Source organism: Zalophus californianus, chromosome 17 (genome assembly GCF_009762305.2).
Source record: "Zalophus californianus isolate mZalCal1 chromosome 17, mZalCal1.pri.v2, whole genome shotgun sequence".
In the NCBI taxonomy this organism is placed as follows: Eukaryota; Metazoa; Chordata; class Mammalia; order Carnivora; family Otariidae; genus Zalophus; species Zalophus californianus.
In genome coordinates, this window is record NC_045611.1 from 58,474,774 (window position 1) to 58,546,156 (window position 71,383).

Sequence of the window (71,383 nt, forward strand, 5' to 3'; positions counted from 1 at the left end):
TTAGGTCAAGCTTACCTCCAGTTCTGCCACAGGCCCCATTAACACATTTGCACAAAATGCCTGGTACCTCTTTTTCAACCCAGTGTTTTTGGAACTTTAGCTTTCAACAGAATCCCCTGTAGGGCTTGTTAAAACAGGGTGCTGGGCTCCACTCCCAGAATCTGGTTCAGTAGGTCTGGGATGGAGCCTCAGAATTTCTAAGATGTTCCTAGATGTATTGTTAACTGTGACTGCTTTAACAAATTGCCACAAACCTGGTGGCTTAAAACAGAAATTTCATCTTTCACAGTTCTGGAGGTCAGAAACCTGAAATCAGTATCACTGGGTCAAAATCAAGATGTCAGCAAGGCCATAATCTGGAGGCTCCAGGGAACGATCCTTCCTTGCCTCTTCAGCTGCTGGTGTTGTTGTTTTGTGGCTGAATCATTCTAGTCTTAAAATCGTGTGTGTGTGAGAGAGAGATCTCGATCTCATTCTGCTTCCTTATAAGGATATGTTAGTGGCATTTAGGGCCCACCCAGATAATCTCTTCATCTCAAACTCCTTGATCACATCTGAAAAGCCCCCTTTTCCAAATAAGGTAACATTTAAAAGTTCCAGGGATTAAGACCTGACCTCTGTGTGCTGTCAATCTATTCACTCTAAAGCCCTGCCTAGTCAAGGCATAACGATTAGAAAGCAGCAGGGGATCTGGCCCATAGTGATTCAGATGCCTCAAAATAGGACCTATGGACCAGACATAGCCCACAAATGTTTTATGGTCCTGAGTGGGTTTTTTTTTTTTTTAATGAGTTGCCTCCATTAAAATATTGGGAGACATCACATAAAAACTGAGCATTCCAGCATCTCTTGAAAAATCAAAGATCTCATAACAGGAGGTCTTTTGTTGAGGATTATCTCCCTTCTTCTTCATGACTTTCCCCGATCCTGCCCACCTGGCTCCCTCAGGTACACATCATAGTGGAGATTCTTTGCAGCTCAGGTCCCTTCTCTTTATTCCAAGCCTAACATTTTACCCGAGAGGCTGAAGTGGGCCAGGTGCCATGGCAGTGGGTCCTGTACTTCTTTCCTCCTTCAAGACCCCACCTGTAGGAGACCTGATGGCCTGGGCACCAGCACTGAACCCAGAGCTTCCCAACTGGAAGTGTCAGTGGGAGGAGAGATTTGAAGCTAAGGTGGGGGCATGGCTGACCCACATTGGTCATATTCCTAAGTATGTGTGTGAGTACACACACACATACCCATGCACACTGCTAGGCTTCTCTGATTTCCTGGAGAAAGGGTCCCCAGCTTACATCAGTATTTCAGGAGCATCTCTGGCCCCCAACTGCTTCTGGAAGTCAGGGGTTTGGTTGGCTTGAATGCATGCTGTGGGGCAACACTGAAGTAACCCCATTCCTGGAATGCTGGCTTTTTTTATGAGAACTCTAACAGAAAAAAGAAAAACCCTACAGAAGGAAACCTAGAACTGCAACAGTATGTAGGAATGACTAAGGAAAACTTGTGACCTGATGAGAAGTAAACTATAAACTTTGATTGAAAGGACAATATGTTCCTGGATGCTAAGATTAAATGTAACAATGTTTTTTTTCTCTAATTTATTTATAAGTTCATGTCACTAATCATCAAAAGACATTAATAAACATAAATTTTCATCCAGAAGAATAGCAATTATATATTTTTCATACAAATATGCATACATATAAATACACTTTATTTTTTTATTTTATTTTTTTAAAGATTTTATTTATTTATTTGGCAGAGAGACACTGAGAGGGAACACAAGCAGGGGGAGAGGGAGAAGCAGGCCTCTCGCGGAGCAGGGAGCCTGATGCAGGGCTCGATCCCAGGACCCTGAGATCATGACCTGAGCCGAAGGCAGATGCTTAACGACTGAGCCTCCCAGGTGCCCCGTAAATACACTTTTTAAAGGTACAATGATAGAAAACTCAAATATAAGGCTACAGAAATTAAGAAGACTATAGATCTAAGATAAAATAGGACAAGTCAATGAAACAAAGTAGATGGTCCAGATAATAGATCCTACACTATACAGTAACATGACTGAATCATTTACTAATAATTGATGTTGGAGCAATTAAGAATGGGTAATTTTGATGACTTCACACAATACATCAAAGTCAATTAAAGAGTAGTTAAAATAGATTTGAAAATAAAATAATGAAAATCCTCTGTTTAGAGAAGTTTAGGTTTTGTAGGCTTGGAACACAGAAGGATTGAACTATATAAAAATTGAAACCTTGTCAAAAAATAATTCGAAGAAAATGCCAGTTTGGGCAAAACATGGCCAAAATGAAGAGAAAGAATTAATATATTTATTATATAGAGATTATTTAAATTGATAGAAAGGTATTAAAGCCACAAAGATCCTGCAAAGAGAGGAAAAATATAATTGCTTAACAAACTTAGAGGGAAATGTTCAACCTCCTTAAGAACTAAATAAATTCAATTAAAATTAGATGCCCTTTCCCCTATTAAATTAGCAAAGGAGAAAAATGCTGTTAATACATAACGCCAACAAGGATGTGTGGAACACATGCCATCACATTACAGGCAGCAGTGCAAACTGGTGTAATGTTTTCAAAGGAGCTTGGGTGTATGTCTCAAGAACCTTAAAACGATCACACCCATCCTGGCCCAGAGACTCCCGTTTGGCAAAACCTATCTAAGGGCAAGGATCCTCAATTTGGAAAAACATTTAAGCACCAACATGCTCACTGCAGTGTCATTTACAACTATGAAAAATCAGAACAAGTCAAACATTCAAACAACAGAGGAGAGCCGGACATGGAAAACTCTTGGCGCAGCTCTTAACAAGGTGCTAACAGACAAAGAGGTGAGACGGCAGGGTGTAGGGCATAAGACTGGGTGGAAAAATAAGATCTACGCTATTGCACGTACAGAATGATCACAGCTCTATGAAAACTATAAACACCTTATAATAGGTAATATAGTCACATGGGTAGAAAAGTGAAAAGGCAGAGGTACTGTGAAAACTAGACCTTTCCCCACTACTCCCCAGAGGCAACCACTTTCATGAATCTAGTAATTATTTTTAAATGATAAGAAAATGGTGTTCATGGTGTATGGGGCATTGTGGGGGCAAAGGGAAGAGAGCTCTACCTTTCTATAAAATAGGAGTTGTTTACTTTAAAATGAGAAACAATCCTTCAGAAATGCATACATTAAAAACTATGGAAAGAGCCCAGATGCCCATCAACAGATAATGGATAAAGAAGATGTGGTATATATATATATATACACAATGGAATGTTACTCAGCCATCAAAAAGAATGAAATCTTGCCATTTGCAACAACATAGATAGAACTGGAGGGTATTATGCTAAGTGAAATAAGTCAGTCAGAGAAAGACAAATACTGTATGATTTCACTCATATGTGGAATTTAAGAAACAAAAAGATGAACATAGGGGAAGGGAAGATAAATGAGAGAGAGAAGGAGGCAAACCACAAGAGACACTTAACTACAGGAAACAAACTGAGGGTTGCAGGAGGCGAGGTGGGCGGGGGGATGGGGTAACTGGGCGATGGGCATTAAGGAGGGCACTTGATGGAATGAGCACTGGGTGTTATATGCAACTGATGAATCACGAAGTTCTACCCCTGAAACTTATAATATACTGTATGTTAACTAAATTGAATTTAAATAAAAAAATTTTTTAAAGAAAGGAAAGTGAGTTCGGGCAAATCAATATGAAAAGGCACGAAGACGCACTACCTAAATAGGCAAAGGGCCTAGATTGTTCACAAAGAAATTTAAAAGCATATATGGAAAAATTCATTAGTTAGCAAAGAATCACTTTTTTGGCTTATCAAATAGGCAAACGTTTTTGTTGGTCTGTTTTAAATGAGCTACCCACCCATTGCTGGTAAAGTTGTTCAAATGCTTATTTATACCAGGCATGACAAAGACATTTCTTTGTATGTACCAACCTCGCTCAGTTTGTTTTGTCTGCCCGGAATGCTGTGTTGTGAAAGATTTTTCCAGTGCAGTGGACCCAGAGAACATAAGTGATTCCCAACACCTGTTATTGACTCAGGAGGGAAGATGGTTTGTCACCTGTTTCATAACCCTGGACCTCCCTTTGCTACAAATGGCATGGCCCCTCCAGAAAGAAATTCATCAGCATCTTTCAAGAGCCATAGAAATGTTTATACCACATCTCATCTGATAATATCCCTTTTTGGAAATCTATCCTAAAAAAACTATAAATACAATGCTTTATGCTCAGTTAATCAAACCTTTATATAATTAGTCATTTAAAAATGTGATTACAAAATGAGAAAAAGAACTTCAAATTTGCAAAATGTATATGAGAAACCCTAACACACTGAAAAACTTGCTTGTATAGAGAATACTAAAGTATGATAAAATCTGGTTTACAATTCTGTAGTTTGCTGTCACTAAGAAAGTCTTAAAAAGTAAATGAAAAATACATGAAAACAAAATATTCCATAATAGCAGCTACAGGTAACTGAGTGCGTACTATGTACCAGGCACTGTTAGGCTCTTTTATGCAGATGAGCTCCAAGCCTTTCGACAGTTCTGGGGGAAGCACTGTTATCCCATTTCCTGAGGAAACAAAGTTTAATCAGTCAGGCTCCAAGAAGGGACTAAGATTTGACCTCAGGTCAGCCTGGCTCCAAAGCCCACACTTTCCCTTCTCTGCCAAGAGCTCTTCTACCTGTAAACAAAACTACATTCCTGGGCTTGTACTTGTTGAGATTCTGGGACTATTAGGAAATTTATTAGCCTTCTTTGCTTTCCAAAATTTTCCTTAATATGCTTACTATTGTTTGTTTAGTGAAAAAAGTAAACCTAAAAAAACTGTGTTAAAATTAGGGTTCTAACAAACTTTGCCTGTGATTCTTTCTGACTTCAGTCCTGTTATTAGATGGGTTCATAGAGCAAATTCTTCAAGGAGAAAAGTAGGAGAGAGTTGAGTAGTTTAGTTGTTCCCTAGAAAAAAAATCACAACTTTTAGACTTTGCTGGGATGAGGCCAGGAAGGTTTCTAAAACCTTTGAGATACACATACCTCTTGGCCCAGAAATTCTGCTGCTGGGAATTTCCTCTTAGGAAACATGACTATATGCAAAGACATTAGAGCAAATTGATAAGGGAAATGCTAAGGCCTAAGAAGTAACAGGGAAGTGTAATGATAGCAGCCTCATGTACAAATAAAAGATAAATTAAAAGCAACCTCAGTATACGACCTTAGAAAGCTAGTGCTAGAAAATAAATCAGGACACATCTATGTAACCAAGTACTAGGTAGTCCTGAAAAACAAAAGTTAGGGACATAAATATGGATATGGAAAGATACTCATGATATATTAGAATAAAAATTACACCCTTCAAAACAGTGCCAATGGTACAATTCCATTTCATAAAATTATTTTTATATAAAAATCTATATAGATCTATGCAAAGGAAAAATATCTGGACAATTTTATATCCCTTTTAGCAGCAAGTGTATCTGGGAGAGGGTAATACAAATATTCAAAGAAAAACATGTTATCTTCTAATCTTCAAAGAATATATATTATCAGCATAATCACAAAAAAATGCTTAAAACATGAGTATTTCTAAATTTAAAAAAATTTAACCTGAATAAAAGAGCAGTTGTTAGGAATTCGGTGGGAAAAGCAGGGAAGCAGCAGAAGCATTATCCTTGGGAGCCGACTAGGACAGCAAGCTGAAAGCCAAAATAACAGGCTGAGGTATGTAGCATCTCGGTCAGGTCAAGTTTGTAAAATATGGAGGCAGTGGCTTGTACGTCTTCCGTATGTTCCAAACAGTTCAGGGGTGACAGGCAAAGTCAACTATCCCATGTTGTCACCAATTCCAGTTTTGGCATGAAAGAAGCATCACAACAAAATTAGTCAAGTAGTGCTCCTTGACTTTCTCTAGTTAAGGCTTCTCAAGAAGTCTGAAGCCCTGGCCCAGAATTCTCAACAAATGGCCCACACCCAGACCCCTCAAGAAGTCTCCACCACCTCTTAATTCAAGTGTCTGAAGACCAAACTGGAGTGATGGAGGAATGTAGAGAAATCTAGAAGAGGTAATGAAGAAGGAACTAAAGCAGCTGGTCTATGTATAATCCAAAGATGGTGAACGCTTGGAAACCTCATCGTCTGTGACTGGGGCAGTGGCTTGGAGGGTGATTTTAAAAGGCTGGACTCCTGGGAAAAGCCAACACCATATCATGCTGGTAAAGCACACAAAACTACCTAAAAGGTATTCTTGCCAAAGAAGTTGAAGATGAATCTAAGTCTCTGATATACTATTCTATTTACAGAAAATACAGAGAGAGGAACAAGCTTAAGACACCACAGGAAGCAGACAGATTTAGAATGGGGAACATCACACAGGACAATGGCACAGTTTCTGCCAGTATTATTTGCATAACCACACAAAGCTTTAACAGAGAAAAGGGTGATAGAATGATGGTCACCAGGGCTGGGGAAAGGGAGAAATATGAAGTTACTACTTAATGGGTATAGAGTTTTGGTTTTGCAAGATGATAAAGTCCTGGGGATCTGCTGAACAATAATGTGAGTGTAATTAATACTACTGAACTGCACAACTTAAAAATGTTTGAGATGGCAAATATTATGTTATGTGGGGCTTTTTACCACAATGTAAATAAAGTTTTAAAAGTAATGCCTTCAAATTAAAAATTAAACCAGAATATAAGAGTACTAAAACTGTTAGATATATTAGGAATTGGGTGGGGAGAGGAGGGAGGTATATCTCTACATTATCCTTGGGGTCACACAAGGCATTAAAAAAAGTAAGAGGAGACTGCTTTAGATTAAGACTCAAGAGATCAGACAACCAAATGCAATGTGTAGACCATGTTTGAATCTGGATTCAAATGAGCTAACTGTAAAAAGGCATCTTAGCAGCTATCAGGGAAATCTGATTATGGCCCCGGATAAAAGCCTTTGTTTGAGGTGATTTAAAATTTTCCTTCTAAAGTAGATGTAATTAAGGGGCGCCTGTGTGGCTCAGTCGTTAAGCGTCTGCCTTCAGCTCAGGTCATGATCCCAGGGTCCTGGGATTGAGCCCCGCGTCAGGCTTCTTGCTTGGCAGAGAGCCTGCTTCTTCCTTTCCCTTTGCCTCTCCCCCTGGCTCATGCTCTCTCTCAAATAAATAAATAAAATCTTTTAAAAAATAAAGATGTATTAAAATTTAAAAAACAGAGAGAAGACAATTGAAAAAATGTATTAAGTGAATCACAATGTAGATTTAGCAAAAATGGCGAGGGGAGAAATGAAATGACTGAGATTGACAGGTGCCTGAGTAAACCGAAGGCCCTGGGGAAAGAAGCTGATTTCACAAGATGGGAGGCAGAATCCATCAAAAAGTCATACAGGGTATTCCTGGAGGGGAAGGGAGAGAAATTACGGAGGGTGTGGCAAGTTAAAAGTGTTCAGAAAAGGTTGGCAGCTTGTTAAGAAGGCCCAGGAGCCAACCTGAAAGGGTTCCCAATGGCCAAAACTGGAAGAATGTGAACAAAATATATAGTATTTAATTACAGCCCATAGAATAAAATAAATATCCATGAATTCATACCGATATAAATAAATTACTGAATAAATAAATAGGGTGGGTAACTTCCTCACAGGAGAAATCTAATTACTAAATGTAGAAAGAATGCGGGAAATAGAAATTCGCCATTACAATACCACAGAGTCACAATGGCTGTAGGCAAGATCTATTTGCAAGATGCTAAAACTTAGTGGGTGAAAGTTTGAGGAGAAATTGGATAGATGGTTCCCAACTTCTGATGGTTCAACTTATGATATTTTGACTTTACAATGACTTTACAAAAGCAAATGCATTCAGTAGAAACTGTACTTCAAATTTTGAATTTTTATCTTTTCCCCAGCTAATGATATATGGTACAAAACTCTCTCATAATACTGGGAAGTGGCAGCGAGTGGTAGCGAGCCCCAGCTCCCTATCAGCCTTGCAATCACAAGATAAAACAACCAATACACTTAGAACCCTTAGGTACCCATATAGTCATTCTGTTTTTCACTTTCAGTACAGTATTCAATAAATTACATGAGATATTCAACACAATTATAAAACAGGCTTTGTATTAGATAATTTTGCCCAACTGTAGGCAAGTGTAAGTATTCTGAGCACTTTTAAGGTAGAATATGCTAAGCTCTGATGTTCAGTAGGTGAGGAATATTAAATGCACTTTCAGCTTACAATATTTTCAATTTACAATAGGTTTATCAGGACAAAACCTCATCATAAGTCAAGGAAGATCTGTACTTGCATAGTCTCAAAATTTCTCCTGTAAGATATTTATTAATTACAAAAGAGAAATAAATAGTAACTTTAAAGAACAACCCAGTGGACAGCACTTTAAATCAAGGCATCAAGACTAATCAATATCACCATCAATAAGATGCAATGACATCCTGTTCCTTTGTGGGAGTGGTGGCAGGATCAGAAACCAATTTACAGTGGGTTGAAGAGTAAACTGTCATGAAAAAATAGGGCCTGCCAAGGAGGGCTATTTCATCAAGAACTTTGAAAATGAAGAGAGGTTGTGCGGCTAACATTCGTTTGGCTCATCAGCTTCTGACGAGTCATGTTTGCTTTTAATTTCATGACTCTGGGCCATGCATTGTACATCAACCTCAAAAAGGGCTGATGAGAAAAAGCAGGGCAGTGAATAACAACAGCAACAACTCACCCTACCAGGCAAGGAATCAGGTTCTGGGACTCCAGGTCCAACTGGTTAGCTTGTGTCTTTGTATTTGACCACCAGTCAAGGCAGTGATGGAGAGCTTTTAACATTATAGCATTATGGTATTCAAGAGATTTTTATGCAACTCTGGGCTCATACCTTTAAAGAGCGAAGTGTGTTCTGCATAAAATTAGGATTTTAGGTGAAGTTGGCTGTGCTAATGATGCCACAGCCCAAGAAAGTTCTCAAACAGGATTTTTTTTAAAGGAAGGAAAAGGGAAATAAGAAACCCCAATCCCTCAGACATCCACAGGAAACTACAAAAAAATTCTTCTTGAGTAGTTTTACGATCTACAAGAACACTTACAAGAAAGTGTTTAGCAAAAATACACTTCCCTGAATTAGTCTCAGAAAGTCATCCTCTAATCCTAAATCTCGAGAGAAGTGGCTATCATACTTCACCCTAAGAAAACTTTCTGAACTTCACATGAAACAGTATTGGGACTACTACAGAGGAAGATGGCTGAAGGCAGTAGACCACCGCACCTTTTCTTCAGAGAGGAAGTGGCAGGAATAAAGAAAACCAGAGTCAAACATCAAGATATGAAATAAATATCTCACGAAATCTCAAAATAAAACAAAACCTGGGTTCATTTCCTACTTCATCACTTACAACCTAGGTCAGATCAACTGACAACTTGGGAGTTTCAAGTTTGCTTTGCCTGTAAGAATAGAATAATATGCTCACTAGGTACACTGCAGCATTCCTTAAAAGATCAAATAAAATAATATACATGACAATGTTTTGTAAATTATGAGGTACGATGTAAATGCATTACCAATTATATCAGCCTTGTGGATGAATCAATATAAGCACACCTTGAAAATCTTTCTACCACGCTCTGTGTTGACACATCCCACGTGAAGATACTATATGTAAACACTCCTAGAAAAACCTGGGAACAGATTGCCTGTCTGGAGTCCAACCGGCAGTCACAAAATTTTTGTCAGGGTGTCAAAATGAAAGTTTTCCATTCCATGGATACCACCAAAAGAAAGGCAAAATCTATTAACTTCTTTCCTATGCAACAAAAATATTCTAAGGATTTTCACCTGTGTGACTACAGACACATGTGCTGAATCTTCTTTTGCAAAAAGATTTTTCTATACCCTTGCAACCATTGGCCATTTTTTTTATCACATCATGATGAGTTTTCAAGTTATTAAGTTGTGAGAGCTGGAGGAAGGTATTCTCACATTCAGAGCACTCAGAGGGTCTCTCTCCAGGATGGAGCCAAAGATGTTGAGAATGTCCTCTGGAGGTTTTTAGTAATAATTGCACTCATCAGGTTTCTCTTGAGAATGGAGTTGATAATGTTGAGTGAGGTATGAGGGTCGGCTGAAACACTTCCCACACAGCTGACACTGGTAAGGCCTCTCTTGAGCATGAATTCGATAGTGTTGAATAAGATGTGAACTCCGACTGAAGGCTTTGCCACAGTCACAACACTGACAGGCTCTCTCTCCAACATAGTCATGTTTCCGCTGATATCGAATTAAATACGTCTTAACGCGGGGCAACCCAGGTGGAAGGGCTTTTGCTGCCTCGTGGGCTTTCAGATGTTGAAAAAGATGCACATCCTGGATAAAGGCTCTGCCACACTGGAAACATTCATAGTAGTCTTCCTGACTATGAATTCTTACACGGCCACAGATATTTGCACGCTGGATGAAAGATTTTCCACCTTCATTGCATCCAGAGGACTTCTCACCAGAATGAGTCCTCTGATGTCTGGTGAGGTGTGGCATGAGGTAGAAGGCTTTTCCACATCGTTTACATTCAAAGGGTTTCTTCCCAGTATGGATCTGCTCATGTTTCTCACGAGCTGTCTGGGAAATAAAAGTTCTTTCACAAAATCCACATCTGTTCTCTTGGAGGAAAGGCTCATCATCCACTGACTGGGGACGGGTGCAAATTCCAGGAGTAGCACATTCCTGGGGATCCTTTCCTGGAGGCCCTTCCAACTGTTTAGTAAGGTATGAGCTCCTCTCAAAATCATCACTGTCATGGCTTCTTTCTTGAGTGGGGGTCTTGGGCTCAGTCATTGTTACCGGACTCAAAGGTTTCTCCTGGTTGACCTGGTACAAATCTGATGGATCATCAGGAGAAGATTCTCCTACATAGACACTGCAGAAGTTACCTACCATCAGATCCTCCATTCCTGCCCCCAAGGATGACTTTTCCATAGGCAGGCTTTGCTCTGGAGTTAGATTTTTGGTTTTAGGTCTTTTCTCCCCATCTAAAAGAAATGTAAAAGTTCCTCTATTCTTTCCTCACAGAGACACATCATTATAGTAGAAACGTAAGAAATGGACCAAAAATAACAACAGATCTTATGCAGATTAGGAGGGATTTGAATGTTTTGCTAAAAGTTTGGATTTTCTTTTGAGAGTAGTAGTAGTCAAAAGTTTGTGCTTTACAAAGGCAACTCTCTGTGTGGCAAAGAAACTGACAAGAGACAAGGATGAAGACAACAGTCGCATCCTGGCAGATAGCAGGCTGGGTGAGCAAAGTACAGATTAAATAGTAGAGCCAGAATACAGATTAGGAAATCATCAGGAAAGGGAAAACTGGACCCACAATGGATTAGATCTTCTAGGAAATGGTCTTTGAAGAGAAGACTCACATAGAGGACTAAGAGACAGCTGTTCTGCCCGTTCTCCTCACAGAGAATACCTCAAACCTGTACTCCACAATCACAGCACCAACCTCCATCAGCTTTAGCCTATAATACCAAGCTCCCAACTGGTTTCTCTGCTGGTCTTCCTAAAGCCCACTTTCCATAGAACAGCCAGAGGGATCTTTCTAGACACTGCTGCCCAGTGGAATGCCCTGCAATGAGGTAAATGACATATAGTTTTTGCTGTCTGATACATGGCCACTAGCCACATGTAGGTAAAGAACACTTGAAATGTTGCTGGTGTGACTGACTTTAAATTTATGCAATTTTAATTCATGTAAATTCAACTATGTGTGTCTAGTGGCTGCCATATCAGACAGCACAGTTCTAAGGAGTCAATAATACTACCTCATTCCCTGGGCTCAAAACCCTCTAGTACCTTTTTCACATCTCACTTGTAATGAAATCCACATTCCTTAACATATTCCTATGTGAGTTGGCCTATGTCTATCTTCTCAATGTTAACTCCTATCCCCCTCCAGTTTACTCAGACCATATTGCTTTTCTTCCTTTTTCTGGAACACCCAAGCTCATTCCAAACTTGCGGCCTATTTGCTATTCCCTCTGCCTGCAACACTCTTCCACAAGATTTCTATGTGCTCCTCCTCCGTCTCACTATCTGTCTTAAGTCGCTTCCCATTTGTCACTGTCTGCTTTACACTCAGACTCCATTATTTGTCTGTGTATCAACTATCACCACCATTAGAATGCAAGGACTATAAAGGAAGGGATTTTGTCTGACTTGATCATTACTGTAGCCACAGAACCTAGAACAAAGGCTCAATACATATCTGTGGAATGACTGAATGAGTCAAGGAGTGAATGTAAAGGAGACACTGAAGGCAACACAGAGGCAGGTAGAGGAATCCCCTTGGTAGGTCCTTGAATTTTGTTTGGACATCTTCTCTGCCTACACAGGGAAAGCTGTATTACCACTAGACTGGGCATAGCTACTGGTTCAGGAATGGGATATGACCCAAATGGAACACTGAAAAATGAGGAGAGGTGTGTCAAGGGCTTCTAAGAAAGAAGCGTCCTCACTCTTGAGAATGCTTCTTGGACACACCTGCTTGCTTGCTCTCTCCCCCCACCAACCCCACCCCCGGACTGGAACAAGAAAGCACACCCAGGATTTGCTGGCAGAGTGAAAAAAAAAAAATGAAAGTAGGCCCTTGATAACATCACTGAGCCCCTGAATCCAGCTATCCCTGAAACCCAGATGAGCAGTACTGTAAGCTAATACAATCCCCTTATGGCTTATACCAGTTTGGGTGTGGTTTTCTGTTAACAGAAGCTGAAGGGCAACAATGATCCTGGCTGATACACATAGTGACCCAGTTCAGAGAAGGAGAGGATTTCATAAAGATGACAAATGTTACCATATTGTAGCCAGAGAGTTTGAAGAACGTTAAGTTTAGAAGGTTCTTGTCCTTGAGCCATAAGGATGTTGGTAGGGACATTTGGGGGGCTGTAAAACAGAGGGAGAGGGAAAGACAGAGAGAGATACAGCGAGACTGTGTGTGTGTGTGTGTGTGTGTGTGTGTGTGTGTGTGTTGGCAGAAGTAGGGGATGGAAACCAGATTGTGGGGGTTAAAGAGGGAAGGGAAAGGGAGCCTTTGGGTGTCATCAAGTCTGAAGAGCTGCCATGAGGGAAAATGCGACGCAAGTGGAAAGAGAGTGGTATCAAGGCCAAGGTTTTATCTTGTCTCAATTAAAGAGGAAAGACCAAGGCTTTCTAGCTGCAAGGGGAAAGGCACGAATAAGTACAGGGTTTGGAACACTAGAGAAAAGGGAAACGGGCCTTCCTGGCACCAGGCAAGAGAGTCGCTCTGACTACAGGAAGAGCAGATGAAAGAACTAAGTGCACACTAAGTGTTGAAACCTTGTGAGCCCTGAGATGAGAACATCTACCAGCCCTCTATTTCCCTGGCCTGAGTGGACTTTGAGGGATGCTCTCAGAACAACAGCTCCCAGCCCCCATCCCGACTGACTGGGGGGATTGTCTTCCCATAATTCCAGTCTCCATGGGCCTCCCCCTCACTACTTACCTTGACATATCTCTGTATTGCTGTCTTCCTCCCTCACACGTGACTCTTCCTCTTCCAGCTGTGAGATAATGTCGGGTTTAGAGAACTGGTACCCTGTTGAAGAAGGAGACTCATAACTTGGGGGTTCTACCTTGCACCCACAGCAACTCCCAGCCTAGGCTCTAAAGACTCAGAGATAATAAGGAAGATGCAAATTCACACAAAATAAAAGTGAAGCCTGGGGTTTTTTTTTTAAGATTTTATTTATTTGACAGAGAGAGAGAGAGCAAGAACAGGAACACAAGCAGGGGGAGTGGGAGAGGGAGAAGCAGGCTTCCCGCCGAGCAGGGAGCCCGATGCGGGGCTCGGTCCCAGGACCCTGGGATCATGACCTGAGCCAAAGGCAGACGCTTAATGACTGAACCACCCAGGAGCCCCATGAAGCCTGTTTCTAATGATTATGGCCCAAACGGAGACATTTTTGGTTGTCACAAGTTCAGGGAGAGGAAAGGCTATTGATGTCTAGTACATAGAGGCCAGGTCACTAAACATCCTGTAATGCCCAGGACATTCCTCCACAGCAAGGAATGATCTGGCCCAAACGTCAACTGTGCCAAGGTTGAAAAACTGTGCTCTGGAGTAAAAATTGAAGAGGGGGCTTGAGAACACTGTGCTGGGCTCTCTACTTCAGCTTGGGGGGATCTGATGTCATAGCTGCTCAACAAGTTCTTTTCCTCATGATACCTTCATTCCCTTTGTCTTAAACTGCTCCTTCTCCCTCCCCTAGTTCTGTGTTTCCCAAACTTCAGTCTTTTGCAGGCCACCTGCCGTGGTCTGAATGTTTGTACCCCCCCAAAATTCATATGTTAAAATCCTAAAACCCACTGTAGTGTTATTAGAAAGTAGGCCTTGGAGAGGTGCTTAGGTCATAGGGTGGAGCCCTCATGAATGGGATTAGTGCCCTTATTAAAAAAAGGCTTCAATGAGATTCCCTAGCCCTTCTGACCCAGTGAGGAGACAACAGGAAGCCTGTGACCTAGAAGAGAGCCCTCAGATGACTGTGCTGGCACCCTGATCTTAGACTTGCAGACTCCAGAACTATGAGAAATAAATGTCTGTTGTTTAGAAACTACCCATTCTGGGATATCGTTATAACAGACCAAACGAACTAAGACACTACCTCATTATTTCCATACTGTCTGTCTCACCCCACTAGAATTAGTAACATCCATGAAAACAGGAATCCTCATCAATTTTGTAACACCAATGCCTATTCCAGAACCCGCCATACTGACAATTTCACTGACAAATTTATTAATGACCTTCACATTCTGGCCCTATCTATGTGCCACCTGTTGTAATATTTAGCATTTAATACACTTCTTTAGATCATCTCTCTTTTTCACTTAAATACACTTATTTAAATGGAAGCTTTATATCAACCTTAAAAACAGAAACCACAGTCATTTGCAAAAAAAGAAAAAAAGCCCCAAAGATAATACAGCAATAGATCCAACCAAAATTAATGTTATTGAGTGCTACCTAGTTTTGGTTCCGTAAGACTCAGGGCCTGAGGTCTGCTCTCTCTTTACTAAATGGAAGGCCAACAAGAGGTACTACCTAAAATAACCTTCTCTATAATCCACTGTATTTATTCCACACTTGGGAAGACAATGTCCTGGGTGATATGTAAAATCTCTATTAACCCAAAACCTTCAGGGATACAAGAAGCCAAGGCCTCACAAGAAGACAGAAATGCCTCCAGGTTACTGCATGAGGGCTAAAAAGGTAAAACTGACTTACTCCCTCTATTTTAAGTCATAAATGTGGTAACTGAGGGAAGAGTCATATTGGAAAAGGCACTCCTTTTTGCCTTCTTTGTAAACAACAGAAGTCACAGTTCAAATTACACACTCTTCTTTTTAATATTTATTTATTTATTTGAGAGAGAGTGCACATGCATGAGCAGGAGGGGCAGAGGGAGAAGGAGAGAGAATCTCAAGCAGACTCCATGCTGAGTACAGATCCCAGGACCCTGAGATCATGACCTGAGCCAAAACTAGAGTCCGACCCTTAACCAACTATACCACCCAGGCATCCCTCATATCACACACTCTTGTGAGGTAAGGCACTTCCATCTCCTCACACAGGTCTCTGACTTCACAAGGACAATAGCGCCAGCTTATTGCCATTGGAATGGTGTTTGGTTTGATTGTGTGTTTCAGACCTCAGACCCCCAAAAAGCCACTGAAATGAAGACCCTGGCACTGGTACTAAAAATATTTAGCTTGTGGGGAGAGGTAAACAATCTTGCCTCTGGATATGAAGAGAGACTGGCAATCTCTTACTCTTAAACTTTAAGTCTAGTAGAAGCCTTTGGAGCGCCTGAAGTTTTCATCAATTCCTTCACACATTCAAAAAACCTCACTGCCAGCCTTCTACTGTGCCAAGACCTGATGAACCCCACCCCCATCGGACAGTACAGCCATTTAATTTAAGGGAGCAGATTCTGCAGCTGAACCACGAAGGGTCAAATCTCAACCTGCCACTTTGTAGCCATGTGGTTTTAGATAATTTAACTTTCCCATGGCTCTGTTTCCTCATCTGTAAAATGGCAATAATAATAAAAATAACAGGAAATATACCTCTCCCTCACAGGACTAGTGTAAGGATTAAAGGAATTAAGACATGTACAGTGCTTAGACTAATGCCTGACACATATTAAGTACTCAATGTTGGCCCTATTGTGAGTAACAGTGAATTTGATATTAAAATACTATCTTTGATCTGAGTTGAAATTCACTGCCATGGTGAACCACTATTACTGATGTTCCTGATGTGAGGACAGAAAAGAGTTGAGAACCACTGCCCTGGTGGGCGGAAACCAAGTTCCATGGAGAAGGCAGCCTTACCTAAGGAGACCAGATTCCTGTAATTTTCCAGCATCACCTCCCGGTAGAGGTTCCTCTGAGCAGCACTAAGATAGGTTAATTCCTCCGGACTGAAGTCCACAACCACATCCTTGAAAGTCACCAACTCCTAAAATACCAGAAACACTTCCAAATGGTCAAAATCCAGAAATTATCCCAAAGAGGGGGAAGGAGCCTGATGAGAGAGGACTGAACATAAAGCATTCAGACTGGCAGAAAGCTTTTTTTTTTTTTCAAAGATTTATTTGACAGAGAGAAAACACAAGCGGGGGAGGGGCAGAGGGAGAAGCAGGCTCCCTGCCGAGCAGGTAGCCTGAAGCTGGGCTTGATCCTAGGACCCTGGGATCATGACCTGAGCTGAAGGCAGACATTTGACTGACTGAGCCACCCAGGTGCCCCTGGCAGAAAGTTTCTAATCCAAGTGTTCTAATCCAGAGGGTATAGGGACCTAGTAATGTACCTTTGTCTTGTAGTATGGAAGAAGGGGGAATATGTCTGAGATAGTGCCTGCTGCTAATTACTACAAATTTGGATTGAAGGCAAAAGATCCTTTTAAGGGATTCCCTAGGTGGCTCAGTTGGTTAGGCATCTACCTTTGGCTCAAGTTGTGATCCCAGGGTCCTGAGGTCGAGACCCGCATCAGGCCCTTGCTCAGCAGGGAGCCTCCTTCTCCTTCTGCCTGCTGCACTCCCTGCTTGTGCACTCACACTCTCTCTCTCTGACAAATAAATAAAATCTTTTAAAAAAAAGATCCTTTTAAGCCACTTTATAAAGAAATAATGAATGTGCATAATTAAAAGCTAAGCAGTATACCTCAGCCTCAGGAATCAGAGTTAGGTTTAAGTCCTGGCTCTGGTTCTTACAATCTTTGTGAATGTGGGTAGGTTAAGCCTCAGTGACTCATCTGTAAAACCCAAAGAGCTCATAAAGAGATATTCAATCTTATTAATAAACAGACAAATGCAAAGCAAAATGACACAGTACCATTTACACTCATTCAACTGACAAAAATTAGTAAGTCTGACAATACCAAATGTTGTCTAGAATGTGGACCCATGAGACCTCTTATTAGATGCTAGGGGAAATGTAAATTGGTAAACCACTTTGGACCCAGAAATTATATTCCTAGGTATATCTGATCATGTGTACTTGGAGACATTTATATTCTTTTTTTTTTTTAGCGAGCCAGAGAAAGAAAGCGTGCACAAATGCGTGAAATAGGGGGAGGGGCAGAGGGACAGGGTGAGAGAATCTTAAGCAGGCTCCACATCCAGCATGGAGGCTGACGTGGGGCTTGATCTCACGACCCCAAGATCATAACCTGAGCCGAAATCAAGAGTCAGATGCTTAACTGACTACGCCAGCCAGGCACCCCTTGACATTTATATTCTTAGCAGTGCTGTTTGTAACATCCAAAACCTAGAAACAATCCACATGTCTGTTTAGAGTAAAAGAGAGAAATATATTACGGTAATAGTCACACAATGGAATAATATTGCAGCAATGCAAACCAATTAACTACAGTTACAACAGTCTTGATAACCTAAGGTTGAGTCAATCAATTAATTAAAGATTTATTTATTTGAGAGAGAGAGCATGTGAGTGCATGTGCGTGCACATGTGCCCGGTGGGGGAGGGGCAGAAAGAAACCTAAGCAGACCCCACACTGAGCGCAGAGCCCAACACAGGACTTAACCCCACAACCCCCAGATCATGACCCGAGCCAAAACCAAGAGTTGTACGCTCAACCAACTGTGCTACCCAGGTACCCCTAAGGTTGAATTTAAAAAGTAGATATTAGAAGACTACATAAGAATATGATACACATTTTATTAATATACATCTTTTGTGTTTTCAGGAAAACATTATGCAGATCTATGAACAACTGATTTAAAGTAGAAGTCATACACTGGCTGCCCAGCTCCTACTGAGGAGTTTATTTGGTTTTTATTATGGATTTTTTTATTATTTTATTCAAAATTCATATTAACTGCCAACACCAAAAAATTTATAGATTTAGTACTATTACTGGAGTTTTAAAATCAGAAATCAAGCTCCATGATCAGCATGGAGTCTGCTCAGGATTCTCTCTCCCTCTTTCTCTGCCCTTCCCCCACTCTAAAGTAAATAAATAAATCTTTAAAGAAATGATTTAACAAGAACATTAAGGAGAACATTTTTGAAAAAAAAATAAAACCTCACAACAGTATCATGTCCCTATAATAGCTGCCATTTACTTCACACACAAAAAGGAGCATAACAGTGCAAACCACATAAGAGTTGTTTTAAATGAGCCAACACTGGGCATAAAATGGAATACTAAAAAAACAAACAAAACAATTAATTCAAGAGATAGAAAAAGCAGAAAAATGTTAAACGTGTAGTATGTGGGATGGTGATTAGTCCAACAGAGAAAAATGAAGCAGGGAAAGAGGATATAAAGAGTTAGAAAAAAATTTTTTTAAGATTTTATTTGAGAGAGCGAGCGAGCGCGCGCACATTAAGCAGGGGAGCAGCAGAGGGAGAGGGACAAGCAGACTCTGCACTGAGCGCGGAGCCTGACGTGGGCCTCAATCCCACGACCCTGAGATCATGACCTGAGCTGAAGCTAAGAGTCAGCAGCTCAAATGACTGAGCCACCCAGGCCCCCCAAGTCAGAAAAAAAAATTTAAATAAGATAGCCAGGGAAAGGCTCAGTTAGGTGATATTTATATAAAGACTTAAAGGAAATGAGAATGTGATTTAATTAAATAGGGAAGGTCTAGAAATCAGGAAAGTGAGATCCCCATATTGGAGAACAAAATCAGAAGAAAGTGTCACCTACCTGGGATCCGGCAGATGAGGGATTGTCAGACATCTCTGTGTCCCTTTGGAGTTTGTTGGTGTTCCTCTCTTCTGCAATGACAAAGTCCTGAGGAGGGCAACCTAGAAGAGAGAAGGAATGACCATGGAACTGAGTCCAGTCTGGCAGTACCCAGAGACACAGAGAGTGGCTCGCCACCCAATACCATCCTTCCTGCCATGGAAGACAGCAGCAGTCCTGGACTTCCTGTAAGAGAAAAACCATAGACATCTTTTCTCTTCTCAGTAAAGCAAGTTGCAAAAAAGAGCTCTGGGCATTTCCCAGCTTTAAACCCTTCAATGACTCCCTACTGCCTTCCAAATAAAGTGGAAATTCCTTCTTTATCAGTGGTTCCCAACCTCACTGTCCACTCCTAATCACGAGGAAACCTCAGTTTCTCAACTGCAAAATGGAAATAATACTTATACTTTTTTTAATTTATGTATTTATTTGAGAGAGAGAATGCGAGACAGAGAGCACGAGAGAGGGGAGGGTCAGAGAGAGAAGCAGACGCCCCGCCGAGCAGGGAGCCCAACGCAGGACTTAATCCCAGGACTCCAGGACCATGACCCAAGCCAAAGGCAGTCGCCCAACCAACTGAGCCACCCAGGCGCCCAATACTTCTAAGTGATCTTATAAGGATTAAACATTACATATATAAAGGATACAAGCATTTTAAAAAGTGGCAGCTCTTAAAGATTTTCCTAAATCTTTTTCATTCACCGATCTAGAAGATGGCCACGTTCCCTACAGTAACCAGAACCTTGAAGGCCTTCCCTGCCTGTAGTCTCTTCCCAAGTGCACCCTTTATTCATCTGTTGTTTCTTTCTCATGTCCTAGGGAGCTCTCTTTCCTTTCCCCTGAATTCCAGCTCCATCAATAGCTCTGGGCCTTTGGCCAAGTTTTTATTTTTATTTTTTTAAAGATATTTATTTATTTGACACAGAGAGACACAACAAGAGAGGGAACACAAGCAGGGGGAGTGGGAGAGGGAGAAGGAGGCTTCCCGCGGAGCCCGATGCGGGGCTCGATCCCAGGACTCTGGGACCATGACTGAAGGCGAACGCTTAAAGACCGAGCCACCTAGGTGCCCCTGGCTAAGTTTTTAACCTCTGGGACAATACCCTCTATGTCCACCTGAGGCAGTATAACACCATGATTATAAAGTACAGATGCTGGAGCCAGCTGCCCAGGTCTGAATCCTGACGAATTGTGGGGTCATGGGCAAGTTACTCAACCTCTGTATGCCTCTGTCTCCTCATCTACAGAATAAGGGTAACACCTATTTTAAGAGCTATTAAGAGAACTAAATAAATTCGTATATATAAAACACCTAGAATATAGTACATTGAAAGTATTCAACATGGGGCACCTGGGTGGCTGTCAGCTAAGCATCTGCCTTTGGCTCAGGTCACAATCCCAGGGTCCTGGGATCGAGTCCTGCATCGGGCTCCTTGCTCACCAGGGACCCTGCTTCTCCCTCTCCTTCTGGCTCTGCCTACTGCTCCCCCCTGCTGTGCTCTCTCTGTGTCAAATAAATAAAATCTTTAAAAAAAAAAGTATTCAACATGTTCACTATTATCATCTTCAAAATCCTTTTAAGAAATGCAGGTACACATAATTGGATTAATCATAATCCTTAATTCATGGTCTCAGTATTAAACCATGCATGACCTTGTTTAAATTTATTCATTTACATGCTTAAGTATAATTAATGCCTGTGAATTCACTACCCAACCCCCAATCTAGAACATTCCCAGTAACTTTTATCTACCCATGTGCTTTTTCCTGTCCACCCCCAGCCTTCTCTCCAGAGATAACTGTGGTCTTATATTCATACTTTTTTTCCCCTTGCCTGCCTCTGTCTACCCCTCTCTCTCTATATATATATATACATGTATATAAATACCCCTAAACAATACTTTGTTTTTAGTATCACTTTTATTCAAAGGACGATGAGAAGTAAATGGCTTTCTTCTTTCATTATTAAAATACCCTTAGTTCCAATCTGGTAACTTGAGTTTCCAAGAGACCAAATTTTGGTAAAGGTTAAACTTCCAGGCCTCGTAGCTCCCACACTTTATAACCTCCTGTGTGTTTTCTTGTTTTGTGTTGATACTAAAGTTTAGGTGAGATAAGAAACGGAGCAGGGAAGAACAAAGCTGGAGAGAAGGGGTACTCTCAGAGAAATAGTAAATATTAAAAGCGAAAGCCAAACCCAAAATTTTGTCCATCTCATATGAGGCAGATTAGACTGGATTATAAAATTTATTCTTTCATTTATTCATTTGACATCTCCTATTGCATGCCAGGCATACAGAGGATGTTCAGTAAACGGAAATGGTTAGTTGCTTCCTTTCTCTCTCACCTTTCTCCTCACATGCTTGGATCAAACTGGCCACCAGCGTTCCTGCCTCCTTGCTGTTCTTAGGGTTTTTTGACCTCACCCAGGTCCGAACCTCCTCTGGTAGGGTGTTCAGAAACTGTTCCAGCACCAGTTGCTCCATCATCTGCTCCTTGGTGTGGGTCTCCGGCTGCAGCCATTGCCAGCAGAGCTCCTGGATTTGGCTCACAGCTTGATGAGGCCCGGTCACTGAAAGATATCGAAAATCCCTAAACTTTTGATGAGAAACTTTCAGAGCCCCTGGATTTCTTATGGGGATGGTTTCTGGATTCTTTTCTTGATCATGTAGACGGAAGAGCGGGGGATTCTTCAAGATATCCAGAACATCTGTCATGTGCAGCATCTTTACCAGCTTGGCCCTTCACAGGATGGAGATACTTTAAAAGGGAGGCTGCTTCAGAACATATTTTGTGGAAGATGGTAGGCGGAGTTGTATCGTATGAAAAAAAGACAGAAACCCAGGACCTGTAGAAATTATGTAGAGAGACTTACAAATGGCCTGCACAGTTAGCACTGGACAATGGGGTGGAGGAGATTTGAAGCAAAAGGATTTACTTCATTTCACACAAATGCCTAAATACACATTCACAGAAATTTGCACATCTCCAGATAAGATGCTACTTTAGCCCCATCGCCAGATCTGGAAAATGCACAGGCACAGGCTTGAAATATTTCAGAAATGGCACTGAAGGGAAAAGAGACTTGAACCCCAAACACAATGAACTGAATTACTTTGATGAACCACAGAAGAATTTCACTTCAAAAAATAAATGAATTAAGGTGACTTTATACTATACAGAATAAGGAAAGAGCCTTATAACACATACATCCTACAAAGAACTAGATTCTTATGCAAAATATTTAAAGAACTCATACAAATCAGTAAGAAAAAGGGATATAAACAACAGCAAATACTTAGAAGATTTGAGCCGGTATTGCACAAAACAGAGCTAAACGGCCGACAGACATGAAATGGGGCTCAACTGCATTAGTTATCAGAGAAACAGGAATTAAAACCATAATGAGCTATCACTACACACCCTCCAGAACATTCTAATTGAAAAGAATCAGACAATAGTAAGTGTTTGAGAGGAGAAAGAACCATGGTAGAATAGTACATTCATACAAAGCTTCCACTAATTTCCTCTTCCCATCTCAACATATAAGATTACATAGCCATCTTGCAAGTCAATAGGGCCAGCTTCATGGGCATGCAACCAGTGCAGTCATACAAGGCTCCACGCTCAGAAAGGCCTCAAGTTTAGTTTAATGCTCTGCTGTTGCTATCTTGAGATTTTTCATATTTTAAAGAAGGGGCTTCATATTTCATTTTGCATTAGGCCCTGCAAATTATGTAACTAGTCTGCCCAGCAAGTATATTATTTCTCAAAATCTGTTGCCAATTAAACAGATGAAAAATATATTTCTTATTCTTTAATTTTGCATTTCCTTAAATTAGTAATAAAGCTTACTATTTTTTTTTTCAGACTTATTGGCCCTTTATAAATTGCACCTATCTTTTGTCTCCTTTCCAGTAGGGTGTTTCTGTTGCTGATTGGTAAAGACTATATATAAATGAAGGATATTCCTTGTCCTACTTGATTAAAAAAATTCTAGCCACGCCACACCTTCTCTTTGGTCTTTGTAGAATTTTAGTATATTAACGTGCAATCTATCACTGTCGATCCAGAAAGAAGTTAAATATGCGATTACATTTTATTATTGCTGTATTTAAACATTTCATTTCATCCTGGGTGGGCAGAGGTGATGGTGGAAGGAGGAAGCAGGGGCTGAAGGGGACAATGGGAAGAGTGGTGCCAAGGCAAGAGGTACGGAGCAAAACAAGGTAAGGCAAAGAGCGGGGGCAGAGCTGAAGGGGGAATGGGGCAAGATCAAGAGGAAGAGCGGACCGGAGGGGCCGGGGCAGGGAGGAGAGACTGACAGCAGCGGTGGAACTGAGGCAGTGGGGAGGACCGAGAGAGGAGGGGCAGGAGCAGCGCAGAGGGGCGGGGCGGAGGCGGGGCCCAGGGGCCGGCGCGGGGAGAAGTCGGAGCAGGAGCCTTGGTGGGTGGGGCTGAGGGTGGGGCCTGGGGGCGGGGCTGAAGCTCAGGGCGGGACCTGGGATAACGGTGGGTCTGGGGCGGGAGGGGCGGGGCCTGGGGCCAACGCCTGGGGCAGGTAGGGGTGGGGCTTAGGCTCAGGAGGGGCCTGGGGGTGTTGGAGACTCCGGGGCCAGGAGGGGCGGAGCCTGGGGCAGGTAGGGGTGGGGCTTAGGCTCAGGAGGGGCCTGGGGGTGTCGGACACTCCGGGGCCAGGAGGGGCGGGGCCTGGGGCAGGTAGGGGTGGGGCTTAGGCTCAGGGGGGGCCTGGGGGTGTCGGAGACTCCGGGGCCAGGAGGGGCGGGGCCTGGGGCAGGTAGGGGTGGGGCTTAGGCTCAGGGGGGGCCTGGGGGTGTCGGAGACTCCGGGGCCAGGAGGGGCGGGGCCTGGGGCAGGTAGGGGTGGGGCTTGGGCTCAGGGGGGGCCTGGGGGTGTCGGAGACTCCGGGGCCAGGAGGGGCGGGGCCTGGGGCAGGTAGGGGTGGGGCTTAGGCTCAGGAGGGGCCTGGGGGTGTCGGACACTCCGGGGCCAGGAGGGGCGGGGCCTGGCCTGGGGGCGGGGCCGAGGCCGGCGGCCCGGGCAGGAGCGGGCCTGAGGCCTAGGACAGGCAACGGAGGCCGAGCAATTGAGGAGGGGGAGGCCACTCCCGCGCACCGGTGATCCTCAGCTCCCGGTGTCCGCAGACCCCACGTCCGACCCGGGCCCCTTCCCTAGAGGGCCACTCCCTCCCGTCGCCTCCACACGAAGGCGCCTCCCTAACCCCCCACCGCCGGCACAGCTGCCGGGCTACCGCGCGTCGCAGCCTCGAGCCCGCCATGGCGTCGCCCCTCGGGGAGGCCCGCGCCGCCCTGGGCTTCTCGCGCCCTCAGGTGTACCGCCCCTCGCCCTCACCTCTCTTCCGACCACGTTCGGCCCCGGAATGCCCGCGCGCCGCTCGCGCGCCCGCCCCCACGCCCGCGCGCCCGCCCCCGCTCACCGCGCCCGCCCCCGCTCACCGCGCCCGCCGAGCGCCTCGCCTGACTGAACCGCTCACGCCCGGCCTTCGCGCCCAAGCCACGGCGCATGTGCCGTGCTGCGTCTGCGCGTGCGTTCTGCGGGGCTGCTGGAGCCCGCGCGTCGCAATCCGGGCCCCTCCTCGCTGGTTCCACTGGGGGCGCTCGAGGCCGCGGCTGGACGGGGAGGGGGGCAGAGAGGGAGGAAGGGCCTGGTGCCAGGGTGGCCTTCCTCCCCAAAATGCTCGCGTTCGCTGAGAGCATTTTCTCATTCAAATTCACATTATTCTCGTTCAAATAAACAGTATGCAGTGAAAAGTCTTCCACAGTGTGTGCCCCACCCACCAATCTTTTATGCCCATAATCCACATGGTAAGCACTGCAATTAGTTTGTGTCCTTCCACGGCTTCTTCATGCTTGTGTATGTGTACGTACATATATAGTACGCATACGCGCATGCATAGTATACGCACATATGTGTGTGATCATTATTGATATGTATTTTATACATATATGTTCCCATACATGCGTATATATCTCCAATATAAACGAATTTTATTAAATATAAAATTAATATGTTTATAAATACATAAAAATTAAATATAATACAATATTTACACATGCAATATAATATGTAATGGAAATATATAATTATATATTGTTATAATACATAGTTTCACTATTTTTTTTTTAAAGATTTTATTTATTTATTTGAGAGAGAGAGAATGAGAGATAGAGAGCACAAGAGGGAAGAGGGTCAGAGGGAGAAGCAGACTCCCCGCTGAGCAGGGAGCCCGATGCGGGACTCAATCCCAGGACTCCAGGATCATGACCTGAGTTGAAGGCAGTCGCTTAACAAACTGAGCCACCCAGGCGCCCCATAGTTTCACTATTGTACATAATTATATATTTGTATAAATATAAGACATAATTTTAGGTCTGTGTAAATATTCGTATTCTTACGTGCTCCCATTTTTAGACAAAAGGTGGCACACTTTACACACTGTTCCATGCTCTGGTTTCTTTTTCCTTACCGGTATATCTTGGAGAGATTTCCATATCAGTACAAACAGAGTTTGCTCAGTTTTTGAACAGCTGTGTGGATGATCTTCTATGGTTGTGACCTCACTTATTTAACTAGTTCCTGACTGCAATGTGGTCGAGTTATTTTCAGTCCTTTTCCATTGCAACGAGTATTGAGCGCATACCCTTGACCCTCAACAATTGTGCTGGCATGTAAATCTACAGGTGAGATAAATCCCTGACACAGAATTGCTGAAGCAAAACACATATGTGTCTTTTTTTAGTTTTATTTTATTTTATTTTTAAGAGAAGGAGAGAGAGAGAGAGAGAGGAGGGGGAGAGGGAGAGAGAGACTCCCAAGCAGGGTCCTTGCCCAGCATGGAGCCCCATATAGGGCTTGATCTCACAACTCCAAGATCATGATCTGAGCCGAAATCGAGAGTTGGATACTTAATCAACTGAGCGACCGAGGCACCCCAAGGTTTTATTTTTTTTAAGATTTTTAATTTATTTATTTGATAGAGAGACAGCAAGAGCAGAAACACAAGCAGAGGTGTGAGAGGGAGAAGCAGGCTTTCCGCTGAGCAGGGAGCCCGATGCGGGGCTCGATCCCAGGACCCCAAGATCATGACCTGAGCCAAAGACAGATGCTTAGCGACTAAGCCACCCAGGTGCCCCCTAAGGTTTTATTTTTAAGTAAAGGCCCAACATGGGACTCAAACTTACAACCCTGAGATCAAGAGTCACATGCTCTACCCACTGAGCCAGCCCCAGGCAGTTGTCATTTTGATAGAGATTTCTAAGTTGCCTTTCATTAACACTATTGCATCTTACACCCCCACCACCCTACGTGAGCATGTCTGTCCAGGGGCTCTGCTCAGGTGAGAAAGGGAAGCCCTGACTGAACCAGGGCTGAGACAGAGCTCTGCCTTGGCCAGGAAGGCCCAGAATGTTGTGACCAGGCTGCATCTCACAGACGTGGGAGCACAGGTCCAGAGGAACCAAGGAACTGATGAGTCTGGTATTATTTTAAATACTTCATTGACTTTGTGTATATCAAGAAACTGATACTAAAGTTTATATGAGAGGCAAAAGATCCAGAACAGTCAATACAATATTGAAAGAGAAAAACAGGGGCACCTGGGTGGCTCAGTCAGTTAAGCATCTGCCTTCAGCTCAGGTCATGATCTCAGGGTCCAGGGATCAAGCCCCACATCTGAATCCCTGCTCAGTGGGGAGCTTTCCCCCCGCCCCCCGTCCCTTCCCCATTTCATGCTCTCTCTCTCACACACAAATAAATAAATAATCTTAAAAATTAAAAAAATGAAAGAAAGAAAAGCAAAGTCACAGGACTTCGGGACTTAACACTACCTGACTTTCAAAACCTAACTGGTGAGTGCTCACTTCGGCAGCACATATACTAAAATTGGAACAATACAGAGAAGATTAGCATGGTCCCTGTGCAAGGATGAAACACAAATTCATGAAACATTCCCCTCAAAATCAATAAAAATAGGTCAACACCCTGACATATAATAGTGAAACTTGCAAATCTCAGAGACAAAGAGAAAATCCTGAAAGCAGCTCAGGACGAGAGGTCCGTAACCTACAATGGTAGAAACATTGACTGGCAACAGACCTATCCACAGAGACTGGCAGGCCAGAAAGGACTGACACCATATATTTAGGGTGCTAAATGAAAAAATATACAGCCAAGAATACTTTATCCAGCTAGGATGTCATTCAAAATAGAAGGAGAGATAAAAGCTTCCAGGACAAACAGAAACTACAAGAATTTGTGATAACCAAACCAGCCCTACAAGAAATATTAAAAGGGATCCTTTAAGGGAAGAGAGAGCCCAAAAGTAACATGGACCAGAAAGGAATGGAAACAATATACAGAAATAGTGACTTTACAGGTAACACAATGGCACTAAATTCATATCGTTCAGTAGTTATTGTGAATGTAAATGGGCTAAACAAAAGACACAGGGTATCAAACTGGATAAAAAGCAAGACCCATCAACATGCTGTCTGCAAGAGACTAATTTTAGACCCAAAAACACCCCCAGATTGAAAGTTAGGGGGTGGAAAACCATTTATCATGATAATGGACATCAAAAGAAAGCTGGGGTGGCAATCCTTATATCAGACAAATTAGATTTTAAACCAAAACCTGTAATAAGAGATGAGGAAGGACACTATATCATAATTAAAAGGTCTATCCAACAAGATCTAACATTTGTGAATATTTATGCCCCTAAAATGGGAGCAGCCAATTATATAACACAATTAATAACAAAATTAAAGAAACACATCAATAATAATAAAATATTAGTAGGGGACTTTAACACCCCACTCACTGCAATGGATAGATTAACTAAACAGAAGATCAACAAGGAAACAAGGGCTTTGAATGACACACTGGACCAGATGGACTTCACAGATATATTCAAAACATTCCATCCTAAAGCAAGAGAATACAGATTCTTCTTGAGTGCACATGGAACATTCTCCAGAATAGATCACATCCTGGGTCACAAATCAGGTCTCAACCGGTACCAAAAGATTGGGATCATTCCCTGCATATTTTCAGACCACAGTGCTTTGAAACTGGAATTCAGTCACAAGAGGAAAGTTGGAAAGAACTCAAATACATGGAGGCTAAAGAGCATCCTACTAAAGAATGAATGGGTTAACCAGGAAATTAAAGAAGAATTAAAAAAATTCATGGAAACAAATGAAAATGAAAATACAACTGTTCAAGATCTTTGCGATGCAGCAAACATGGTCCTAAAAGGGAAGTATATAGCAACACAAGCCTTTCTCAAGAAACAAGAAAGTTCTCAAATACACAAGCTAACCTTACACCTAACGGAGTTAGAGAAAGAACAGCAAATAAAGCCTAAACCCAAAAGGAGAAGTGAAATAAAAAAAGATTGGAGCAGAAATCAATGAAATAGAAACCAAAAGAACAGTAGAAAAAATCAACAAAACTAGGAGCTGGTTCTTTCAAAGAATTAATAAGATTGATAAACCTCTGGCCAGACTTATCAAAAAGAAAAGAGAAAGGACCCAAATAAATAAAATCATGAATGAAAGAAGAGAGATCACAACCAACACCAAAGAAATACGAACAATTATAAGAACATATTATGAGCAACTATATGCCAGCAAATTAGATAATCTGGAGGAAATGGATGCATTCCTAGAGACATATAAACTACCAAAACTGAACCAGGAAGAAATAAAAAACCTGAACAGATCCATAACCAGTAAGGAAATTGAAGCAGTCATCAAAAATCTCCCAACAAACAAGAGCCCAGGCCGGATGGCTTCCCAGGGGAATTCCACCAAACATTTAAAGAAGAATTAATACCTATTCTTCTGAAACTGTTTCAAAAAAATCAAAATGGAAGCAAAACTTCCAAACTCTATGAGGCCCTCATTACCCTAATCCCAAAATCAGACAAAGACCCCACCAAAACTGAGAATTACAGACCAATATTTACCTGAGGAACATGGATGCCAAAATTGTCACCAAAATACTAGCCAATAGAATCCAACAGTACATTAAAAGGATATTCACCAAGACCAAGTGGGATTTATTTCTGGGCTGCAAAGGTGGCTTAACATCTGCAAATCAATCAATGTGATACACTACATTAATAAAAGAAAGAACAAGAACCATATGATCCTCTCAATAGGTGCAGAAAAACAATTTGACAAAGTAGCATCCTTTCTTGATTAAAACTCTCCACAGTGTAGGGTTAGAGGGTACATACCTCAATATCATAAAAGCCATCTATGAAAAGCCCACAACGAATATCATTCTCAATGGGAAAAACAGAGCTTTTCCCTTAAGGTCAGGAACACAACAGGGATGTCCACTATCACCTCTGCTGTTCAACATAGTACTAGAAGTCCTAGCCTCAGCAATCAGACAACAAACAGAAATAAAAGGCCTCCTAATCAGCAAAGAAGAAGTCAAATTGTCACTCTTTGCAGATGACATGATACTCTGTGTGGAAAACCCAAAGACTCTACCCCAAAACTGCTAGAACTCATACAGGAATTCAGTAAAGTGGCAGGATATAAAATCAATGCTCAGAAATCAGTTGCATTCCTATACACTAACAATGAGACAGAAGAAAGAGAAATAAGGAGTTGATCCCATTTACAATTGCACCCAAAACCGTAAAATACCTAGGAATAAATTTAACCAAAGAGGCAAAGGATTTGTACTCAGAAAACTATAGAACATTCATGAAAGAAATTGAGGAAGACACAAAGAAATGGAAAAACATTCCATGCTCCTGGATTGGAAGAACAAATATTGTTAAAATGACTATGCTACCTAGAGCAATCTATATATTTAATGCAGTCCCTATCAAAATACCATCAGCTTTTTTCACAGAGATGGAACAAACAATCCTAAAATTTGTATGGAACCAGAAAAGACCCCAAATAGCCAAGGGAATGTTGAAAAAGAAAAGCAAAGCTGGCGGCATCACAATTCCGGACTTCCAGCTCTATTACAAAGCTGTCATCATCAAGACAGTATGGTACTGGCACAAAAACAGACACATAGATCAATGGAACAGAATAGAGAGCCCAGAAATGGACCCTCAACTCTATGGTCAACTAATCTTCGACAAAGCAGGAAAGAATGTCCAATGGAAAAAAGACAGTCTCTTCACCAAATGGTGTTGGGAAAATTGGACAGCCACATGCAGAAGAATGAAACTGGACCATTTCCTTACACCACACACAAAAATATACTCAAAATGGTTGAGAGACCTAAATGTGAGATAGGAATCCATCCAAATCCTAGAGGAGAACACAGGCAGCAACCTCTGTGACCTCAGCCACAGCAACCTCTTGTAGACATGTCTCCAAAGACAAGGGATACAAAAGCAAAAATGAATTATTGGGACTTCACAAGATAAAAAGCTTTTGCACAGCAAAGGAAACAGTCAACAAAACCAAAAGACAGCAGACAGAATGGGAGAAAATATTGGCAAATGTCTTATCAGATAAAGGGCTAGTATCCAAAATCTATAAAGGTTTCAAACTCAGGTGGGGGGTGAAATAGGTGATGGGGATTAAAGAGTACACTTACCATGATGAGCACTGAGTAATGTATAGAATTACTGAATGACATAACGTAATAAAAATTATATAAAAAAAGAATTACTAAGTCACTAAACTGCAACTAAAACTAATATAACACTGTATATTAACTATACCGGAATTAAAATGTAAAAACTTAATAAAATCTGGGTGACTAGCTGACTCAAAAAAAAAAAAAAAGAACTTATCAAACTCAACAACCAAGGGACAAATAATCCAATCAAAAAATGGGTAGAAGACATGACCAGATATTTCTCCAAAGAAGACATCCAAATGGCCAACAGACACGTGAAAAAATGTTCAACATCACTTGGCATCGGGGCAATACAAATCAAATCCGCAATGAGATGCCACCTCACACCAGTCAGAATGGCTAAAATTAACAAGTCAGGAAAAGACAGTAGTTGGTGAGGATGCAGAGAAAGGGGAATCCCCCTACACTGTTGGTGGGAATGCAGCTACTCTGGAAAACAGAATGGAGGCTCCTCAGAAAGCTGAAAATAGAGGTACACTATGACCCAGCAACTGCACTACTGGGTATTTACCCCAAAGATACGAATGTAGTGATCTGAAGGGACACCTGCATCCCAAAATCTATAGCAGCAATGTCCACAATAGCCAAACTATGGAAAGAGCCCAGATGTCCACCAACAGATGAATGGATAAAGAAGATGTGATATATATGTACAATGGAATGCTACTCAGCCATCAAAAAAAAATTTGAAATCTTGCCATTTACAGCGACGTGGATGGAACTAGAGGGTATTATGCTAAGCTAAATGAGTCAATCAGAGAAAGACAATTATATGACCTCACTGATATGTGGAATTTAAGAAACAAAACAGAGGATCATATGGGAAGAGAGGAAAAAATAAAACAAGAAGAAACTGGAGAGGGGGACAAACAGTAAGAGATTCTTAATCATAGGAAATAAACAGGGTTGCTGGAGGGGAGGGGGATGGAGAGATGCAGTAACTGGGTGATGGGCATGAAGGAGAGCAGGTGATGTAATGAGCACTAGGTATTATATAAGACCGATGAATCACTGACCTCTACCTCTGAGACCAATAGTACATTATATGTTAATTCACTGAATTTAAATTTTAAAAAAATTAATAAAAAACCGAAACTGTTTTTTTATTGGTGAGAAAATTAATACAGGGAAACCTCACTAAAATGGAGCTGGGAGACCACAAGGGGGTGCTCTTACTCCGTACCAGTCTAAATCAAGGATTGTCAATTACAGAAGCCAGGGGAAGAAGGAGGCACAGGGAAGAATGAATTACAGGCCCCAACAGGAAAAAAAGACGCTGCATCTCCTACAAGAAATCGACCACCCCTGCAACTCAGCCAGTGAAAAACCATCACCACCCTGAACCCCTGCTTTTTTCCAATGGACTTTCATTCTAAACAATCCCTCCCAACTTACTCCTTCCCCATAAAAAAAGTTCCTCTCTTTTGTTTATTGGACTAGCCTAGGCTTTTTGCAGCAGCTTGCTTGTCCCGAATTGCTATTCTCTGCTATTCCCAAATAAGAAAGACCCTCTCAGCTGGTAAAAGGACACTACGTTATTAAATATAAGGATTACATAGATTAAAAGTTCTCCTCCACCCTCTGACGATCCCAACTGGGTCTAAACATTTAAACTGACAAAGACAGATTCACAGGAGAAAAGCTTACAAGTTCAATTAAGTTTGACGCCACCCGAGAGCCTTCATGAGAAAGTAAACTCTGAAAGAGACCTGGGTATTTTATGCTCGGTTTGATGAAGAGTGGACGCTACTGTAGAAGAACGTGACAGGTTAGGAAGTAGGATGCAATTGTAAACCATAGCAAGGCCTGCTTGTTAGAATTCTTCTTGAATTCTCTTTGTCTTCAGAGATAAAGATGCTCCTTTCTTCCTGGCACATGGAGGGCAACCCTCACATGAGAGTTTTCTAATCTGTTTCAGGGAAGAAGGTGGGGGATGTCACAGCGACCTTGCTTCTGCTGTTTTCTCGCACTCCTTGAGCTTCAATATGCCAAGATGTCATATTTAGGGGTATGTTATCCTGAACCCCATCACATAACAAGTGATTAGTGTCTTACCCCACTAAAGCACTTTATGTGCTACCTACAATTTCACCGCTATTAGTGGATAAGGATTAGGAAGCCTCTTTCTCCACCTCCTTTCCTGGACCCCAGCTCTCCTGGATCGTTGGCCCTGTGGTTGGGTCTTCACCTACCCTCAGATATCAGATCTCTTTGCTTCGTGCCCCTCCCCCACGATTCCAACCCCTGGGTCTCAGCCAGGACTTATTAAAACGGGTATATTATGGTTGAAGGGAACATAAGAAGATCAGAGAACATCACACTTCAGAGCAGCAGAGACACAGAGGCCTAGATTTCCTGGTCTGGGGTGGCTCGTGGTAGGAGCTGAATGCTACATGGTCATCACTCATATAATTAATGGCCCTCAGACTGCAAGAGAGCCTCCTCACAATGTGCAGAATTCAAATCACGAAAAATATAACGTAACTGCCAAGCTAAAGGAATAGTGGGGCACCTGGGTGGCTTATTTGGTTAAACGGCTGACTGCCTTGTGCTCAGGTCATGGTCCCAGGGTCCTGGGATCGAGCCCCGCACTGGGTCCCTGCTCGGCGGGAAGCCTGCTTCTCCCTCTCCCACTCCCCCTGCTTGTGCTCCCTCTGTGTGACAAATAAATAAATAAATAAAATCTTTGAAAAAAAAAGGATGAAGGAATACTGAATTAACTTGACAGGGATTATCATTTCAAGAAATATGCTTACATAAAACATATGGTACATTTTAAAAATGTAGAATTTTATTCACCAATGACACTTCAAAAGACGGAAAATAAATTAAATTTGCTTTAGCTTGGGGAGACAAAAAGGCCCACTTGTGCCACACCCACCATTACCACACCCTGACCCACCCCACCGCCAAACAAGGACAACCCTTTAGGAACTCCCACACACAAACTCAAACCTGGGGTGGGAACAAATCATTGGCCATAAAGGCCTCTTTTAAAAATGGAGACCTGGGGGCACCTGGGTGGTTCAGTCCATTGGGCATCTCAGTTCAGCTCAGGTCAAGATCTCGGCGTGCAGCCCCTCATCCTGCTTCTCCCTCAGCCCCCCCCCCCCCCCCCCCCCGCCGCAAGTGCTATCTCCCTCTCTCAAATACATAAAAATCCTTAAAAAAAAAAAAATGGAGATAATGGCCACATACACCCACACATTCTGCACACCAGGCAAAAATATATCAGTTCAACCGTGAGACACCCACACATCAGCCACAAACACGTCTGCAGACGCACTCTGCAGTGAACTCCGAGACACGCGCACACACACTCAGGCCAGCAGGTCTGTCTGGGAGCACGGGACCCCTCCTCGCACAGGCAGGCACAGTCACGCATGCGCACACACCCGGGGACACGCACATCTGCAGAAACACAGCTTGGACACTCCAAGTCACCCCGCGGACACGCACACGCCCTCTGGATGACACCCAGGGCTCACGCTCAGCGCCACGGGTGGACCCACCCCCGCCAGGGGTCCCTTCCAGGATGCACACACCCCCCAGGCTCCCAGCCCCCATCCCCAGCCGAGCATGCGCACACACACAATCGCTGGAGGCTCCAGAGCGGGTCTGCACGCGCCCTTCTCCACGGCGAGTGCTCAGACGCGTCCATCTCAGGAGTCCCCTACCCACCCGCCCAGCCCTCTCTGTCCGAGGCCTCCTGGGGAGCGGTGTCTCTGGGGGCCCCCCACCGGTCCAGGAGACGCCCCCCTTCCCACCCCCTGCCCCATTCTGACTCCGGGGAGCCTCCAGATTCGTTCTCCTGTGTCCCAGCTGGCCGCGTGGGCCACTGTCTCCCCTGATGCGCAGTTGACCTCTCCACAGCCCCGGAGGCCCCCGAAGACCCTCCACCTCCGCCATCAGACTGCCGTGAACCGTGGCCTGACCCTCCCGCCTCTTCAAGGCCTCCGCACCTGTCCCCAGGTCCCCAGACCCTCAGGCCTGTCCTCTTGCGGGCCGGCCCCATCGTCCTCTGTCCCCTGCGGTCTGCTCTGCGGCACTTGGCCCGAGAAAGCACGGGAGCTGGAGTCGTTCAGCTGTTCGCAGGTGTTCAGAGAAGGGCTGCCCACCCGCAGAGGCGACACCCGGGCCCTGGGCTGGACTCTGAGGCCCGCGTGCACACTGGTCTTAGCTTCACCCCAGCACTGCCTCTTGTCCCCAGGCCCGAAGGGGACACCGTCCCTGCCGATCTCCCGGGACCCTTCTGCCAAGGTCCTGCAGCCCCAGCTCCCTGCGGCAGAGCCCCCTCCCCCATTAGCAGTGCCATCGGCCCTCTGGGAGTGGCAGGGGCTGATTTAGGTACCAGGCCCCCGCCCCTGGGTGTGCTCCGCTCTGCTCTGCGCCCTGGATTTCAGGGCCCAGGAGGGCTCACCCAGGAGACCTGGCTGGATGAAGACATCACCAACGAAGGGGCCCCAGGCACACCTCTCCCCTCTCCCCCCACCCCCACGCCCCACACGTACAGGCACACATCCAAGAGATGAAAATGGTGCAGGAGACCGAGTGTGAGCCCAGGATACAATGACACAGGACCCTCGCGTTCATTCATTAAAACAGCCTGAGACAGAGTTTGGGCAGTTGATACGCTGCCTACAGTTTTATTGTTATTAGGGGCTGAGGGTCGGGGGGCCTCCCCCTCCACCTTCTCTCTGGCCCCCTGCTGCCCTGCCTCACTGGCCCTGCCCCCGGGGTCACAGAGAGGTCTCCCCTCCGCCCTCCCCCGCACACACACACACCCCCAACCCGTCCCCGCCGCATACCCCCAAACACCCAAGTAACTTCCACCACAAGCCCAGCTGCTGGGCCTGGGCCGGGCCTTCCAGGGAAAGGCCAAGCTCAGTTGCTAGGGGAGGTCCGCGGGCCACAGACGTCATGCTCTGGAGCAACAGGGGCACAGGCGCCTGGATCCGTGGATCACGGGTGGCTGGGCTATGGGGGCCGGGCGCAGGCAGGAGCACCAGACGCACCATGACTCCCAGGCGCCAACTGAGTCCCAAGAGCCTGGCGCATGCGCAGACGCACAGACCTGCACCCTCCTATTGGCTTACTTTCCAAAACTCTGACCCTCTCCTCCTGCCTGGGAAGCCTACTGGGAAAACAGACACCCTCGGGCAAGTGCACACACACGTGTGCAGTCACACATGCACATGCTCGGCAGCCCTCTGGCGCACACAGGCTCACACACATGGAGACACGCGCGTCTGCGGACGCCCATCCCGAATCTCCAGGTCCCCCTCCAGGACTCGCAGACGCCCTGCTCTCTCTCCAGGGACGGGGCCCATGGGCTCTCACTCAGGGCCTCTCCCCACCACGCCCCCCCCCGCACCCCCGCACCCCCGTGCGCCCTTCTGGCTGTGCACCCTGCGCTGTCTCCCAGCCCCCACACCAGGCAGGGCGCGCTCACGCACTCACTGGAGGTTCCAAGGCTGGTTTGCTTCTGACTTGCTCCTCCTCGAGTCTTCACATGTGTCCTCCGTGGACGCCCCCAAGAGCAGCATTCCACCCCCGCCCCCGCCCAGGCTGGCGCTCCAGTCACCAACCCCCACCCCCACCCCCGCAAGCCTCCCTCGGGACTCTCCCCTAAACTCCTCCTGTGCCCCAGCAGCCAAGTCCATAACTTGCCCTGACTCCTAAGTGACCTGTCCGGTGTCTTGAATCCCCCCCGGTGTGCCCTTCCTCCCCTGCCACAGTAGCATGCAGGGTGCCCCCAGCCGTCTGCTCTGGGCTGGTCCGTGTTGTGTGTCCCCTCCGGTCTCCTCTCCTGCAGGTGGCAGGAGGAATCCACGCAATTCAGAGTGGCCGGCAGCTGGGAAGTGGCCTGGAAAGTGCCAGCAATCCTCGGGATGAGTCTGTGGTCCTCTGCGGGGCTCCATGCCGCCCACACCCATGGCAGGTGCTCCTAGGCAGCTGGCTGGAGCCCCTGCGACCCCGAGAGCAGGATTCCTGCTCTGCGGGGCCTCCGCTGCTTCCACCAAGACCCCTCTGTGCTTCCCGAAGAGGCTGGGGATCCTGATCAATCCTGATTCCTATCGGGATCCTGATCCTCATCCGGAACTCGCTGCCACCGGGCCGGCCCCAGATCAGCACCCCAGCCCTAGAGCACAGCGCGTGGGTCCCTTCAGAGCAGGGCAGCAACCACAGACTGTCTTTCCAGGTCCCAGTCCCCAGTCTGACTTGGCTCCTGCTTTCCCGCTGGGCAGGGGCGGGGCAGGCGGGCTCAGAGCCTCTCTGGTTGCCTGCCTAGGGCCCCCTCACCACACACAGGCCCAGAGACTGCCCCAGACAAAGAGTGTGTGAAAAGAACGTGCTCTCACAAAGCTCAGGGACACTCCCCACCCCCACCACCCCCATTTGCGCTCCCAGGGCAAGTGATTCAAGCAGGGCCAGAGAAGGACATGGGCCGTCCTGGTGCTGCTGACAATGTGACTGTGTTCACAGGTGGAGGGGCAGGAGGCTTCTTCCCCCACCTCCTCTCCGGCCCCCACTTTCCCTGGAGCCCTGTCCGGGCGCCTGGGGTCTTCTAGGGCACCAACATAGAGGGGCTTTCCCCCAACCCTTCCCCAGGACTCCAGCCCCGGGGCCTGGCATGGGCCTTCCAGAAACAGGCCAATCCCTGCCCAGGGAGGGGATGCCAAGGTCGCAGCCCTCATGCCTGCTAGCTGCGCTCTGGCGAGGGTCCCGCCGCTACCCGACCAGGGGTGCTTGCGTGCAGGGCTGGCCCTGCACTATCATTGCACACACGGTGACCCCAGCACAGGGCAACCCTCTCAGGCATTCGCAAACACAACAGCACTCTATCAAACGTTCAGAATCACGCCCTCGGGCCTACTTGTAAGAATGAAGACCCACAGACATCCAGGAATGTGCAGGAACACATCCACCTGCTCAGCCACATGCTGCACACACACACACACACACACACACACACACACACACACACACACACACAGGTCACCATTACCTCTAGCTTTGGTGAGGTGTCTCCATGCCTGTATTCACTCTCCCCCTCCAGCCAGAGGGATTGTTTATTCTTCCTTTTTAAAGTCCTCTTCAAAAGTGACACATCCTTACTATAATCACCCCAAGGAAAAACTGATAAATCGAATAGTTCTCCTAATCCCTCCACCAATCTATTGCAGCCTTACTGATATTGATTCAGAGTCTGTGGGGGAAAGACACACTCTCTCTCCCCTAGGGTGGGCCTCTGGGACCTCTGGTAGCTGTGCTTCCGGGTTGGTAGAGAATACTCCTGTTTGCTGAAAGAAGGACAAGGCAAAGATTTGCAGAGAGGACCAGAGATGAGGGATGTGCCATGGGGTCCCGTCTGCACCAAGTTCTCCATTCCAATCCCTAAAGTTAAAGATAACTTCGAGCAAGGAAGCTTCCCTGGTGTGTGAGCCAATACATTCCTTTTATTGATGCTGGTTTCATTTAAGCTAGTGTGAGTTGGGTTCCTGTTATTTGCAACCAGGAATGTAGTGGGTATGTTCACATTCTTCCCTCATCCTGGAGGGATCTCCTCAACTCCTCCCACCTCCACAAATGTCTCACAGACAAGAAGAACCCCAAGAATAAGCATCTGCCACAGGTACTCCTTCCCAAACCACCCAGCCCTACTCCTGAGATAATTTCCAAGAGGATGCAGCCACACGGCCAAAGATGGGTCCCTCTTTTTTTTTTTTTAAGATTTTATTTATTTATCTGAGAGTGTGTGTGTGTGTGTGTGTGTGTGTGTGTGTGTGTAAGCACAAGCAGGGGGAGGGGCAGAGGAAGTGGGAGAAGCAGATTCCCCACTGAGCAGAGAGCCCAACCTGGGGCTCAATCCCAGGATGCTGGGATCTGGGATCAGGACCTGAGCTTAAGGCAGACACTTAACCAACTGAGCCACCCAGGTGCCCCAGACGGCTCCCTCTTAAAGCCCCAGCAGAGTTCTTGGAGATCCTCCATCCTCACCCTTAGTCTATCTCCTAGTGCTCGGAAGGAAATGCTCTGGGGGTCATGAAAGCAATCTAGAGAACCTGGGTCTGCCTATCTGCCAAGTTGCTCTGGGAGCAAGCACAAAGCCACACCCTGAACATGGTGGCACTCTCCACTTTCGGCTTTCTGATAAATTCTCCAACAGTGATGCCAACCACTGACCCGCTTGGAGGCCTGAGACATCTGACCTCTCAAAAAGGAGGCAATATGTTACATTGTCCCGTCACCAAGTCAGGGCTTTTCAAGCTGGGGGTTGCACCCCATGTTGGTTGGTGAAATCGATTTAGAAGGTTGTGACCAGCACTTTTTAAGTGAAAGAGAATTGGTGTGTGCATACAATAAGGGTAAACAGTGTTGCTTTAAACTTATCCTTCACGTATGCACAAACATACGTTCACACACACATAGAAAATACACACACATGGGCTGTACTGCAATACAGAATATCTTTTACACTCCGAGTCACAGTCACAAAAGTTGGAGGGTTTATCTCTTCCTTTGCTAACCACTCCCACACTTCACCCTCATTCATTTCAATTTGTCAGCTATTCAGAGCAGGGATCAGTCAACTTTTTTGCCAAGGGTCTCAGAGCAAGTATTTTAGGCTTTATGGACCATCCGGTCTCTGTTGTAATTACTTGGCTTTGCATGGAAGCAGTCATAGACAATACGTGGCTGCATGCCAATAACACTTTATTTACAAAAACAGGCCACAGGCTGGGTTGGTCCTCGTTTGCCCACCCCTGATCCAGAGTCTCCTCTGTGCCTGCTCCTGCCATAGGTAAAGCCAAGCTGCTCTCTGCCCAAAAGGGCAGTCTGAACAGAAATGTAAACACCTATACTTTTTTTTAAAGATACATTTTGTGAAAATTCAAATGACATGAATTCGAAAGCATGGAATATAAAAAATAGCAGGACTATCTTGATTCATGTGCAAAATATGAAATAATCTTTAAAAAAAAAAAAAAAGCTCTCCTGAGCCTCATTTTCTCAGCTATAACATGGGATGATATCTGTTCCTATTTTATAGGACTCCAGAGAGAATTCCAGGAGGCTGTGTAAAGTGCTCAACACCATGTGTGGCAGGTGAGGTGCTCAGGAAATGTTGGCCATTTATCAGTAGCATTTTCAGCGATCTATTGGCTGTTCTGCTCCAGACAGAAGGAGATGTCCTGTGAGCAGGATGCTGGCCAGTCCTGAGACATCAGAGTGCCCACAGAACCATCCGTGGGGGCCAACATAGTCTCAAAAGCCATTCATGGAGCGCTACATTTGGCTGTGCTGTCTTCCTTCCTGGATAGTTGAACCCCACACTCGCTTTCCTGGCGGCGATGCTGCATGATAATTTTGATAAAAGATCCAAGCCAGGGCCCCACCAGAACCTTCTGCAACAATGGGTATGTTCTCTATCTGTGCTGTTCGATTCAGCACCCGCCGGCGAGTTTGGCCACTGAATCGTGGCTGGGTGCAGCTGAGAAAACATTATACCTTTTATTTATGTTTGGTTCATTTAAATGTTAATAGCCACACACCGTTTAGTGGTTACTGTAGTGGACCACGCAGAAAACTATTCCTGAATTCCTTCTCAAATTTAATTACTCGTAGTGCCACTACTGATATTTGGGGCCGGAACAGTCCTTGTAGATGGAGGTGTCTGGCGCATCATAGGGTTCAGAGGATTAATGGCCTCTATCCATTACTGCCAGTGGCCCCAACAGGTTGGGACAACCGAAAATATCTCCAGCCACTCCCCAAACATCTCAGGTGGGGGCCACGTAGAGCTGTCCCCTGAATGAGGACCCCTGGTCGGCTAGGGAACCTCTGATGAGAGGCGCAGGGAATCTCCACTCACACAGTTTGCATCTGTCATTGTGACTTCTCTGGGGATTACGAAGGCGTGGGTCCTGGCTGAAGGCTCCCTCACACAGGGAGCTCACTGTCCCTTTCTAGCATGCACTTTCTGGTGGAGCACCAGGGACGAGAGCTGCTTGAAGGCCCTCCCACATTTGGGGCATGGGTGCAGTTTCCCTGTGGCATGGATTTTGCGGTGATTGGTAAGGGTAGAGCTGTCGGTGAAAGCTTTCCCACACTCAGAGCACACGTAAGGCTTCTGTCCAGCATGCATCCTCTGGTGTCTCTGAATGCTTGACTTACACCGCAAGGCCTTCCCACATCCCTCACACTGGTAAGTATGGTTCTCTGTGTGGCTTTTCTGATGCTTGAGAAGGGCCGCCCTGCGCCGGAAGGTTCTCCCACACTCCCGGCATTGCTCCGGGGGCCCCAGCTGGTGGACCCTCCTGTGTTCCGACAGGTGGGAGCTATTCCGGAAGTACTTTCCACACTGCTCACACTGGTAGGACTTCTCCTCCTGATGAATCCGATGGTGCTCGAAAAGGTGAGAGTTGCATCTGAAGGCTTTCCCACACACTTTGCAGTGGTACGGCTTCTCTCCTGTGTGAATTCTCTTGTGCTCCGTCAGGGAGGAGCTGCGGCCAAAGGATTTCTCACACTCACTGCACTGGTAGGGCTTCTCCCCAGTGTGCACCCTCCGGTGACGAGTGAGCTTCGTGCTCTGCTTGAAGGTTTTCCCACACTCCTCACATTTGAAGGGCTTCTCCCCCGTGTGGGTCCTGTGGTGGCTGCTCAGTGTGGAGCTGCTGTTGAAGGCTTTCCCACACTCCTTACACTTGTAGGGCCGCTCTCCGGTGTGAATCCTATAGTGAGTGAAAAAGTAGGAGCTGTGCCGGAAGGACTTCCCACACTCGTCGCATTTGTGGGGCTTCTCTCCCGTGTGGATCCGCTCATGCTCAATGAGGTGGAGGGTCTGGTTGAAGGTTTTCCCACATTCTTTACATTTAAAGTGTGCCTTCCCCCTTTGGATTCTTGGACGACCATGCCTTGGGAAGCCTGGCGCCTGTGTTTTTCCATTAATATCTCTTTTCAGGGTCTTCTTTCCTCGAGGGGTGCTCTGGGATGTCGTTGGTGGTGGTGGACGACCCAGGCATCTCGTCATGGCCGTGGATTCATGCCTTTTCTTTCTAGGGAGGATTTTTTTGCACGAGTCTGCGGCCAGCCTGGGGCCAGCTTTTTGCTTGCTCCTCAGGGGCCTGTCCTCGGTTTCCAAAGTCCTTTCTGTCCTAGCGCCCCTCTGGGCCATTTCCTTTGCCTTCCCCAGGGATGGCCTCGTAGAGGTGCCTGGCTTTGGAAATGTGGTCTTCGGCACAAGCTGTGTCTTCTTGTCTGAAAGGGATTCAGAATGTAAATCTCTCTCTCTTTTTTTTTAATGCCATTGTCTTTATCTTTGGTTGAAAATGTTTTGTCTCAGTATAAAATACATACAAAAAAAGCATACAAATCATAAGTGCATGGTGTGATTAGAATTCACATCATGCCACCAAAAAAAAAAAAAAAGGTAATTATGTGAGGGGATGAGGGTGTTCTCTAACTTTATTGCCATAATCATTTCATTATATATACACGGATCAAATTATCATGTTACGCACCTTAAGCCTACACAGCATTATATCACAATAAGCTCACACAACTCTATCCTAATAAGGATGGAAAAAGAAAAGACAGCCAGTTCAAATGAAATGGAAATAAAGTAGGAAAAAGAATCAATGCAGAAATGAGTCGGCACAGAAAATAGAAAAAAAAAAATCCTCTATTAATAATTACTTAGAGATGAGTAATGAAATGTTCCAGAAATAAATCAAGAGTTGATCTATAGATTGAAGGGAAAAGTGATACAGAATGTTCTGTACTAAATGTAACTATTTTATAAGCTATCATTTATAGTCCGTGAACCCCGTGCGAGTCAGCGGCCATGCGTTACCCCAGAAGCATGGTTAGTTCTTAATGTTCCCTTATCACTAAAATGATGTGATTCTCTCTGTAAATAAGTGGAATAACATATTTTTGTGAGTCTAGCTAGGGGAAAAGAGAGAATTCACAAGGTGAACTCATTCATCTGTCCAGCGCAAAGATTAAGATCGAGAAACAGAACCCTAGAGCCACCCTCCTCGACCCCAGCCCTCAGTCCATTCCCTCCAATGACCCTCTCCCTCTTGGAAATCGAGACCCTGACATCCAGTAGCATAGATTGGCTTTGGCCCCTTTTGTACATTATATAAATGCAACCTTATAGCATGCACCCTTTGGTGTCTGGTTTCTTTCACTAAACTGTTCTCTCTATGAGATTCATCTGGATTGTTGCATGCAGTCGCAAGTCATTCATTTGCATTGCTTATAGGGTCCCATAGTGTGACTATACCACAATGTGTTTAACTTTTTTATTGTTGATACACATTTAGGGAGTTCCCTCTTTGGGACCATTAGTAATTGAGCTGCTATGAACATCCCCTGCTCAGCGGGGAGTCTGCTTCTCCCTCTCCCTCTGCCGCCCCCCTGCTTGTGCTCTCTCTCTGTCAAATGAATAAATAAAATCTTTAAAAAAATTGAAACTGGGGAAATAAAAGCTGGAATGAGAAAGAGGCTTACTATTATTGTTATTTTAATGAAAACACCTGGTTACTCCTTGGGTTTTTTTTTTTTAAGATTTTATTTATTTATTTGACAGAGAGAGCACAAGCAGGGGGAGTGGCAGAGGGAGAAGCAGACTCCCGGCTGAGCAGGGAGCCAGATATGGGCCTCGATCCCAAGACCCTGGGATCATGACCCCAGCCGAAGGCAGAAGCTTAACCAATTGAGCCACCCAGGAGCCCCTCTATTTGGGATTCTTATTAAATCCATGTATTATCTTTATTTTTAAAGTTTTATTTATTTATTTTAGAGAGAGAGAGTGCTGGAGAGCACACGGTGGGCAGGGGCAGAGGGGGAAGGAGAGAGAAACTCTAAGCAGACTCCGCGTTCGGCATGGGGCTTGATCCCAGGACCGGTGATCATGACCTGAGTGAAACCAAGAGTCAGTTGCTTAACCGACTGAGCCACCGAGGGGCCCTTAATTCCACGTATTATCTTAAAGGAAAAACTCTCTCTCGATTCTCCTATATGCTGGAGGTTCAGATGCTGATGGGGGATAGTTTTGCTGCCCCAGAAACGTGCTGTTGTTTTTCCAAGTCAACAGAGGGCTACCCAGGGGTGATAATCTTAAGGATTTATGTCCAGTGCTGACCAGCCTGCACCAAAGAACTGCTGTGAACATCTTTTTAACAACAAAGACATCGACACATGCATACAAGGAGGAAAGTGAACAGATGCTCGCTGAAGCAAGCAGGGAAAAACCCTGGGGAGGGGACTGAGGGCAGAGCCAGCAGCCAGTGCAAAGGCCCTGAGTTAGGGTGTCAGTTGATGGCAGCCTGAGTCTGATACGGAGGCTGTGGTGAAGGAAAGAGTGCAGGAATGAGATCCCAAGAGGCCAGAGTAATGGAAAAGTGTTCCTGGAAGGAAACATGCCCTGCAGGCTTCTCCCTTCTCCTTACACGCCTCAGCATGCTGCGCCTTTGGGGAGAATTTCTCGTGGAGACTGCCATGGCGTCTCTCCTACTCACCTGTGGAGATGCAGCTCTCGCTGATCCCAGCACCGCCTTGCTGGGGGGCTCGAGGGACATCTCTCTCCTTGACACAGGGCTCGTCTCCTTGCTCTAACCTGGTGATCAGCTTGGGTTTGAAGAGCCGATACCCTGCTCCAGAGAAGGAAAGAAGTGCTGGATGCCTCCCAGACCCCCACTCCAGACCAAGAGTTTGCACAGAAAGAAGAAGTGTGTTTATGTGATCAGCTTGGGTTTGAAGAGCCGATACCCTGCTCCAGAGAAGGAAAGAAGTGCTGGATGCCTCCCAGACCCCCACTCCAGACCAAGAGTTTGCACAGAAAGAAGAAGTGTGTTTATGTTCTGTTCCCAATTCCAGAGTGTGGGTTTCCTACACACACACACACACACACACACACACACACACACACACACACACACACACACACACACACACACACACACACACACACACACACACACACCAAGCAATTCTCTCCAACACAGCTGGGGTCCTACAATTCAACTCAATTCTGACACTACCTGGAGGTAGGGTTGCATCCCACAGGCTCCCACAAGACTGACACTCCCCCCCCCCCCAAATTCAGACACCAATCACAAGTCCAAGTTGTCACCTGTCCCTCTGACTGTCAGGCTATGGATTGGAGGTTGCAACCGACCCCCTTCTTGGGTTTGATGAATTTGCTAGAGCACCTCACGGAACTCAGAGAAACGTCTTATTCACTAGATCACCGGTTTGTTATAAAAGAATATAACTCAGGAACAGGAGATGGAAGAGATGTATAGGGCCAGGCATGGAGAAAGCGTGTGGGACGTCCGTGCCCTCTGACGCCACACAGATCTCCACTTGCTCACCATCCTGGAAGCTCTGTCCTTCGGGGGTTTTGTGGAGGCTTAATTACAGAGACAAATTGATTAAATCATTGGCCATTGGTGACTGATTCAGCCTCCAGTCCCTCTCCCCTCTCCGGAGGTCAGGGGCGTGAGACTGAATGTTGGCTTCCCTGGTAACCAGCCCTCATCCTGAGGCGTTATCCCAAAGGCACCTCATTAACATAGCGAAAGACACCTTTATTCCTCTCACCAGTTCAGAAATTCAAAAGGTTTTAGGAGTTCTGTGCTAGAAACAGGAGGGAGACCAAATATATATTTCTCATTCTAAATGACAATAGCGCAATGATACAAAGGACCTCCAGAGGGAGCATAGGGAAACTGCCTCGCCAGCCTCCCCCTCCCCATCACACCAGCACAAAGTTCTATGGGGGGGTAGCCCCGTGGTCCCCAGAGAGCAGAGCCCACCCTCAAAGAGCACGACAGCCCATCAGCCTCTTCCTGTTGCATTGGCCACTGCGAGTGGTTTAGCTGTGCTCACGTGACCGAAGCCAGCTCCAGTGAGAGCAAAAGTCAGACTTTAGGACGGAACACCCAGGGCCGACCATGCGACCATTTCGGTTGCGAGTGAATTACAACGCCGGTGCCTCCGAGGCTGCTCGCGGCTGTCCCGAGACCGCAAAAGCAGACGCAGGTTTAGAGGGAAGCCAATACCACCAAACCTTAGTGCGCCGAGACCAGTCCTAGGGCAGAGCTCATCCAAGGCTTCTGAACTGTGGGGGCGCTGTCCTTACCCAAGGAGGCCAGGTTCCCATAGTTCTCCAGCATCACCTCTCTGTACAGGTCCTTCTGAGCAGGCTCCAGCAGCTGCCACTCCTTCTGGGTGAAGTACATGGCCACATCCCTGAAGATCACAGGTTCCTGAAACCCAAAGCCCCGTTGGTATTCACCCAGGGCCTGGTCCTTCACTTGGCCCAGGACAGTAGGTGGAAAGCCGACAGAAGTTTGGGCTGTGTTCAGAGTCCTGTGTTGTGTCAGCTTGCAAATAAGGCCTGGGCTCCTTCACCCTGCCCCATATCCACACCCTTTGCTACGTGGCTGCGCGGTGCGCTCCTGTTCCGAATCTTCGCTTGGCCATGGAACTTGCTGTGGCCAGTGGGGTGTCGGCCAAGTGTGACAGAAGCAGAAGCTTCAGAAATGCTTGTGCAATCAGCACTGCCTTCTGTCTCGTGCCTCTCCCGCCCCCACGAGTGAGGCTATGCCCAGGCTAGCCTCAGGACGATGCAAGATAGTAGAGCAGTGCCGAGTCACCCCAGTCCTCTGAGAAAAGCCACCTCAGGCGAGCTGACAAGCCAGAGTCCACCCAGCACATGAAGGAGCCCCAACACCAGAGAGCCACACAGCCAGACCCTTATGGCTGTGTGCTCCTGACTGTCCATGAGTGGTGGTGTTGTTCACACAGCATTCTTGTGGCCATAGAGCACACTCGGAGTGTTCGTGTGTTATGTGAAGGGATGAACGAAGGGATGCTATGAATGTTGGAAGCGGCCCTTTCACTTGCCAGTTGGATGGCCACCTGGGGATCTCTGTTTCCACTGAGGTATACATCGATACCATGATGGTTAAGAGCATAGGCTCCAGGGCCAGACTGCCTGGGTTCGAATCTTGGCTTGGCTACTTAGGATCTGTGTGACCTTAGGCAAGTGACGTGAACTCTGTGCCCTCATTCTCTTATCTTAAAAATGGGGATAATACAGTACCATGTCCTGGAGTTGTGAGGATTAGGTGGATGAAAATAGGTAAAGAAATTAGCTCCGTGCCTCGTACATGCTCAATGCTCAAGAAATGTCTATTATTCTAAATATTTGTTTAAGAGGGGAGGGGATTCTAGTCAATGGGAGAAAGAATGCAGGCTTGGAGAGTAGCTTTATTCACTCATGTACTCATCACGGCCTGGCTCTGGATCAGGTGCGGAGGGCCGGAGGTGCAGAGGAGTGCAGGTGCAGGAGGGCGCAGGTGCAATAGGGCAACAGAGCACAGGTTCAGAGGGCTGCAGGTGCAGAGGGGCGCAGGAGCACAGGTGTGGAGGGTTGCAAGTGCGGAGGGCTGCAGGTGCGGAGGGCTGCAGGTGCAACAGGGCACAGGAGCACAGGTGCGGAGGGCCGCAGGTGAAGAGGGCCGCAAGTGCAGAGGGGTGCAGGTGCAGAGGGGCGCAGGTGCAACAGGGCACAGAAGCACAGGTGCAGAGGGCTGCAGGTGCAGAGGAGCACAGTGCAGGGGGGCACAGGAGCACGGGTGCAGAGGGCTGCAGGTACGGAGGGCTGCAGGTGCAGAGGGGCACAGGAGTACAGGTGCGGAGGGCCGCCGGTGCAGAGGGTCGCAGGTGCAGAGGGGTGCAGGTGCAACAGGGCACAGGAGCACAGGTGCGGAGGGCTGCAGGTGCAAAGGAGCACAGGTGCAGAGGGGCACAGGAGCACGGGTGCAGAGAGGCGCAGGTGCGGAGGACCGCAGGTGGAGAGGGCCATAGGTGCAGAGGGGCACAGGAGCACAGGTGCGGAGGGGTGCAGGTGCGGAGGACCGCAGGTGCAGAGGGACGCAGGTGCAGAGGGACGCAGGAGCACAGGTGCAGAGGGCCGCAGGTGCAGAGGGACGCAGGTGCAGAGGGGCACAGGAGCACAGGTGCGGAGGGGTGCAGGTGCGGAGGACCGCAGGTGCAGAGGGACGCAGGTGCAGAGGGGTGCAGGGGCTGTGGCCGCAGAGAAATCCCCGAAGGCACAGGGCGTGCATTTCCCAAAACGCTGGGAAGGGCTGGAAAGGGAAGGCCCTGCAGAGCATTGCCAGTGTGCAAGGAGGAGCCGAAGCAAAGGGAGCGGCTGGAAGGGGAGAGAGCAGAGCAGACAGGGGACAGTGTTCGCTCCCGGAGTGGGGTCCGTGCCCCTCAGTGTGGGGGCCAGACAGAGGGCTCTGCTGCCCGCCTGGCTGCGTGCGGGCTGGGGCCTTGCCTTCCGGCGCCTCAGTCTCTGCATCTGTAAAATGGTCGGGATAAAGAGTAGTGCTGCCTCCTGGCGGGGGAGTGTGAGCATTCAACGGGACAGTCCAAGAACAGAATCCGTAACAGGGCGTGGCGCTTTAGTAAGGGCTGGAAGCTCAGCTGCTACAACTCTTGCCTCATCTGGTTTCTTAAAACTATCTGCTTTCATACAAATGTAAACGCTGCTTTTCCAACAGGAAACATCCCGCCTCGGTGCGGTGCACACAGCTGTAGCGGTTTCTGGCAGGGCTGTGACCTCTAGCACTTTCCTCCTCTGCAGGGCTGACCGGTCATGGTCCCATTTCATCCTCAGGAGGTAGCCTCTGTGCTTTCTGCATTCTACAGATGAGGAAACGGGGCCAGAAAGCACCAGTAACTTGCCCCACTCGTTATGATGAGACACAGAGGTGGGGGGGTATGGGGTTGTCAAGTAGAGATGCCAACATACCCTTCTTGGGGGACAGGAATCTGCCACCATTCACGTTACAAACCCTTACAGGCCAGGCGCTTTCTAAAAACAGCACAGATGCGAGTTCATTCACTCTTCAGAATAACCCCTGGGCCATGGTAAACCTTGTAGCCCCATTTTACAGATGAGGAAACTGCAGGGTACCCAGAGTTGTTCAGGAACTAGTGCCAGGTCTCACAACTGTGAGTGGCTGAGGGGGGATGTGAACCTGCAGTCAGACTCCGAGTTTTCGCCCTCAGCTGCACCAGGCTGGCATTCACAGCTGGGAGGCACAGAAGGGCCAGGAGGGTGGGGCCTGCACTTAATGCCCCTTTCTTTGCAAAAGCAGCCCATCCCTATTCCGGGGTTTCTCGGCTCTGTACGGGTGAGATCATTTGGGGGCCAGATCATTGTGTGCTGTGGACTGCAGGACGCTGAGCGGTGTCCCTGGCCTCTACGCCCCCCTTCAGGGCTGACACCCAAACACGGTTTCAGCCACTGCCAGTGTCACTGTCTTGTCCCAGCCTTCTGTTCTCATGGTTGCATCACACAGCGATAACTACTCTGAAGAAAACTAAGCAAGGCAAGGCATTACGGAGTGATGAGGAGGAAGTGAGCAGGGGGGCTTCCTGGAGGAGGCGACATTCCAGCGGAGGTAGAAATTAGGAAAGAGAAGAAGGCAGGAAAGAGGCCCAGGAAATCCAGTCCCCACGGGATGGGGCCATATCCTTTTGTGGAGGTGCAAGGGGGGCCCTTGCCACCCGAGGGTCTCTGCCGGGCAGAGAGAGTGGCAGATGCGCCTGACCTCTCAGAACTGAGGGGCCCTCTGGTCAAAGGGAGAAGGCTTACCGTGCTCCAGGCCGGCAGGAATCTGACTGGCATTTTCCCCTTCTTTTTGGAGAGCTTCTCTGAAGTAGAAGCAGGGCTCTGAGAAGGCAGGACTGGGAAGGAAGAAGGAGTAATGAGGTAGGGAAACTCAATAAAATCCCAATAATGAAACCCACAAGAGCTAATATGGATCAAGACTTGCTGTATGCCAGGCCGTCTTCTAAATACTATCCAGGTATCACCTTATTTGGTTTTTCATAATAACACTACAAGATGGCTACCATCATCATCCCACTTTACAGATGAGGACCCGGGCACAGAGAGGTTAAGACACTTGCTCTAGGTTGCACAGGGGTGCCCTAAGACATGCGTTAAACTGCATCCCAAAGGTCAAAAGGGAACAGGCAGGAGATGCCAGTGAGTGAAGGGGCTGGGGTAAGACAATGGGGGCACTGGAGTCTGTGGTGGACTAGAACTCCCAGGATCTCAAATACTCAAATTTGAGAGAGGCAGAGAGACCAAGACCAAATCAATACACTAGAAAATACCAGAGAGTGACAGACATCGTGACAAAAATAAACTAGGTTGGAATGAAGGTAAGTCCCTGGATGCTGATGACTTTGTTTTGACCTTCATTTTGAGAAGGAGATGGCCAAGTGAGCATATGATGGGAGAGCATTCTTGGGCAGGGAAACAGCATGTGCAAAGGCCCTGAGGTGGGATGTTAAAGGCAAAGCTAGGAGGCCAGGGTGGCCGGAGTCTGTTGAATTGGAGGGAGAGAGATGGGTATGATGAAGGCAGGCCAGCAGGGCCCCGTCCCTTGGGGCCACTGGGAACCCTATATAGAGTTTGTATCATTCTCCAGCTTGAGAGGTCTGACAGGACCTGATTCTCATGTTTATAAGATTCCTTGGCCTGCTCAATGGGGAACAGTTTGGTGGAGGCAGGAGTGGAAGACAGGATACCACTTGGCACAGAGCAACAGTAGTTTGGGCCACGTTTCTTCCTGGATCAGAGTACGTGGGTAATTTCCTGAGGATATGAGGGAAAGTGGTTTCTTAGATTTTAAAACACAGCATCCCAACACATCTTGTTTCTCTGGCTGATCTGTTGGTGAAAGATCACGCTCCTGAGCATTTCTGCCCCCAAAATGAAAACACACATTCACACAAAAATCTCTATTCGCAATAGCCAGCAACTGGAAACAACCCCGGTGTCCCTCCAGGGGTATAGCTACATCACGGAACCCCACTGAGCAATAAAGAGGGACGAAGTGAGGGTGCCCCCAGCAGCCCGGATGGCTTTCCGGGGCACTGTGCCAAGTGGGAAAAAGCAAATCTCAGAAGGTCACTGGCTGCATGGTTCTGTTGATACAAGGGTCTCAAAATGACAGAATCACAGAGATGGAGAAGATTTGTCACAGCCACATGGGGGAGAGGGAGGGACAGTGAAGGGGGCAGCTCCAGGGAGATCTCTGTGGTGACAGAACAGTTCTGTATGTTGACTGGGGTGATGGTCACACTCAGCGACAAATGTGAGAACCTGACCCTAAAAACTACACATGCCTTGGGTCAGGATGTATTTCCTCATTCAGTGTTGTACTATCACTGCTTAAGACATGACCATTTGGGGAAATGGGATGAAGGTCCATGGGACCTCTCTACTATTATGGCAACTTCCAGTGAATATAAATTATTTCCACATAAAAAGTGGTTTTTTAAAAAGATTTTATTTATTTGAGAGACAGAGTGTGTGTGTGTGAGAGAGAGAGAGAGAGAGAGAGAGAGAGAGAGAGAGAGAGAGAGAGATTACAAGCAGGGGGAGTGGCAACGGGGGAAGCAGGCTCCCCACGGAGCAGGGAGCCCCATGTGGGGCTTGATCCCAGGAGCCTGGGACCATGACCTGAGCCGAAGGCAGACGCTTACCCAGGCGCCCTACACAGAAAAAGGCTTAAAACAGGAAGCATCCCGGCAAACCCAAGAGCCCTCCCTCACCCAGCCACGCTGCCAGCAGGACCCCGAACTGGCCCACTCCTGCCCTGCCCATCCACCAGCTCCTTGGGTCGGACCTCCATCATCTCCCACCTGGATGACTCTGTGGCCCCCTGAATGGGCAGCTGATTGCAGGGTCATAATGAGGAGCGCAGATTGCTTCTGGCTCCCCGAAGACACCCCTGCAGGCTCTGAGCAGAGGAGTGCCCAGGATCCACTGACAGGATGTTGGCGTCGGGGAGATTCCATCCCGGGTGCCCCTCTGCACCCTCCCACCGCAGGAGAAGCCAGTGGGTGGTGTGTGGGGCTGGGGGCCGGTCTCCAGAGTAAATCCTCCCACCATCACCAGGCCCTAGAGGCCTGCCCCCCTCCCACCTGCCCACAAGTTTTCCACCCTGTCTCTTACCTCCTTTGTCAGGTAGCTGGGTCTTCACCTCCATGGTCCCCCTGCGCTCTGCGGTGCTGAGATGCAGTATCCTGTGCAGCACAGGCCTCTCCTAGGGGCAGAGACCAGAGCAATTAGTGGATGGGACGTAGTGATGGAGGGCCCAGGTTCTAGTCCCAGCACTGGGGAAGCCGGGTGGTCTTGGGCAGGTGACATCACCCCCCCCCCCACCGTTTTGTGTCCTCAACTGTGGAGGAGAGGTGTTAGCCACACCTCCCTCGTAGAGTTGCCTTCAAGGCCAACTGGATGGTTTATGGACAGCGTGTGGCATGGCGCCCGGCAAGGCCAAGGCCAGAGCTCGTGGGGCCTGGGGCTTGTGACACAAAGTGCTGAGGCCCTGACGGTGAAGCTTGGTTACCCAGGCATCCAGGGGGCCTCTGGTGCCTGGCATACAGCAGGCACTCAATACATGTGGCTCTTGGCTAGTACTGGTGTTCCTGTCTTTCTGGCCCTGTTCTGAAGCTACAAGGCAGCCTGACAAGGTGCTTCAGAGCTGGACCTCATCTCACCTCCTCCTCCTTCCCGGCACTGTAGTGAGGGCAAGGCCGCCGGTTACAGGACCCCTCACCACAGCCCGAGGGGGGAGGCCCGCGCTGCCACGGTGTTGCTGCGGAGGACCAGCCCTGGGATCGGGGACCCTGGCCTGACCTGGGAAGGAAGGGCCAGCAGTTAGGCAGGGCCATGGGCCAGTCTGTCCAGAGGGTGGACAGGGCGTTCCGGCCCGCCAGGCACCGGCTGTGAGAGCTCCAGGATCAGGTTGGCCCTAGTTAATAACAACAAGCACACAGCAACCTGAAACTTGAATTTGAGACAAACGAATAAGTAAGTATGTCCCAAACACTGCATGGGACACGTCTATATTAAAAAATCATTTTTTTTTTTTACTTATTTGGATAAATTCTTTTTTCTTTTTTCAAAAATGTAAGCTCCATGCCCAACATGAGGCTTCGACCTCTGAGATCAAGAGTTCCAGGCTTAAGGAACTGAGCCACCCAGGCGCCCCCCTGAGTCAGTTATTTTTAAGTATAATATGGCAAGTTCCATGCAATAGTTGGAACATATTTATACTAAAATGTAATTCACTATTTATCTGAAATTCAAATTTAAGTGGGTATCCTAGTTTTTAGGAGTGTCCTATATTTTAAACTGGCAACACACAATTTGGGGGTTTTTAGCCTCTTTGCTTCAGCTTTGCCCACCATAAAAATGAGGCCATTAAATGATTATACATGAGAACTCTATTGTCCAGGGATGATGGCAGCACCTTAGCCAGAGTGCAGGCGGTTTCTGTGCTGGTTACAACATACTTGTTCTTAGGGGTGAGGGGTCCTCGTGCCTCAGCCCCCCATTCTCCCACCTTCCCTGCCTCACTGTCCCTGCTGCTGTCAGCTTTTCCAGTTGGGTCTCGATCCTGTCTCACCACATAGCCCTCCAGGACCAATCTAGCCCCTGGACCTGGGCCAGGCCTTCCAGGGAAAGGCCAAGCTCAGTGCTAGGGGAGATCCACGGGCCACAGACGTCATGCTCTGGAGCAACTGGGGCACAGGTGCCTGGCTCCGCGGATCAGGGGTGGCTGGGCTATGGGGGCCGGGCACAGGCAGCAGCCACGGGACTGCCCTCTATGCCGGGGGTCTAAATCAGCAAGGGTTTCCCCTCCACGGCAGCCGGCCCACCGGGCATGGGCTTGGTACGCTTGCCCAGAGCGTCTCCTTGGAGCCTGCACGGGTCAGGCTCCGGAGATGCCCAGGGACTGCCCTGGCGAAAGAGCGCGGGAATGAACAAACTTACGTGCATCAGATGCACCATGACCCCCAGGCGCCAGCTGATCCCCTAACAGACTGGCGCATGCACACACACACACACGCGCGTGCGCGCACGCACACACTCACTTTTACTCTCCTGGCTACTTTCCAAAACTCTGACCCACTCCCTAGGCCTGGGAGGCCTACCTGGAACCGCGTTCCCACGCTGGCAAATGCACACACATGTGTGCAGTCACACATGCACATGCTCGGCAACCCTCTGGCGCACACAGGCTTACACACACGGAGACATGCGTGTCTGTGGACGCCCATCCCAAAACTCCGAGTCCCCCTCCAGGACACACAGACGCCCTTCCCTCTCTCCCTGACACCCAGGGCCCACGGGCTCTCACCCAGGGCCCATCCCCCTCCCCACCACACTCCACCCCTCCCACTCCCAGGTGCACCTTCCTGGCTGTGCACACTGATCTCTCTCCTAGCCCCCACGCCAGGCAGGGCGTGCACATGCAGACTCACTGGAGGTTCCAAGGCTGGTTTGCTGGTGTCCTTCTCTGCAAATCAGAAGCATCCTCCTGGACATCCCCAAATGCCTCCTTGGGGCTCCCCGCTGCTCCACTTGTCCCAAACTCCCCTCAAGACCGTCCCCCTGTGTTTCCATGCTGCAGCGGGCCAAGTCACTAACATATCCTTCTGACCCCCATCTGACCTCTCTAGCCTCCTGGAGCTGACCTGATGTCTCTGCCTCCCCCATCAAACTAGCATGCCTCAAGTCTGACCATCCTGCCTCCCACGTGGACTCGTGCTCCCCAGCCGGCCCCGGAGAGAGTCCCCACAGGAGCGGCTCCAGCATCCTCTTCCGCTTCATTTCTCTCCCCAGCAATGACAGGAGAAATCTTTGAGACCCGGGGGCTCAGAAAGACCTGAGAATGCCAGTGGCCCTCGGGGCTAGTACCTGGTCCTCAGCCTGACCCTGAGGCACGCCGGCCACACCAGTGGAGGGTTTGGGCATCAGAGTCCCCTGTGTCTCTCAGACCGGGTTGCTCAGTGCCAGTGCGGGCCCTGCTGGGTATCTCCTCCCAGACCCAGGGTGGCAGGGCAGGGTGACAGGGTCTCCCTCAGCGCTTCGGCACTGAGCACGGCTGCCACGTGGAACCTGCAGCCACGGGACTGCCCTCTATGCCGGAGGTCTAAGTCAGCGAGGGCTTCCTCCGTGGCAGCCGGCCCACCGGGCACGGGTTCGGTACTTGCCCCGAGTGTCTCCCTGGAGCCCGCACGGGTCAGGCTCCGGAGGTGCCCAGGGACCGCCCTGGCGAAAGAGCGTGGGAATGAACAAACTTATGTGATCAAACGGATAGAAACACACAAACTCACTTTTGAGTACAAACTCGCACAGTCACCAACACACTCATACAGTCACACAGATACAAACTCACAATCACACACACCCCCATATTTAAACAAACCCTAAGACACACACTCAAATACACACACACTCACCCCACCACACAGACTCCGACGCACACAAACTCCTACAGACGCAAACTCACTCAACTACACAGACACACTCAGAGCCACACAAACGCCCACAGCTGCACCCAACCACAGACACAGTCTTCAGCTGTGTCTCCAACCACACAAGTTCACACAATCACACGGATGCAGGCACGTCAGACACCTCCTAAGATACACACAAACTCACACTGGCAGGCACAACCTCACACATACAGTCATATAACACAGAGTGAGGCACACAACCAAACCTAGCCACACCCAAAAGTCAGACACAAACTCGCACACAATCCCACGCAGTAATACCGTGGCCACACCACCGGACGGACAGTCATGACCCACCAAGATTCACAGACACACAACCACACACATTCGACGGGCAGACTCAGTGTGACACCAACTCACACCCTCACACAGATAAGACGCCCGCCACCCGCATTCGGACCCACCGTGAGGCGCAGCTGCGGGCGGACCCCCTCAGACGCCCGCCAACCCCACAGACCCAGCCGCTCTTGGGCGCTGGGACCACACCGCACCAGCCCGCAGCCAGACGCACGCTCACGCAGTCCGAGCCCAGCCCAGCCTCGCGAAGTCGGAAGCCGCGGGGTGTGGGGTCGCACCCGAGCTCCCGCGCCGGGACAGACGTGGCTCCACACGTGGCCACCCGCCCCGAGTCAGTCCCTCACGTCCGGGCACCCCCACAGCCATGCTCCCTCCCTCGCACACTCACCTGCTGGCGGGCCAGTCACTAACTCGGAGCCACCACCCCCAGACCCGCCGGCGTCCCAGGTCCACGGGACGGGAATCCGGGTGTCGCGGACCGGACGGCTCCTTGACTCCTTAGCGCGCAGCCCAGCCACCCCGCTTCCTCTGGCAGATGCGGAGCCCGCCCCCCAGCCCACACACACTCCCTCCCTTCCCCTAGCTCCCCCTCCCCCTGCCGCCGCAAACTCACCGCTCAGCGCACAGCCCGCGGTCTCCGGGAGCTGAATGAGGCTGAGCGGAATTCAAACCCCGTCCCAAGTGCGCGCGAGCACCGCCCGCCAAACTACCAGTCCCAGAAGCCCCCGCGCCCGTCGCCCCCGCCGCTTCGTGTCCGCTAAGGAGCCCAAGCCAGGGGGGCGCGCGAGGACCGCTGGGGAATGTAGTCCCAAGACCGATGGAGGTGTCCCAAGACCGCGCTTCAGGGGCGGGGGCAGCGGGGAGGTGGCAGGATGTCCCATTCCTCCCACCCCGCAGAGGGGAAGGTCTGGGTTTCCGCAGAGGGAAGGAGCTTTGGAGGAAGAGTGGACTCCACGCTCTGCAGCACCCTCCCCCCCCTTTACCTGGCGGTGGAGGTGCGGAAGGGTCCCTAGCGACCCGACCTCAAAATTTCCGGCATCCCTCCCCAGCCCGGGGAGGCCAAGATTAACGGACAAATGAATGAAAAGGAAATCAAACAAACAAACAAAAAAACCCCTGCATTCAACAAGATCTCAAGTTTTTGCAGCGTTTATATGAGAGGAACAAACTTTTTAAACCCAGTTTCTTGTTTCTATTGGAGGAATTTGAGCACTGGGTATTTGGTGATATTAGGAAATTATTTTCTGGTGCCTGGGCGGCTTAATAGGCTAAACATCAGATTCTTGGTTTCAGCTCAGGTTTTGATCTGAGGGTCCTGAGACGGAGCCCACCTGGGGCTCCCAGCTCAGCAAGGAGTCTGCTTGAAGATTCTCTCCCTCTGTCCCTCCCCCCATTTGTGTGCGCAACCGCGCTCTCTCTCTCAAATAAATATTTTTTAAAAAATTAAAAAAATTTGGGCGCCTGGGTGGCTCAGTCGTTAAGCGTCTGCCTCCGGCTCAGGTCATGATCCCGGGGTCCTGGGATCGAGCCCCGCATCGGGCTCCCTGCTCCGCGGGAAGCCTGCTTCTCCCTCTGCCTCTCTCCCTGTCTCTCATGAATAAATAAATACAATCTTTAAAAGATTAAAAAAATTACTTTAGGTTTAATAGTGGTATTTGGAAAGTGTATTTTTTCAGTGTCTTTGACAGATACATACTGGGACATAAGGACAGTTTAACATACGCAAATCAATAAATGTGATACACAACATTAATAGGCAGAAAGATAAAAACCACATGATCATCTCAATAGGTGCAGAAAAAGCATTTGACAAAATTCAGTACCCTTTCATGATAAAAACTCTCAACAGACTGGGTATAGAAGGAACATACCACAATACAATAAAGGCAGCATGCAGTAAGCCCACAGCTAACCTAGAACTCAACCACGAGAGGTTGAAAGCTTTCCCTCTAAGATCAGGATGGAGACATGGATGTCCTCTCTTACCACTCCTATTCAATACGTATTGGAAGCACTAGCCAGAGCAATTAAGTAAGAACAAAATAACAAAAAGCATCCAAATCAGAGAGAAAGATGTAAAATTGTCTGTTTACAGACGATATAATCTTATATGGAAAATACTAAGGACTCCACCCAAAAAAAACCTGTTAGAACTAATACACAAATTTAATAAAGTTGTAGGATATAAAATCAGCATGCAAAAAATCAGTAGCATTTCCATATACTAATAAGGTACTATCCAATAAAAAAAAGTGAAGAAATAATTCCATATACAATACAATCAAAAAGAATAAAATACTGAGAAATAAGCTTAACAAAAGAGGCAAAAGATCTATACACTGAAACTATAAAACACTAATGAAAGGAATTGAAGATACACATAAATGGAAAGATATCCCATGTTCATAGGTTGGAAGAATTAATATTGTTAAATGTCCATTCAGCCAAAGCAATCCTCAGATTCAATGCAATCCCTATAAAAATTCCAATGGCATTTTCACAGAAATAGACAAAAATCCTAAAATTCATAAGATACCAAAAAAGACCCAAAAACCTCACTTTTGAGCAAGAAAAATGGTGAAAGCATGACAGTTCCTGATTTAGCAATATATTACAAATCTACAGTAATAAAAACAGTATGATATTGGCACATATCATATGGCATAAAAACAGACATATAGACCAATGGAACAGAACAGAAAGCCAGAAATAAATCCACGCATCTTTGGTCAACTGATCTCCAATAAAAGTGCCAAGAATACACAATGGGATATGGATTAAGCTCTTCAATAAATGGTGCTAGGATAACTGGATATCCAAATGAAAAAGAATGAAATTGGACCCTTATCTCACACCATGTACAAAAATCAACTCAAAATGGATTAAAGACTTAAACATAAGATCTGACACCATAAAATTATTAGAAGAAAACAAGAGAGGGGGCACCTGGGTGGCTCAGTCGATTAAGTGTCCGACTCTTGGTTTAGGCTCAGGTCATGATCTTGGGTCCTGAGATCGAGGCCTCTGTCGGGTTCCCAGTGGGGCTCCGCACTCAGTGTGGAATCTGCTTGAGCTTCTTTTCCCTCCCTCTCTCTCCCCCTCCGCTCTTCCCCCTGCTTGCATGCGCACTCTCTCTCAAATAAATGAATGAATGAATAAATAAATAAATAAATAAATAAATAAATAGAAAACAGGAGAAAATCTCCTTGACATTGGTCTTGGCAATGGTTTTTTTGGATATGACACCAAAAACATAGGCAACAAAAGCAAAAATAAATAAGTGGGATTGCATCAAACTAAAAAGCTGCACAGAAAGTAAACAATCAGCAGAGTGAAGAGAACCTATGGAATGGGCGAAAATATTTGTAAACCATACATCTGACAAAGAGCTAACATCCAAAATATACAAGGAACTCATACAAGTCAATGGTGAAAAAATAACCAATTTAAAAATGAGCAGAAGATCCGAATACAGCTTTCTCAAAAGAAGACATACAAATGGTCAATAGGTATATGGAAAGGTGCTCAACATCATTAAATATCAGGAAAATGCAAATCAAAACCTCAATGAGATATCACCTCATACCTGTTAGGATGGCTATTATCAAAAAGACAAAAGATAACAAGGATGTGGAGAAAGGAAACTCTTTTACACTGTTGGTGGGAATACAAACTAATATTGCCACTAAGGAAAATAGAACGGAGTTCACCATTGCATGATCTCACTTATCTGTGGACTCTAAGTCAAACTCTGAGGTAGAGAATAGAATGGTGGTTGCCAGTGGCTGGGGGCTAGGGGAAATGAGGAGATGTTAGGCAAAGGGTACACATTTTCAGTTATGCAGGATGAATAAGTTCTGGAGTTCTAATGTATAGCATGGTGACTACAGTTAGTAAGATGGTACTGTATACTTGAAATACACTAAGAGAGTAGATGTTAAGTGTTCTCACTGCAAAATAAAATGGTACCCATGTGAGGTGATGGATATGTTATTGATCTTGATTGTGGTAATAATTTCACCATGTATATGAATATCAAAACATCACGTTGTACACCTTAAAATAATATATATACTTTTTATTTGTCAATCATCTCTCTTTAAAGCTGGAAACAAACAAAGAGAAAGGAAACACACAGTGGGTATCTGGGAGGCACTGTGCAGCGGTGGTAGGAAAAGCAAAAGTAACCGCCATTTATGGAAGAGTAGCTGGGCTACATGTATTTCTTCTTTGAACCATGAAAATAACCCCATTTTACAAATGAGGAAATTAAGGTCAAAATACATGCCCACGGTAACATAGTGGGCCAGTGACAAAGTGGGGATCCGATCCCAGGAAGAACGGATCCAGAGCCCAAGGACCGGTCTGCTCATTTAACTCACATTTACTGAGTATCTATTATGTATGCCAGGCATTAATCCAGGTGCTGAGAATACAGTAGAGAACCAGGTAGACATAGATCCCTGAATTTGTGGCATTTCCTTGCTAATGCAAAAGAGAGACGATTAAAAACTAAGTAAGTTAAGTAGTGAGTCAGATGGTGGAAAGTAATATTATAGAGAAAAATTAAACAGGGGGTATGTGGTGGGTGGGACATGTGTTTGGGAAGTGCTGCAATTTCAGGGTGGCCAAAGAAAGTATCCCGAAAAAGATGACGTTTGAACAAAGCTCTGAAGGAGCCCAAGAAACAAGATCTTTGATATCTGGAGGAGATATGTTCCGGGCAAAGGGAACGGCTTTGTACCCAGAGATGGGTACATGTGTAATGTGTTTGAAGAGTAGTGAGGAAGACAGTGGCTGGAGCCCAGGGCAGAAAACAGCTGACCCTAGGAGGCCTGTTGGGGATTTGGTTCGGGAGGACCCCTCCACTCCTCATTCCAGATCTGAGGGGCTGGGTGGAGGTGGGTATCCCTTATGTCCAGAGTCACTGCCTGGAAAAGTTTGTTGCTCTCCCCCAGGACTCTGCCCAGAGTAGGGGCAGGGAAGCATCCTGTTCCCTCTCTCACAGGTTAGTTGAATGATAGTTGCAGACCACTGGGACTCCCTGCCCCTGGCTGAGACAGTGGGGAGAGAGGAAGACCTACACCCAGGGCTCCCTGTGTCACCGGCACCCCCAACCATGGCCAAGACCCCCTTCCTGGGTGTTGGAGGTGGGATTGGAAATGTGTCCCTAGGTAGGTTTAATGCTCTGCTGTGTATGTCTGAAATTCTTAATAACTTTTTAACATGGGCTCCCACATTTTAATTTTGCAATAGGTCCCCCAAACTACATATCCTATCCTGGATGGATATTATTTCTGTTTTTATAAGAAATGAAAGCACAGAGCTGTTAAAAGCAGCAACTAGGAAATGGGGAGCTGGGATTTGAAGCCAGAGTCAGCTTCGCTCAAGGGTGGGTGCTCTTTTTTTTTTTTTAAGATTTTATTTATTTATTTGAGAGAGAGAGAATGAGAGATAGAGAGCACGGGAGGGAAGAGGATCAGAGGGAGAAGCAGACTCCTTGCTGAGCAGGGAGCCAGATGCGGGACTCGATCCCGGGACTCCAGGATCCTGACCTGAGCCGAAGGCAGTCGCTTAACCAACTGAGCCACCCAGGCGCCCAAGGGTGGGTGCTCTTAACCACGGGTCCAGGCAATGTCTGACCTTAGTAGACCCTTACTAGACCTTCTTAGTAGAAGGAAAGCTTCTCCCCTTCTCACTCCAAAAAACACAAAGCAGGCAACACGCTTGTCCTTTCCCTCTTTTCCAAACTAAGGGAGGAAATTTTAGGTAGGATAATGGCTCCCCAAAGATGAAAGATGTCCACATCCTAATGACCAGAACCTATATATTATCTTCTGTGATGGCAAACACACACACACACACACACACACACACACACACCCTGAGAAATTTTTCTTCTTCCTTTCCAATTTGGATTCCTTTTATTTTTTTTCTTGCTCAATTGCTCTGTCTAGGACTTTCAGTACTATGTTGAATAGAAGTGGTGAGAGTGGTCATCCTTGTCTTTTTCCTGATCTTAAAGGAAAAGCTTTCAGCTTTTTTATTATTAAGGATGATGTAAGCTGTGGGCTTGTCACATGTGGCCTTTATTATTTTGACATTGAATTATCCCTGTACTCCAGGGATGAATCCCATTTGATCATGGCATATGATCCTTTTAATGTGCTGTTGAATTGAGTTTGCTAGTATTTTGTTGAGGATTTTTGCATCTATGTTCATCAGGGATACTGGCCTGTAGTTTTCTTTTCTTGTGGCGTCCTTATTTGGCTTTGGTACTGGAATAGTGCTGACCTTGCAAAATGAGTTTGGAAGTGTATCTTCTAGGTTTTTGTTTTTTGTTTTTTTTGTTTTTTTTGGTGATGGGCCAGGGTCGGGGGTGGGGGGAGTTTGAAAAGAATCAGTGTTAATCCTTCTTTAAATATTTGGTAGAATCACCAATGAAGCCATCTGGTCCTGGGCTTTTCTTTGTTGGGAAGTCTTTGATTACTGATTTAATCTCCTTATTCATTATTGGCCTGTTCAAATTTTCTGTTTCTTCATGATAGTCTTGGTAGATTGTGCATTTCTAAAAATGTATCAGTTTCTTCTAGGCTGTCCAACTTATCAGTTGTAATGTCTCCTTTTTCATTTGTAGTTTTATTTCACTTGTAGTTTTACACTTTTCCCCCTTAGTCTAGCTAAAGTTTTGTCAATTTTGTTTATATTTTTAAAAGCCAGCCCTTTGTTTCATCGATCTTTTCTATTGTTTTGTACTGTTTGAAAAAGATAGTTGATGTGCTTTCCATATTCTTAAATTAGTTAAGCCTTCTTTTGTGGTCTAACATATCATGTATCTGAGGGAATGTTTTGTGTGCATTTGAGAAAAAAGTATATTCTGCTACTGTTGATGGAATGATCTGTACATGTATAGGTCCATTTGGAGAGTGCTGATCCAATCTGCTGTTCTTTATTTTCAGTCTGATCTATCCATTGTTGAAAGTGAGGCACTAAAGTCCCCGACTTTTATTGTATTGCTGTCTCTTTCTTCTTTCATTTCTGTTAATATTTGCTTTGTGTGTTTAGGGACTCTGATGTTGGGTGCACATATAATTGTTATATTCTGTTGGTGAATTGATCCCTTTACCATTATATAATGACTATCTTGGACTCCTGTAACAGTGGACCTAAGGTGTAATTTGTCTGATATACAAATTGCCACAGCTATTCTCTTTAGGTTACCATTTCATTTACATGAAATCTCTTTTTCCAACCCTTCACTTTCAGCTTATGTGTGTCCTTAAAGCTAAAACATGTCTTTTGTAAGCAGCATATATTTGGATTATGTTTTTTTGTTTTGTTTTGCTTTTGTTTTTTACCTGCTCAGCTCTTCTATAGTCTTTGGATTTACACTTAAAGCACTTACTGAGGGGTGCCTGGGTGGCTCAGTCCATTAAGTATCTGCTTTTGGCTCAGGTCATGATCCAGGGTCTGGGATCAAGCCCTGAATTGGGCTTCCTACTCAGCAGGGAGTCTGCCTCTCCCTCTCCCTCTGCCCCTCATGCTCTCTCTCTAATAAATAAATAAAATCTTAAAAAAAAATAAAGTACTTATAGATTAGGACATATAATTGCCATTTTGTCAACTGTTTTCTGACTTTTTATTTTTTAATTAAAAAAATTTAATGTCACATTTCATTTTTTAAATTTTGTATCTTCCTTTTTACACTCAGCATTCTCCACTGTTATCATCGATGCCTTATAAATCTCTTTTTAATAACTACATATTTTGGGGTACCTGGGTGGCTCAGTTGGTGGAGCATCTGCCTTCGGCTCAGGTCATGATCTCAGGGTCCTGGGATTGAGCCCCGCATCGGGCTCTCTGCTCAGCAGGGAGCCTGCTTCCCCTTCTCTCTCTGCCTGCCTCTCTGCCTACTTGTGATCTCTCTCTCTGGCAAATAAATAAAATCTTAAAAAAAAACTACATATTTTCACAGCACATGTGAATATCCAAATGTCCTCAACTATTCATCTATTATTGGACAGTTTGATATCAGTCCATTTCTATTCTATCAATAATCTTAATGCATACTTCTATACATAAGTATTTATCTGTATTTAATAACATTAGGTTTTGTTGTAGTTGTTGTTAGAAAGTCATATGATCTTTGCTTTGTTTTTTGTTTTTATTTAAATTCAATTAATTAACATATAATGTATTATTTGTTTCAGGGGTACAGGTCTGTGATTCATCAGTCTTATATAATACCCAGTGCTCATTACAACACATACCCTCCCCAATGTCCATCACCCAGTTACCCCATTGCTTCACCCCCTCCCCTCTAGTAACCCTCAGTTTCTTTCCTGTTTTAAGAGTCTCTAACAGTTTGTCTCCCTCTCTGATTTCATCTTGTTTCATTTTTTCCTCTCTGCTTTGTTTAAGTGACACGTATCAGTGAGATCATATGATAATTGTCTTTCTCTGATCGACTTCTTTCACTCTAGTTCCATCCACATCATTGCAAATGGCAAGACTTCAATTTTTGATGGCTGTGTAGTATTCCATTGTATGTATATATCTCATCTTCTTTATCCATTCATTTGTTTATGGATATCTAGGCTCTTTCCATAGTTTGGCTACTGTGGACATTGCTGCTATTAAACAATGGGGTGCAGGTGTCCCTTCAGATCACTACATTTGTATCTTTGGGGTAAATACCCAGTAGTGTAATTGCTGGGTCATAGGGTAGCTCCATTTTCAACTTTTTGAGGAAACTCCATACCATTTTCCAGAGTGGCTACACCAGCTTGCATTCCCACGAACAGTGTAAGAGAGTTCCCTTTTCTCTGCATCCTCGCCAACATCTGTCCTTTCCTGACTTGTTAATTTTAGCCATTCTGACTGGTGTGAGGTGATACCTCATTGTGGGTTTGGTTTGTATTTCCCTGATGCTGAGTGATGTTGAGCACTTTTTCATCTGTCTGTTGGCCATTTGTATGTCTTCTTTGGAGAAATGTCTGGTCATGTCTTCTGCCCATTTCTTGATTGTATTATTTGTTCCTTGGGTGTTGAATTTGGTAAGTTCTTTTTTTCTCTCTCTCTCTTTTTTTGAGCCAGCTAGTCACCCAGATTTTATTTTTTTCTTTTTTTTTTTCAGATTTTATTAAGTTTTTAAATTTTAATTCCGGTATAGTTAACATACAGTGTTATATTACTTTTAGGTGCAATAGAGTGATTCAGTAATTCTATATATTACTCAGTGCTCATCATGATAAGTGTACTCTTTAATCCCCATCACCATTTCACCCCACACCCGAGTTAGATTAAGTTCTTTGTAGATTTTGGATACTAGCCCTTTGTCTGATATGTCATTTGCAAATATCTTCTCCCATTCTGTCAATTGTCTTTTTGGTTTTGTTGTCTGTTTCCTTTGCTGTGCAAAAGCTTTTTATCTTGATGAAGTCCCAATAGTTCATTTTTGCTTTTGTTTCCCTTGCCTTTGGAGACATGTCTAGCCAGAAATTGCTGCAGCCCAGGTCACAGAGGTTGCTGCCTGTGTTCTCCTCTAGGATTTTGATGGATTCCTGTTTCACATTTAGGGCTTTCATCCATTTTGAGTCTATTTTTGGTGTAAGAAAATAGTCCAGTTTTATTCTTCTGCATGTGGCTGTCCAATTTTCTAACACCATTTGTTGAAGAGACTGTCTTTTTTCCATTCTTTCCTGTTTTGTCAAAGATTAGTTGACCCTAGAGTTGAAAGTCCGTTTCTGGGCTCTCGATTCTGTTCCATTGATCTATGTGTCTGTTTTTGTGCCAGTACCATACTGTCTTGATGATGACCACTTTGTAATAGAGCTTGAAGTCTGGAATTGTGATGCCACCAGCTTTGGTATTCTTTTTCATCATTACTTTGGCTATTTGGGGTCTTTTCTGGTTCAATACAAATTTTAAAATTATTTGCTCCAGCTCAGTGAAAAAAGTTGATGGTATTTTGATAGGGAATGCATTAAATGTGTATATTGCTCTAGGTAGCATAGACATTTTAACAATATTCTTGTTTTTTTATTTTATTAAATTTATTAAATATTAAGAATATTTAACAATATTCTTCTTTATTCTTCCAGGGGCGCCTGGGTGGCTCAGTCCGTTAAGCGGCTGCCTTCGGCTCAGGTCATGATCCTGGGGTCTTGGGATCGAGCCCCATATCTGGTTCCCTGCTCAGCGGTGAGCCTGTTTCTCCCTCTCCATCTGCCTGCCACTCTGCCTACTTGTGCTCTCTCTCTGTCAAATAAATAAATAAAATCTTAAAAAAAAAAACCCAATATTTATTCTTCCAATCCATGAGCATGGAACGTTTTTCCATTTCTTTGTGTCTTCCTCAATTTCCTTCATGAGTGTTGTATAGTTTTCTGAATACAGTTCCTTTGCCTCTTTGGTTAGGTTTATTCCTAGGTATCTTATGGTTTTGGGTGCAATTGTAAATGGGATCAACTCCTTAATTTCTCTTTCCTCTGTCTCATTGTTAGTTAGGAATGCAACTGATTTCTGTGCATTGATTTTATACCCTGCCACTTTACTGAATTCCTGTATGAGTTCTAGCAATTTGGGGGTGGAGTCTTTTGGGTTTTCCACATAAGAGTATCATGTCATCTGCAAAGAGTGACAGTTTGACTTCTTTGCTGATTCGGATGCCTTTTATTTCTTTTTGTTGTCTGATTGCTGAGGCTAGGACTTCTAGTACTATGTTGAACAGCAGAAGTGATAGTGGGCATCCCTGTCATGTTCCTGACCTCAGGGGGAAAGCTCTCAGTTTTTCCCCATTGGGAATGATATTCACTGTGGGTTTTTCATAGATGGCTTTTATGATATTGAGGTATTTACTCTCTATCCCTACTGTGAAGAGTTTAAATCAAGAAAAGATGCTGTACTTTGTCAAATGCTTTGTCTGCATTTATTGAAAGGACAATATAGTTCTTTTCCTTTCTTTTATTTATGTAGTATATCACATTGACTGATTTGTGGATGTTGAACCACCATTGCATCCCAGGAAGAAATCCCACTGGTCGTGGTGAATAATCCTTTTAATGTACTGTTGGATTCTATTGGCTAGTATTTTGGTGACAATTTTGGCATCCATGTTCATCAGGGATATTGGTCTGTAATTCTCCTTTTTGGTGGGGTCTTTGGTTTTGGGATCAAGGTAATGCTGGCCTCATGGAAAGAGTTTGGAAGTTTTCCTTCCATTTCAATTTTTTGAAACAGCTTCAGAAGAATAGGTATTAATTCTTCTTTAAATGTTTGGTAGAATTCTCCTGGGAAGCCATCCGGCCCTGGGCTCTTGTTTGTTGGGAGATTTTTGATGACTGCTTCAATTTCCTTACTTGTTATGGGTCTGTTCAGGTTTTCTATTTCTTCCTGGTTCAGCTTTGGTAGTTTATATGTCTCCAGAAATGCATCCATTTCCTCCAGATTGCCTAATTTGTTGGCATATAGTTGCTCATAATATGTTCTTATAATTGTTTGTATTTCTTTGGTGTTGGTTGTGATCTCTCCTCTTTCATTCATGATTTTATTTATTTGGGTCCTTTCTCTTTCATTTTTGATAAGTCTGGCCAGAGGTTTATCAATCTTATTAATTCTTTGAAAGAACCAGCTCCTAGTTTTGTTGATCTTTTCTACTGTCCTTTGGTTTGTATTTCATTGATTTCTGCTCTGATCTTTATTATTTCTCTTCTCCTGCTGGGTTTAGGCTTTATTTGCTGTTCTTTCTCCAACTCCTTTAGGTGTAAGGTTAGCTTTGTATTTGAGACCTTTCTTGTTTCTTGAGAAAGGGCTTGTGTTGCTATATACTTCCCTCTTAGGACATTTGCTGCGTCACAAAGATCTTGAACAGTTGTGTTTTCATTTGTTTCCATGAATTTTTAAAATTCTTCTTTAATTTCCTGGTTGACCCATTCATTCTTTAGTAGGATGCTTTTTAGCCTCCATGTATTTGAGTTCTTTCCAACTTTCCTCTTTTTTTTTTTTTTTAAAGATTTTATTTATTTGACAGAGAGAGACACAGCGAGAGAGGGAACACAAGCAGGGGGAGTGGGAGAGGGAGAAGCAGGCCTCCCACGGAGCAGGGAACCCAATGAGGGGCTCGATCCCAGGACCCTGGGATCATGACCTAAGCCAAAGGCAGATGCTTAACTGAGCCACCCAGGCGCCCCCCAAATTTCCTCTTGTGATTGAGTTCCAGTTTCAAAGCACTGTGGTCTGAAAATATGCAGGGAATGATCCCAATCTTTTGGTACCAGGTGAGACCTGATTTGTGACCCAGGATATGATCTATTCTGGAGAATGTTCCTTTGTACCTTTCTTTGTCTCTTGCTATCTTCCTTTGTCATTTGATAATTTTATGTAGTGGAATGCTTTGTTCCTTTATTCTTTATATTTTGTGTATCTATTTTTTTTAGAAGCATTGGGATTTCTTTTTGTTTGGTTTTGGCTCTGTTTTTATTTTTATATTTTTAAAGATTTTATTTATTTGACAGAGAGATAGAGAGTCTGAGAGCACAACAGGGGGAATGGTAGAGGGAGAGGAACAAGTAGGCTCCCCACTGAGCAGGGAGCCCAATGTGGCACTCGATCCCAGGACCCTGGGATCATGATCTGAGCCAAAGGCAGGTGCTTAACCAACTGAGTCCCCCAGGTGCCCCTGTTTTGTTTTTAAAGATATTATTTACTTGAGACAGAGACAGAGATAGCAACAGAGACAGTGAGAGAGAGCATGAGTGGGGAGGAGAGAGAGAAGCAGGCTCCCCGATGAGCAGGGAGCCTGACATGGGGCTCAATCCTAGGACCCTGGGATCATGACCTGAGCTTAAGGCAGATACTTAACCAACTTAGCCACCCAGGTGCCCGTGTATCTATTTTGTTTTAAATTTGTGTTTATCAAGAGTCTTACCTAAAACATAGTTTCAACAGTCTACTTTAAACTGAGAATTGGACTTTGATTGCACACAAAAACTCTATACTTTTACTCTTCCTCATGCATTTTGTGATTGATATCATCATTTACATCTTTATATGAACTACCTAAGTTATTGTCATTATAATTGTTTCTTAATGCTTATGTCTTTTAACTTTTATACAAAAATTGAGTGCTTTATGCATCACCACTACATAGTATTAGAGTATTGTGTATTTAACTATATACTTACCTTTATCAGTGAATTTTATATTCATATGTTTTCATGCTGCTAATTAGTGTCTTTTTTCATTTCAGCTTGAAGAACTATCTTTGGCATTTCTTGTAAGACAGGTCTAGTGGTGATGAAAGCCTTATCTTCCTTCATTTCTGAAGGACAGCTTTGTCAGGTATAGTATTCTTGATTGGCAGTTTTTTCCTTTCAGCACTTTGACTCTGTCATCCATTTACTTCTGGCCTGCAAGCTTCTACAGAGAAATCTGCGGCCATCAGTTTGTGGCAAGTCTCTTCTTTCGTTTTGGAGAACTTGATTATTTTGTCTTGGTGTAGGTCTTTTAAAATTTAACCTATTTGGAATTCTTTGAGCTTCATGAGTCTGGATATTTATTTGCTTCCCCAGAATTGGGAAATTTTCAGCCATTATTTCCTTAAAATGGTTTTCTGCTTCTCTCTCTCTCCCCTTCCCTTTCCTTCCCTTCCCTTCCCGGGATTCCCATTATGTGTATATTTGTTCAATTTTGAAGTCCTATAAGTCCTTTAGTCTGTCTTCACTATTTTCATTCTTTTTGTTCCTCTGAATCATTTTGAATGACTTTGTCTTCAGGTTTACTCATTTTTTTCTTCTGTTTGGTCAAGTCTGCTTTCGAACCCCACTCATCTATTTTTCAGTTCTGTTTTTGTGTTCTTCAGATTCAGTGTTTGGGTTTTGTGTGTTTCTATGTCTTTGTTGATATTGTTTGTTGTATCATTTTCCTGTTTTCATTGAGCAGTCTATCCATGTTCTCTTCTCACTGCACTTTTATATATATATAAATGATTTTATTTATTTGACAGAAGAGAGAGAGAGCACAAGCAGATGAAGTGGTAGGCAGAAGGAGAGGGAGAAGCGGGCTCCCTGCTGAGCAGAGGGACCGACGTGGGGTTTGATCCCAGGACCCTGGGATCATGACCTGAATCAAAGGCAGACGCTTAACTGACTGAGCTACCTGGGTGCCCCTAAGATTTTATATTTTTATTTTTCTATGTAGTCTCTACCCCCAATGTAGGGCTCGAACACACGACCCAGAGATCAAGAGTCTTGCACTCCTCCAACTGAGTCAGCCAGCACCCCTAACTCACTTAGCTTTTTAAAGATGATTACTTCTGCTATCACCATAAGGAGGTAAGTCCACTCGTCTCAGGAGAATAAGAGACATATAGCTAAAAGCCTCCCACCCCCAACTATAATTAGCCTACATTAGCTGACAGCTAGCCAACCCCCAGGCAAGAGAACAAGCCCAGCTAAAATAAGTAGAGCCTCCTAGCCAATCCTGAGCTGATCCTAGATGTATGAGAAACAAATATTTATTGTGTGTTATTCAGGTTTCATGATTGGTTGTTATGCAGCATTATTGTGATTGATGACTGATACATATAGTACAAAAGTGGTGTATGAAGCATGCAGCAAGCCCACAAATGTTGAGAAGGTGTGTGGGCAGAGAAAGAAAAGTCTAAATCCAGAACAAGTTTCTATTCCATTGAGGATAAAACATTGCCCTCTCAATGATAAAAGGGGCTCAGTGTGATGCACCTGCCCCCAGATTTCTGACTGGTATGGGGTGGATATAGAACCAGTCTTGGCTTCTTTCTCATTCATGCCTTCCCAGGGGAGGAGTGACTTAAATCAAGTGAAGAATTTGGAAGGTGTAACTAAGACGTGCAGAACCCAGTTCTCAGTAGTTGGCTTGCCCACAGACAGCATATTATATTTTTAATTGCTCTTCAAGGCACCAATGTTCTGATCTCCCAATAATTAGTTTGTTTAGGTGCAACATCCACTAGTTCTTGGACGTTTTCTTTGTCCACAAATGGATTATCTATGTAAAAGGCTACAAGTCCCTTTGCTAGGTGGAAGGCAGAAGTGTCAGACATAGCAGAGTCCTTCCTCCAAGGTCTCTGGACTCAAGGAGGTTGTGACTCCAGTAGGGTGGTCCTCGTCCACCTCTTTTTAACCTACATTTTAGCTTATTTTGTCATATAAATAATTTGGGGGGCATCACACCCAAGTTTCTGTGTCTACTCCCCCTAGGACTGCCTTACACCAACCATGCCTGCTATGAGAAGTGGCCCCCTTTTCAACACTCAGGTTCCTCCCATCACCATGGAGATCATAGAGCATTTCAACTGCTGCCCCTCCCACAGGCACCCCATCAACTTTCTCTTGGTGGGAGGGAAGTGATAAAATGAGAAGTGTTTCAAAGGGGTTGGAACTTCAGTTGTCTAAATCTTTCCAAGTCTCCTACACACCATCATTCCTTTTTTTTTTTTTTTAAGATTTTATTTATTTGACAGAGAGGGACACACAGCGAGAGAGGGAACACAAGCAAGGGGAGTGGGAGAGGGAGAAGCAGGCTTCCCGCGGAGCAGGGAGCCTGATGCGGGGCTCGATCCCAGGACCCCGGGATCATGACCTGAGCCGAAGGCAGACGCTTAATGACTGAGCCACCCAGGCGCCCCTACATACCATCA

At 45.8% G+C, this 71,383-nt stretch overlaps 2 protein-coding genes and 1 non-coding gene across 6 annotated transcripts; 1 reads left to right on the top strand and 2 right to left on the bottom strand.

Annotated features, from left to right (window-relative positions):
• Positions 1-3,728: 3,728 nt before the first annotated feature.
• ZIM2 (zinc finger imprinted 2) lies at positions 3,729-24,828 on the bottom strand. 4 transcript variants are annotated; one of them, XM_027617512.1, is made up of 7 exons: positions 24,795-24,828; positions 21,665-22,165; positions 19,279-19,379; positions 16,437-16,563; positions 13,546-13,638; positions 10,962-11,056; positions 4,511-4,614 (listed from the first exon to the last, which is right to left on the bottom strand). In XM_027617512.1, exons 2-7 carry the CDS (start codon positions 22,041-22,043, stop codon positions 4,603-4,605), a joined length of 807 nt encoding a protein of 268 aa, XP_027473313.1. In that variant the 5' UTR covers positions 22,044-22,165; positions 24,795-24,828; the 3' UTR covers positions 4,511-4,602. The 4 variants fall into 4 exon arrangements, with proteins under 4 accessions (XP_027473312.1, XP_027473313.1, XP_027473314.1 ...); XM_027617511.1 differs by lacking the exon at positions 10,962-11,056 and having other exon boundaries at positions 3,729-4,614; XM_027617513.1 differs by lacking the exons at positions 4,511-4,614; positions 10,962-11,056 and adding an exon at positions 5,657-5,865.
• A 2,382-nt stretch (positions 24,829-27,210) lies between these two features.
• LOC113936811 lies at positions 27,211-27,317 on the top strand. Its single transcript, XR_003524374.1, has one exon. It is a non-coding gene; the product is annotated as a U6 spliceosomal RNA (small nuclear RNA).
• Positions 27,318-39,438: 12,121 nt separating this feature from the next.
• LOC113935500 (zinc finger protein 883-like) lies at positions 39,439-56,411 on the bottom strand. Its single transcript, XM_035724932.1, has 6 exons — positions 56,318-56,411; positions 52,052-52,142; positions 49,676-49,767; positions 46,142-46,268; positions 44,517-44,648; positions 39,439-42,246 (listed from the first exon to the last, which is right to left on the bottom strand). The coding sequence occupies exons 2-6, from the start codon at positions 52,083-52,085 to the stop codon at positions 40,940-40,942; spliced, it is 1,692 nt and encodes a 563-aa protein (XP_035580825.1). The 5' UTR covers positions 52,086-52,142; positions 56,318-56,411; the 3' UTR covers positions 39,439-40,939.
• Between the last annotated feature and the right edge of the window lie 14,972 nt (positions 56,412-71,383).

What these genes read in the sequence shown, in the direction of transcription:
- ZIM2 (XM_027617510.2), bottom strand. Translation starts at nt 22,043, where the DNA reads ATGCTGCACATGACAGATGTTCTGGATATCTTGAAGAATCCCCCGCTC. An exon ending in CCAAGCATGTGAGGAGAAAG is followed by an intron (nt 19,380 to 21,664) that starts GTGAGAGAGAAA and finishes TCTCTCTTCTAG; the next exon opens with GTTGCCCTCCTCAGGACTTT. An exon ending in CAATACAGAGATATGTCAAG is followed by an intron (nt 11,057 to 13,545) that starts GTAAGTAGTGAG and finishes CATTTCTTTTAG; the next exon opens with ATGGGGAGAAAAGACCTAAA.
- LOC113935500 (XM_035724932.1), bottom strand. Translation starts at nt 52,085, where the DNA reads ATGGAGGTGAAGACCCAGCTACCTGACAAAGGAG. An exon ending in TCCTGCCGGCCTGGAGCACG is followed by an intron (nt 46,269 to 49,675) that starts GTAAGCCTTCTC and finishes TTTGGGTTTCAG; the next exon opens with GAACCTGTGATCTTCAGGGA. An exon ending in CGAGAGCTGCATCTCCACAG is followed by an intron (nt 42,247 to 44,516) that starts GTGAGTAGGAGA and finishes AATCCCTTTCAG; the next exon opens with ACAAGAAGACACAGCTTGTG.